Genomic DNA, 72089 nt, shown 5'->3' on the forward strand with positions numbered 1-72089 from the left:
GAATGGAGTAACCTCCAAAGTTGACCTATTAGGATTAACCCCATCGGGTTACCCAAGATGGAAAAACTTTTGGAGATATCCAAAACCTACCCGAGCCAGCAGGTGGGATGTCCTACTTGAGGACTGGAGTAACCTCCAAAGTTGACCTATTAGGATTAACCCCGTCGGGTTACCCAAGATGGAAAAACTTTTGGAGATATTCAAAACCTACTCGAGCCAACGGGTGGGGTGTCCTACTCGAGGACTGGAGTAACCTCCAAAGTTGACCTATTAGGATTAACCCTGTTGGGTTACCCAAGATGGAAAAACTTTTGGAGAAACTCCCTCGTTAGGCCATAGCCTAAAAACTGCTCAATCGTTGTCCCAGATCTTTTTGAGGTTGACAAGGAACTCGCAATAATCTAAAGGGAGGGTGTAGGGCATCATTGAGAGTCGAGTAGTCGATTTAAATGAGAATCAACATTATTTATCACTGTCGCAATTACAGGACTTGTAAGATGATAGACTCTAACTCTTAGGACCTACCCCTTGCCCGTAGTGATAAACACTTGTGCAGTGGATTATACGACTAAATATGAAATATTTAGGAGTACTTCTAGTCAACTAGGTAGTCGACTAGACTCTTGGTGGAGTATTGTTCAGCCAAGGTGCTCCGAGAGCTTTGCGGAGTGAGTTACACTCGAAGACTGTGTGAGAGCTTTTTGGGTGCAAGAAACACTTGGGTTGAAGCATTTTGTTTATCCTATCTCCTCCAACAAGCACTTCTGCACGGTGCTGATCACATGACTTGCCCTGAAAATCAGCGTTCACATGCTTATGCTTCTTGAAAGATCCTGGACCATTTTCTGGGATGCGATAGTTGGAAGAAGGGCTATAAGCCTCAATTTCTTCACGCTCCATTTTCCTTGAGATGATGGTGTTGCGTGCGTCTCGCCCAATGTTGATTACATTGTGGAGATTGTTGTTGGAGTAGTCGTAGTCGTCACCCTTGGCGACGATCGGCAACACGCTGGCGCCTAAACGCCTGTTTTTTATTCCGAATACGGCGGTGTTTGTAGAGATCCTCCGCCATAGGCTTGCTTTCCAACTGAACGGTAACCGTTACGGCTGGTGGAGCTAAGGGAGGGTCTTGCTTGATGGTAGCCTTGACTTCGGTGATCGCCATGGGAGTAGTTTCCATATTGTTGGTGACGTACTCATCGTAGTCATCAGAGTTATAGTCGTCAAGGTTGAGGCGCTCCATTGAATCATCGTCTGATTCGTGGAACTCAGAAATGCGCACCATGAGTATTTCACGGCAAAGATCTTCAACGTACTGACCTTCTTTGGGTTCTGGCAGGTCCAACGGGGCACCTTCTTGGAATGGGAGCTCGTCGATCCGAGGACCAGATGTCCCGACGGATCGATTATTGAGCCCCAACTTTTCTAGATGCACCGTTCGGCCCTCCGGGGTTGCATATATGATCAGGTTTGGGAGGGAGTCCTGATCGGTATTGAGTTTTTGTCCAACTAGGTTTCGGCCTCTTTGCTGAACTGGATTAAATTGTCCAGCTCGTCATCTAAATTGTAGGAGTATTCGAATTTGAGATTGGTTTGCCTACCAAATCTCGAGTAAGTACGACTTGGCTTTTTGCTCTTGGCTTCTTGCCATAGAGCGTCAGCCATGTAAGGCGGATGGCATAAGGCATCCATGAAAAGGTCGACATCATCTGACCAATCATCGAGGTCATCGAAGGGTTCGAGGTTGTCGAGGCTTTCCATGAACTCGTCGAAGTCTTGATCAAATAGAGAATCAGAGAGATCAATCGGTTCAGGAGTCCAGGTACGAGCAGGTTTTGACGAGGAAGCTTGGGGGATCCCGGAGAGAAGCGGTCCCATCTATTCAAGCCGGGGGTTTGCTCTCTCGGGTTTTCCGTGGGATTTTCCCGTCACGTCCTGTTTCGTTTTGTGCTGAAGGGTGTTTTCGGCCATGTTGATACAATTGTTGAGTGTAGAATCAACTCAATCGATCCCGGAGAATATATCACCCGACCCATCTTGTCGTTGGTTTTTGGTTTCCGAGTTCTACTGTATCTTGATGGGCCAAGAGCGGATTCAGCAAGCTTGATGCAGCCCTCAATTGATCGTGAAACTCGGTCTACACCATCTAGTTGTTTCAGAGGGCTGTTGAGCTGTAGCATCTCGCGTCTCACTCCCAGTATCTGTTGCGGGCCGACATCTTTTCTTCAAGACCGGGAAGGTTCACGATGCGGAACCAGGGTTCAACTTACCAACCGCTAACCGGTAACCGCCGGCCTCCGGTTCCGGTATACCGGACCGGTTTGGCCGGTTACCGGTCGGAACCGGACAAATTCAAATTTAAATTCAAACTTCCCCGTTCAACCGGTTTGTACCGGTATACCGGCCGGTTAGACCGGTTTACCGGCCGGTTTGACCAGTATACCGGCCGGTTTGACTGGTAACCGGCCGGTTTGACTGGTAACCAGTCAAATTCAATTTTTTTTCTTTTTTGGTTTAAATTCAAATGCCCGCAAAGTATACTAAATAAATGTTTGTATAACATATTTTAGTTTAAATGAACCCTCCAACCCTCTTTTGTACTACTTTTACATTGTATTTGTATACTTTTGTATGCACGTTTTTTTTGTTTAACTTTAAATCCCCGCAAACTATACTAAATGAACGAATTTTTGAGAAAATTTGACACCATTAAATTTGTCGCATCTTGAAGTATTTTTAGAAATTTTTTGAGAATTTTTCATTTTTTTTGAATTCAAATTTAAATTTTGAATTTGGACCGGTTTATACCGGATCAAACCGGAACCGGTCCGGACCAGTTTGACCGGTAACCGGTCAAACCGGACCGGTTACCGACGGTTAGGGGAACCATGTGCGGAACCTCTCGCTTCGACCATGCCCATGTCACGAAGGTCAGCCGCATCTTCGAGCGAGAGGTGGGGGAGAACGTAGGACACGATGCTCTCGCTGGGATATTTAACTATTTATCATCCTTACGAATGGCACTCCTTGAAAACCACACTTACAAATGTCACTGCATTTTTGCCATTGAAAAATGAATTAGCCTACATTTTTGCTATTTTTTGCTGGCATGGCGAGCCACGTCCTCATGTCAACACAGACTGGCTACGCAAAAGGACATCACTGCCCCTTCCTATGTCCACTCGTGTTAGTATGCTTTCACTCTTCCCTTCTATGTTCACTCTGGATAGTCGGTTACATGGCAGACAGTCTGCGCCCCTTTGGCGGACGTTCGTTTGTCCAAAACGTTCGGACATCCAAAGCTGATTGGTTTGGGTTAGGTGGCGGATTGTCCGCACCACCTTAGCAGACCGTCCGCCGTACAAAATGTTCGGATGTTCGAACGTTTTGTAGAGCGGACGGTCCGCCTAGGGGTGCGGACAGTCCGCCAAGGAGTGCAGAGCTGGGGGGAGGAGAAGAGAGAGTGTGATTGGGTCGGGCTGAAGTCGTGGTTGGTGACGGTTGGAAAATTTGGAACCCATGTTTATTTTGTAAGTATGCAATTTATCCGTGACGTTAGCACGGGCACCTTACTAGTGGTGGACAAAGAGCTGGATTGGCGACGATGCTGAGTTGCTGACGGGTAGTCTGAACTTGAATACCTGGTTGGTTGCAAAATTGGCAGAACTTTGTGACTGTAATTTCTGTACTCTGAACGGTTTGAAATTCTATATTGTGGCCCTGTTTGGTTTTGTAGCACAGGTTATTGTTCACAACTTTGACCATTAATTAGAGATATTAAATAAAGGCAGTTTACGAAACTAACTCCACAACCTCTGCGCTACTTCGCGAGACGAATCTAATGAGGCTTTGACCGCTTGATTAGAGGATGATTACTATAGCATCACTGTAGCCAATCATAGTGGAACTTGACTCATTAGATTCGTATCGAAAAGTTACACCCATCTGTGAAAAGATTTTGCAAATAAACTTTATTTAGTACTCCATGCATAGAATATTCCTCCGCGTTAAAATTTAGCGCCGAGAAACCAAACAAGGCCTGTTGCTGCTTCCATGCTCTGACAAACGACCAGAGAAATGAGCATCTCATTTCCTTATGCAGGGTGGGAAAACAAATTAAACAAGATAAGATGCCAAATCAAAATGGGCACTCGTAGAATTTAATTTCGCCGAGGCCTTCAGCAATGACAGGGGACAGACAGTCGGAACTTGAAAATGACGGATTCAACACAGAATTTCATATGTTACAACCAAGAGAACTAACACAGTTTGGACACAACACACAACACGGGAGAGAAGAGTAAATCACTGACTCCTAAAGGAAGAATAGCCATCTTCAACATCCCAATTCACATGGATCCTAAATCTTGCAAGTCTCATTAAGGTAATCAAAACAATCATCAGAAGTGAAATCAACTTGAGCACAAATAGAAGCCCTGCGCTCTAGCTGGAGCTGCCTCTGCTGATTTTCAGTCCACCAATCATATCCCACTTTATCATGCTGAACATCAAGCACCATGGACTCTAGCACCCTTGCATTCGATAAAAAGAACTTGGAAAACTCAACATGTGCCCATGTGCCATGATAATAGCTGATCCGCAATTTCTTAAGATGGAGATCAAGGCATTCAACATGATCCTTGGAATTATGAAGCCGCATGTTCTCATCATCCCATAAATATGTCTTGAAGAGATAAATAAAAGATACAAATAATTAGACCTATCTTCAGAACAACAAAGATGCAGTCATAGGAAAGTACAGATAAATTTGAGACTGAACAACAAACGAAAGGAATTGCAACCTTAATGTACAACTTCTCCATGCAGGGAAAGCATTTCATGAAGTTAATAATAACATCCAGGTGAAGGTATTCAAGCCTGAGAGCTAAAACCTTCACAGTCCGCATCACAGTTGCCACTCTAACATCATGCAATCCCTGAATTATGTATGTATGGATCAATTAATGGCTTATAATAGAATAAGGAACATATAAATGTAAAAGGGAACATATCTGGTGGAAACCACAATATTCGTGAAAACCCGTGCAAACCACAGCAAAAAAGTCGTCTAAATTCACTTTAAAAATCACACATATAGATGATATGATGATACACAATCTTGTAAAATATCTTGTCCAAACTCAACTTCGTTTGTGAGATATAAAAATAACAATTTTCAAGCCAGAAAGTTGTCCAGATGATTTGTTAGAAATTTGTTGTTTTTATAGCGGGGCGGGGGGTGGGGGGTCTCCTGTGCCACTCCTCCGGCCGCGGCTCCTGCTCCGACCGGCCCTCTCCGGTGGCGGATCGGGAGCTCGTCTCCCTCCTTCTCCCTCGCGGGTGGTGGCTCCGAGTTCATGGTGGTGGCGGCGTGGAGGAGCGCTCGGGATGGCCGCGCGGCGTGGAGGAGCGCAGGCGAGAGCAGCGGCACGGGGCCATGGTGAGCGTGCATGGCAGTGGCGGGCGTGCGGGGCTGCGGCGACCGTGTAGGGCAGCGCGAGCCGGTGGGCAGTGGAACCGCCTCCCCCCCCCTCTCGCCTCCCACTCCACACCCTCCTCTGCTTCTCTAGCTCCCCATCCTCCACCTCTTCGTCGTCCCCGCCGGAGCCACCTCCCTGCCGGCAGAGTGGACCATGAGCCAGCGGTGGCAGAGCTTGGGCGGCGGCGGCGGGGCTGTGGCCGATGCACGGTGATGGCGGGAGATGGAGGAGGCAGTGGCTGGCCCACGCCATGTCGGCACCTGTTGGCGCTCCTTAAGTACCCATTTTATCCCTTGTTTATCCTTGATAATGGCATGAATTTAATATCAAAATCACTAACCGTCCTAACACCGGCCTAATTATTGGTCATTTTCATATTTGCACATATATTTTGGAGGAACTTCGTTTTTGCAGGTTTTTGGCCTATTTTGGAACATGAAATAACGAGGCCCGTGATCGAGCGCTAACACGGAGAAAGATGAAGGCCAAAGCCCAAAGGAAGGACCAAAGCCCATGTTGATTCGAAGCTCATTCATGCACATCCATCCTCCAAGAGAGCCCAAAGGACCAAGCTCACGAAGATGAGATCAAGATACTTTGGGATTAAGCAAAGCAAATGAAGATTTAAGGAAGGATTCCCTATCCTATCCTTTCCTCGAAGATATCTCCAAGATAACGACGTCCAAAGGGGTGCAATCGTGAAGGACATAAACTCTAGAAGATGCGAGGAGTCTACACGCGAAAGAGGAGACCGAGCCGGTCCCGAAAGAGGGTAGGCCGGCCTAGGCCCATGAGGCCGGCCGGCCTAGCCTGTTTCCAAGGCGGTTCGGCCTCCCCTTCGATCGGTGGCTTCCTCGGCTTATAAATAGCTCGCACCTTATTCAACTCGCGGCATCAATCCACCCAGAACTCGACGAAAACATAGGGCCAAGGCCGGAGGGAGACGACGGCCGCCGCAAGTCTTCGAAGGTACCTAGGAGATGGCTTAGGCCACCCCTAGCCGCCGTGGCCTCCCTGCGAGGTTGTGTCATGGTGGAGTTCGGGAGTCATCCCCAACATTCGTCGGGGTATGTACACACACAATGGTGATATCAATCTACTCTTTATTCTAGTTGTCTCGACTTTGGTCTACTTCAATGCATGCTTTCTTTCTCATATGTGATGCATCCATATGTTCATAGTAAGATTAGATCTATTCGTGGTGATTAGTCTATATCTTGCAGATACATTGAGGTAGCGTGTTTTAGCTAGTTGGTTGATTACCCTGGTGTGGTGACAGCATGGCGGAGGGAAAAATTCTAGCAACGACATGATGTGGAATAGGATCGATGAAGAGTACCATGGGAGTCGTTGCGCGGCCACCAAGAGGAGGAGCTTCGAGTAAGAGCACTTGGTGGGCATTTGGGGTAAAGCTTTGGGAAACCTTAGGCGTCGACACGCACCTCGCACCGGCGACCTTGGGAAAGTAGGCCACTTGCGAGCCGGCTTTCTGAGAGATGATTTCGTGTACCTTTAGTTGAGATGCAATCTATGTTTTGATCACCTTTTTTACTAGAACTGTACCTAGAGACGATTGGCCCTAGCTCCTTGGTTGTGTTATCTCATCTACAGTTGTGGGTGTGATGAACACTTATGCTTCATTCATATCTATCAAGTATTCAGTTTATATGCAATCTTCGCTTCTTGTTTAGGATAGGTTCGATAGGTTAGATGGTAAACCCTAGTCAGTTCGCTTCCGATCCACGGATTGATAAAACTTGGGGGGATACTCTAAGGGAAAAGCTACCATGATCCGTGCGCTTGCGGTACGTAAATTGGGGCTCTAAGGAGTGTCAACAAGCTTTTCTGGCGCCGTTGCCGGGGATCGGCAACACGAACCCTAGGGAGATCTATCTATCTTTTTGGACTAACCCTAATTTTATTATTGCATATATCCTGTGTTTCTTGTTTGTGTCCATGAATGCAGGTAAAACCCTAGACACAAAGCGATTGAGAAGTTCTGAACGTCCGTACTTTGACAAGTCCAATCTCACTCAAGCAAGTTGATGGCTACGTGAAGACCCGCTCTTTAGTGGTAGGTGCTAACTTTTGTTAGTGGCCCAGCATCCGCTATCGAGTCCCCACTCCCCAAAGCAAAAGATGATAAATAAGGTAGGCCGCCGTGTCAATTGATTTTAAAGACTGATGTTTTTGGGAAGAATTATTTGTTCAAGCAATAGGTATGAAGCATGCCCGCGAAGAAAATCGTGCGATCGGATCATCATCATCTCCAAAGTGCTGCTGTTGTGCTAACATTTTCGTCCATGATCAGAGAAGTGCCATGAGAGAAAATTGTATATTGTAAAGATCCATCAAGTCTTCTTTCCAACGCATCAAGAATCATGAATTTTGGAGATCGGTTTGAAGAGTTATGGTAAAATCTTTCAACGCTGCGCGTTCTGAAATGTCTCGGGACATTGCGTAGTGCCGGAGTAAAACGACCATAAGTTCTTCATCCGGAGTCCGTTTGGGATCAATGACCACTCGTTGAAAAGGTAATTTCATAAGGCTTTCCATGGAGTAGAATTTTGGTACATGTTCTGTGCAGGATGATCAAGGAATTCAATGAATAAGAGGCAGCAACAAACAATGGAGAAAGTGATGACAATGTCGCAAGATGTTTGGAGGACCTTGTGCACAAAAGTTGATGATTTGAAGTCGACCAACATTGGAGGCAACAAGATTAGAGGAACCATGATGCCACCCATCTTCTCCATGGGATGCTCAAAAAGCTTCTAGTCGAGTACAATCAAAGAAAGAGACCACTCTGATCATCGACACAAATCACGGGAGCCTCCTTCGATCCTGACATCTTAGGCAAAGCAAGAACCATGAGACAGACCATTGGAGCCATGCTACTCGCTGGTGAATCAATGGTGATGACCTTGAAGCCAAGGATGCAAAACAAGACGCTCCGAAGACCACAAGATCAAATCATCGACATCTTCAGATCGATTCGTAAAAAGTCATTGTTATCATCAATATTCTGCTCGACCTCAGAAGAAAATTGCAGTATATTTTTGGATATTCAAAAGCCCCATGAAGTTCCAGTTCCAAAGAATCAAGAATGAAGTCAATCGAAGTTTCCCACAAGAAGTTATGGCCAAAACATCGAAGGTCGTGCACTCTGAAATTTTCTGGACAGCACGCAGCACTAAAGTAAAACGGTCATAACTCTCTCGTTTGGACTCCGTTTAAAGCGAATGACCACTTATTGGAAAGGTAATTTCATAACCTTTTCAATAGAGCTATATTTTGGTATATGTTCTATTCTGGACGCAGGGAAAAATCCATGTAGGAGAGACGAAGAGCAACGTGACGAGAACAAGGTGAAGGAGATAAGGATGACAACAATGAAGAGGAGCTTGGGCTGTAGTTTCATCAAGCATACAAGATCGAATTTAGAAGCTCAGGACAAAATAAGGGCCTCAAGGACGTTGGCAAAGGAAGGCACGAGTGACAACATTCAATGCATAAAGATGTTAAGAGCGAACGATGGATTACGAAAGGCGACATCAATACAAGCTGCATGGACACTTCGGATTCATGCATGAAGGACCATGGCTTCGCATCAATTTAAAGGTAAGAAAGTTGAGCTCTATGACTTTAAATGAAGCGCTTTGCGGGAGGCAACCCGATCTTTTATTTTATATATATTAATATGACCGTCTACATTGCACTCTTTAATCGGAATATCAAGTAACATTGTACCATTGCTCTAACAAAAACCACAACTTCATGTTGTTCATTCTAAATGTTATTAAGGAAGCACTTTGTTATTTGATCTTGGGAAACTTGTAGACCTTTTTGTGTGCCTATTAGTGTTTAGAGTCTTTTTATTTGTGTCCTTTTAGAGGGAAATATGAAGTGTTGCGCCGCTCTTTGATTCTAAACTTGTGGCTAGTTAACTTACGCTAACTTTTTGTTTTGTTTTAGACCACCTCATCATGTCATATCATTTTGTTCACCCACCTCGTGTTGCATTGCATACCATGTTGTTCGTCTCACCCTTGCATTGCATTGCATGTTGTATTTTTTTAAAAAAAAACTATTTTTTAAAAAACATTGACTAGCCTCACTTTTGAGATCCTAAAACCCTTCAGAAAACCACTCATAGAGCAATCCTAAAACCATAGGTTATGTTTTTCTTTCAAAAAAAATCTAACTTTTGTTTCTCTCTAGTTTTTTTATAAACCACCCTAGATAGAATTTCTATACCCAACACTCTCTCTTCAAAATTTTTGTTTTAAGCCAAAAATATAGGAAACCCATAAACCTACTTCTAAAACCTTGTTAGCTCGGTTGCTTGGTCCTTTTCGATAAATAACATTTTCATTGTCAAAAGCCTCACTTCTTATGAAGTGTCGCGAAGGCTTTTTGTCACTCTTAACAATTGTTTTTGAATAAGCTAGTTGCGGAACAACATCGAAAGGTCCTTTCAACCTTGCTAACACTTGTTTTTGCTAACTTTGCATTTGCACTTTGCATCCATTCCATTGTTCATGCCCTCATTTTGCTAGCTTGGTCTCAATCTTATTGATGTATGCTTTCCTATCCATGTAATGCTTATCATGATAGCATTTACCTTTTGCAATCTTGTGTAAACATGGTGTTTAAACTTGTTTGCGGACCTCCATCTTTAAGCTCTTTTGACCAAGATAGCAATCCATTTTCCTCTCATTCGCATACACACACCTCCCACTCGCATTCACATACTCCCATTAGGTTTAATTTTCACTAGACTAATTATGCCACAAGTTAAGTATCTTAGGGGATGTTTTTGGTTTGTTGGCGATTGTTTCTACTCCCAACTATCACCTTGGGGGTAGATTGTGCACTTGAATTGTTTTGCAGGCATGACAAAGCGTTCCCATGAATTCGTGATCAAAGAAGAAATCAAATTCGTCAACATCTCCAAAGTTCGAGAGCAAGCCCTGCTGTTTTCATCAAATTTTGCACACGGACAGAGACGTACAAGGAATAAAAAGTTGATATTCAGAAGCTCCATGAAATTCCCGTTCCAACGCATCCAAGATCAATGAATTTGAAGAACCGTACAAGGAGATATGGCAAGAACATTGGACGTTGCGCGTTCTGAAATTCGTCGGGACAGATTGCAGCGCTGGGATGAAATAGACATAACTCTCTTGTTCGAAATTAATTTTGGGCGAATGAGGACTCGTTGGAAAGGAAAATTCGTGCACTTTGCAATGGAGTAATGTTTCAGTACATGTTCTGTTCTGGAAATTGAAAGAAAAATTCGTGAAGATGAGGCAGCAATGGGACAACGAGGAATTGAAGGCGACGACGATGTGAAGCAATGACTGGGATCATGACTTAGTACAAGAAGAAGTTGAAGGAAATTGAGGCAACAAAGGTGAAGACACATTGAAGATGATATTCATACACATGAGGAAAGGATTTCAAGAATTGCAAGATGGTCCATCTTCTCCTTCCACGCCTAGCATCATGCTAAGCATGGGGGAGGATTTCATGGACAAGGAAGAAAGATCTCATGGAGTAAGATAATCACGGTTGCCACAAGATGCTCATGATTTTCTTCCATGCTTAGCACAATACTTAAGTATTGGGGAGGCCGCGCTACACTTCATTACGAGCATCGAGAAGGACGGTAATTCTTCCTCAACTCTCTCTTTTTCTAAGCTTGTACATATATGCCTTCAACCATAGATGCAACCTTTGTATATCTCTCCCTATAATAACATGGCTACTAGGAGTACAACCTAGATTTGTTTTTGTTTTCAATGAATGATAACCACCATCACCTTGAGCTCACCACGATGATATTCTTATATGCTCTTGCTTATGGAAAAGTGATGAAAGTTGCTGCTTTGTTTTACCTACGCTATGTTGTATATGACTTGATCATTTGCTCTCAAATAAATAGAATTAAAATGATTAAATACCGGCTCTTTATTTGTGGAGGTTAAATGACTAAATTCTAGACCCACATATTCTATGTTGCTCTTTGTTTAAGTCTACTGATGACCTTACACCTTGTGTTGTTTAATTTGAAAACTTAATTCCTATGCTATCAACATTTGTGAATCTCTTGTAAACTTCTACCTACCAAATCCTATACATACATATTCTTTCATGATGAAACCTTTAGATTGCAAACTTATATTTTGATGAGTTGGATTAAGATTGATTTCTTTGGTATGAGACTAAGAAGTTGGTCATTTCGTTTTTTTTGTGTAACCTTCTTTTTGCTAGCCTATTTATCCATGCATTGTGAGTTTCTACTTCGGGAATTTTGCAAACCTCGCTGGATATCCACCCTAAACCAAAGATATATTTTTGGTGATTACCTCCTTGACCACAACCCAATTTGAGTATGGATTATCATTTTGACGGAATCAAAAGAATCAAGGGCACCATATAAAGAAAAGTTTTGGGAGACCAGGCTCCCCGGAGATTCAAGACGTTCTACGAAGAAGAAGTTGAATTTGAGATACTTACCCTAGCTAATTGGTTCTCCCACTATTCATACTCGAGGACGAGCATTTGTTCAAGCATGGGGGGATGGCTGGGTAAGTATTATATGTTATCAAAAGTTCCAATTTCCATTCACACAGCCTACGACACGAATGTATCATTGCTTCGCTTCGCCCGAAAGGGAAAAAGGAAACAATTTCCATTTAAGAGTTTCGTGTGTCATGCCCGAAATTTTCTTGCATGAGCACACTTGCTCGAACTCATGTAGATGATGGTAGGGATTTTGACAATCCCTTCCTGAGAAGAAATTTTCCTGAACAAAGGCTATGTAGCCTGAGTCGAGTTCATAGCTAGTAGAAAGAATTGGGTCAGCAGAGGGTGCTGGTGTAAGGAACATGGCACCATTTATGCCATTTCAAGTGATTTTGGTGATCAAATGACAACACAACACTTGGACTAATATGATTGTTAAGATGACTATTCTCAGGCTTTTAGGTTCAAGTGATGACAAAGAGAAAGAGAAGATAGGCATAGCAAGGCCCGATGGACTGCCCCTAAGGGGGTTCCGCTACCCGGTTAGCGGACGGGGGTCGAGGGGAGCCGCCCCTCGCGGGTCTCAGGGCAGCGCCCTAAAAGCTCTTCGATTCAGGAGCACCGGAAGAACCGACGCCAGGGCATCGGAGCATCCGATGGTAGTCGGAAGAACCGACGCCTTGATACTTTGGTGCAGAAGGGAATCGAAGCCAAGTCAGCCTATAGGCACCGGTTGAACCGACAGTCCAAAATAGGGCATCGGTGCAATGGCCGTCCTTTGTACCAGAGACGATGTCAAGTGCCCAGAAGAAGTTTCTTCAGCACCGGTTCAACCGACGGTGCATCGGTGCATACCACCGGTGTAATGACGTCAGCGTCCAGGAGAAGATTCCTTCAGCACCGGTTGAACCGGTGAAGCATCGGTGCAAAGCATCGGTTCAACCGGTGGTCACTGCATCAGCCGTCAGGAGTCCAACGGCTACTTCGTGTTATGAGTGACCGGATGAACCGACGCTACCCCGCCAAGAGGCATCGGTTCTTCCGGTGGTACGCAGATTTTCAGCTAACCGTTGGAGCAACGGCTACAAGACTTGGTGGCCTATATATACGCCTCACCCCGGCCATTTGAAGCGTGCTGGAGTTGCTGAACATCCCAAACACACCCAAGAACATCTCCAACCACCATAGAGCTTCATTGTACATCATATAGGCTTAAGTACACTTGTGAGAGTGCTTAGTGCTTGTAATAGGGATTAGTTCTTGCGAGAGCTCCCTTGAGAGAAGTCTTGCTGCGGCAAGCAACTTGTGATCCGTCGTGTGACCCTCCGTCTTGGTGTGGAGTGGCAACGACACTTTGTGCGGGGGAAGAGGAGGCCCCCTCCTTGGTGGAGAAGCTCCATAGTGGATTTCGGACGGGTGACCGAGAGAGACGGTGGCGGTGCACTAGACTCGGTGTCTTGTGTGCACTTGCCTTTGCTTGCCGGCATCGCCTTGGTGGCGTAGTGCAAGACGGTGATCGGAAGAGCCTCGGTGTCCCGTGGACGTAGGCGTTTGTGCCGAACCACGTTACATGACCGTGTCTACTCGGGAGTTTGCATCCCTCTTGCACTTACCTCTTTACTTACCATATTACGTTTCCGCATTTACTCTTTCTTGTGTGCCTTTACTTTCCTAGTTAGTTTGATTAGGATTGGCTATAGGTTGCAAGTTTTTAGGGGTAAGTAGAGAGTTGCATAGATAAACCTTAGTCATAACTAGCATGTGTAGGACGTGTTAGGTTTATCTTATGCAATTAGATTGAGCCCTAGGATAGAAAAGCGATTAGCGACCCTATTCACCCCCTCCCCCTCTAGGGTTGGACACCCCGGTGATCCTTACAATTGGTATCAGAGCTTGGTCTCACACCTCTTACGAGGATTAGCCAATTCTATTGGTAAATTTGTGAGAAAGCTCGTAGGAGACCCGTCGACTTAACCGTCGAGTGAGTATCATGTCCGGGGAAGGGATGAGTACCGATAGGGCTCCGTTTTTCGATGGCACGGGATTTCCACGGTGGAAAGTGCTTATGCAAGCACATCTTCAAGCCCGGGGGCTTGATGTTTGGCATGTCACCGAAGAGGGCAAGAAAAATGAGGATAAGGCCGAGAGACAATATGATGCCATTGCAAAATCAATTCTTTTGTCTTCTCTATGTGATAGTGTGTTTAATCGTGTCTTTGCAAATGAAAATGCTCATAAGCTATGGAAGCAAATTGTCGAGAATCATGAGGGCACAAAGGATGTTGCCAATCAAAAATATCATATTCTCGGCGATGAGCTTAGTAGCTTTAAGCAACTTCCAAATGAAAATGCTCATGACATGTACTCACGATTAAATACTCTTGTCAATGAAATTAATGCCTTAGGTCTCAATCAAGTCAAAGATGAGGATATTAACCGCAAGATCCTCCGAAGCCTTCGCAAGCCCGACTACGACATCATCAACTCACTCTTGCAAAAAGAAGACTTGGTCAAGCTTACACCCAACCAAGTCATCAATCAAATCATTGCCCATGAGTATAGTATGGGAATGACAAAGAAGAAAGAGCAAGAGTCCACCTCTTCTTCAAGCAAAAAGAGTCTCGCCGCCAAGCACTCATGCAAGCATCAACCAAGGCGACAAGACTCATCAAGCTCAAGTGAAGAAGAAGAAGAGGATGAGGAAGATAGTGATGATGAATCAAGTTCAAGCGATGAAGAATATCCAAGGGCCGTGCTATACCATCACCGCAAGATTGCCGAGCATGTACATAAGCTCTATGAGCTTGGGTACAAAACACTCATTAGAGGGAGTGCGGTTGGGATGGAGAAGATGGCGAAGAAAAAGAACGAGTCAAGAGCTCAAGCTCTCTCCGCCATCCACAAGCCAAAGAAAAGTGGTGAAAGCTCAAGTCACAAGAAAAATTCCAAGAGCTCCACCACCCATCGCCCTCGGAGATTATCACCACCTCCCATGTGTCTTATGGCACTAGATAATAACGATGTAAGTGATGACTCCTCCTCAAATGATGAATCCGATGTTGAAACCAATGAAATGTGTGAGATGATGACTCTTCTCCGTAATCAACAAGAATATCTCATTAAACAAAATGAAGAAATCAAAGCTCTCAAGGCTAACGAAAAACTTCATGCTTCATTTGTCTCAAGATATGAGAACTTGCTAAACAAATTCAATTTGTTAGACAATGAGCATAAAGAACTTAAAATGAAATATGAGAGTCTTGAGTCTAAAAGTGAATCATCATCGGATAAATCGTTTCCTTGCAATATCCCTTGTGCTATTCCCATTGACAAGGTAGATGCATCTACCTCTTGTGATCTAACCCCTTGCAATGAGAATGTGATTGTAGAAACATGTGATGATCTCATTGCTAAGGAAAATGATGAGCTCAAACAAGAGGTAGAAAGGCTAATGGTGGACTTGAGGCGGCTCAAAGGAAAATACACTCAAGAGCAAGTCCAACCTTCTCAAGATAACACCTCCGCGGGCGTGAAGAAGCTTGAGAAGGGAGAAACCGTGACTTGCTTCAAGTGTCACAAAGAAGGCCACAAGTCCTACCAATGCAAGGAGAAAGAGGGCAAAGCAAAGGGCAAAGAAAATAGCAAGCCCAAGAACTTGAACAAGAACAAGAAGGCTAAGGAGATCAAGAAAAACACATCTCCATACTTGAAGGCTTCATACATGTACACCAAGCCCACCCACAAGAACAAGCAAAAGAGCAACCACTACATACTTAAAAAGAAGAAGAATGGTAAGGTGATGGCTCATGTCAAAGGGTGGAGAACATATGGATGGAACCGACCTATTTGGGTGCCCAAGGATATTATTCATACCATGGATGGCTCTCAAAAGGTTTGGGTTCCTAAGACTTAGGCACCAAACAAGTGCTTCGGGAATTTGGAGGCTTGGCAAAGTTTGGGGTGTATGAGTAGGGATGCATCATGCAAAGTTAAGCTAGAGCCAAGTTATGGATTAAAAGATTAGTGACCCAAGTTCCCCTCCCCTACATATAAGGTAATGGTAGCTAGAATTCAATTCAAGCATCATGTAGCGCCATTGCTTTTTGCTAGGTTGTTTGCATCGCATCACCTAGTGTTATATATGGTGGGTTGCTTGTGCCATGACTCTAACCCATGAGCAACCTACATGGTTTGATAAGTGTGTAGAAAGCTACACAAGGTTACCTTTCATGGTACATGGACTTCATGAGGTATGTCTTTCATATGTGTACCATGAGCACAAGCTATGGGGTAAACTTCCTAATTGTGTCAAAATCAATGTGTATACATTTGCTTGGTGATTCAAACACTAAATGCATACTTTTAGGGGGAGTTAACTTTATAGCTTGTGATTTTGAGACTAACATGTTTTCTAGTTTATCTTTTGTAGTCTCACGTGGAGTTAACACTCTAAGAGAATGTTTCTCACGATCAATGTGAACAAATAACTCTCTAAGAGTGGTTAAATAAATTGTGCTTTCATGCATATTGAGTCATGCTCTATTGAACTTAAATGATCATATCTAAGTTCATAGGCTATGTGCTCATACATTTGCTCAACCTTGGTGTACCAAGTGCTTTTCTTCAAAAAGACTTACAAGTGGTATCTTGTGCAAATCACTTTCAATTGGTACATGCAAGGTAAACAAAAGTAAACCCCCGGAGGTATGCAAGGTTCTAAACTAATTAAATTGGTATCATTGTCATATCCTATTTACTTTAGAGCTACCTCCGTGCATGATATGATCTAAGCTTTCTAGTTATTACTTTTAGTTGTGCACTTGATTTTCACATTATCATTTTGTGCACAATACTTATGGAAAGCTTAGCTCATGTCATGCTAGTTTCGTGATTTTATGATCCACCATAGTAAATTCTCAATTGGTATCTTCATTGATATCATACTTTTGGATCATGAGTCATGGAACTAACTCCCTAAGCTACTAATCTTCTCTTAAGCTATATTGTTTTGCAAGACCTTTGTTGGAGCAAGACCTTTTAGGTGATTTGATTCCAAAGGGGGAGAAATGTGGATCAAAGCAAGGTATTTTCTCAAGGAGGAGAAGCATATCCCAAAGGGGGAGAAATACCTAAGTGAATCAAGTCATGAGGAAGAAGTAGCAACATAGGGGGAGGTTCAAAGGGGGAATCATGGTTTTAGGGGGAGGCCAAGTCGTCATTGGATGGTGGTAAACATCCAAGCAAGCGTAAGCGGTTTTCAATTGATTTCAATTGGTATCAAGTGGTTAAATTTGTCAATTTTTGTCAATTTATGCTTGCTTTGATTGTGTTGTCATCAATCACCAAAAAGGGGGAGATTGTAAGGAACATGGCACCATTTATGCCATTTCAAGTGATTTTGGTGATCAAATGACAACACAACACTTGGACTAATATGATTGTTAAGATAACTATTCTCAGGCTTTTAGGTTCAAGTGATGACAAAGAGAAAGAGAAGATAGGCATAGCAAGGCCCGATGGACTGCCCCTAAGGGGGTTCCGCTACCCGGTTAGCGGACGGGGGTCGAGGGGAGCCGCCCCTCGCGGGTCTCAGGGCAGCGCCCTGAAAGCTCTTCGATTCAGGAGCACCGGAAGAACCGACGCCAGGGCATCGGAGCATCCGATGGTAGTCGGAAGAACCGACGCCTTGATACTTTGGTGCATAAGGGAATCGAAGCCAAGTCAGCCTATAGGCACCGGTTGAACCGACAGTCCAAAATAGGGCATCGGTGCAATGGCCGTCCTTTGTACCAGAGACGATGTCAAGTGCCCAGAAGAAGTTTCTTCAGCACCGGTTCAACCGACGGTGCATCGGTGCATACCACCGGTGTAATGACGTCAGCGTCCAGGAGAAGATTCCTTCAGCACCGGTTGAACCAGTGAAGCATCGGTGCAAAGCATCGGTTCAACCGGTGGTCACTGCATCAGCCGTCAGGAGTCCAACGGCTACTTCGTGTTATGAGTGACCGGATGAACCGACGCTACCCCGCCAAGAGGCATCGGTTCTTCCGGTGGTACGCAGATTTTCAGCTAACCGTTGGAGCAACGGCTACAAGACTTGGTGGCCTATATATACGCCTCACCCCGGCCATTTGAAGCGTGCTGGAGTTGCTGAGCATCCCAAACACACCCAAGAACATCTCCAACCACCATAGAGCTTCATTGTACATCATATAGGCTTAAGTACACTTGTGAGAGTGCTTAGTGCTTGTAATAGGGATTAGTTCTTGCGAGAGCTCCCTTGAGAGAAGTCTTGCTGCGGCAAGCAACTTGTGATCCGTCGTGTGACCCTCCGTCTTGGTGTGGAGTGGCAACGACACTTTGTGCGGGGGAAGAGGAGGCCCCCTCCTTGGTGGAGAAGCTCCGTAGTGGATTTCGGCCGGGTGACCGAGAGAGACGGTGGCGGTGCACTAGACTCGGTGTCTTGTGTGCACTTGCCTTTGCTTGCCGGCATCGCCTTGGTGGCGTAGTGCAAGACGGTGATTGGAAGAGCCTCGGTGTCCCGTGGACGTAGGCGTTTGTGCCGAACCACGTTATATGACCGTGTCTACTCGGGAGTTTGCATCCCTCTTGCACTTACCTCTTTACTTACCTTATTACGTTTCCGCATTTACTCTTTCTTGTGTGCCTTTACTTTCCTAGTTAGTTTGATTAGGATTGGCTATAGGTTGCAAGTTTTTAGGGGTAAGTAGAGAGTTGCATAGATAAACCTTAGTCATAACTAGCATGTGTAGGACGTGTTAGGTTTATCTTATGCAATTAGATTGAGCCCTAGGATAGAAAAGCGATTAGCGACCCTATTCACCCCCTCCCCCTCTAGGGTCGGACACCCCGGTGATCCTTACAGCTGGCTCATAGAACTCGCTCTTGGGTGAAGAGAGCTGTAAAAGGGATAGCTGCTCCATGGGTAGCGGGGGTTGAGGTAGAATCAAAGAAAAAGAAAATAGAAGATACGAGGACGACTGAGTCCGTAAATAATGTAGCTACCGATCCCCGGCAACGGCGCCAGAAAGCTTGTTGGTATTTTGCAATGTCACGAATAAAATCCGCAAGCACGTGGATACCGTTGTAGCTTTCACCCAGGAGTATTCTAGGGTATCGTATCCACTAGGGAATATGAGTACGCTATCTACATGTTCAGGTTCATCCAAGGACACACACGCCGGTGTGGAGAAGACAGAAGAGAGGACTTTCTATATCTAGAATCTATGTCTAGAAGAAGAGATCACGTCACCGTTATACTTCGAGCTAAAGGTATCGACCGGCTTATACAAGCCGATAGCTCCAATATGTGCTCTATCTGATATCCGAACGTGGAGGATTACGAAAAGGCTCGAACAGGGCTGTCACCACCTGCCGGCTACCTCTACAAACCATGGGACTATCAGACAACTGAGTGGTATAGTCCAGCCTAGACACCACGTCTACGCCTTTCCCTACTAACCTTAGCCCTGGCCAAGACTACCCTTTTCTATCCGGGGTCTTAAGCTAAGATCAAATGCTACTCGCTAGCATACACATCATCTAATATAAGGCAGATATGATAACTTGCGATCTAAACTCTAATTCCAAATAAACAAAGAAAGTCTCGAACACTTACAACTGAATAAGCATCCGTCGAGGTACAAGCGGAGAAGAGTGCCGACAGACCCGGCACTTCCCCCGACTCCTCCTCACTCTCCTCCTCTTCTTCAACACCTCCTAGTCTACCTAAGCATCTAGGATGAAGGCCTCAAGTAGCAAGGGAGAAAGGTGAGTTTAGAGGGTGTGATGTGTGTGTGTGTTCATTCCTCTACCCCTCCCCTTGTATTTATAGGAGGGAGCCACCCCGAGATCGCAGCTCTTCTCTGCAGAACCGACATTGGGAGCCAGTGAGGGAGCACCACGTGGCAAAGTTGAGGCGGTGGGGCCTATGGGCCTAGTCGGCCGACCAGTAGGTCGGCCGGCCTCCCAGTGGGCCCACCGACCTCCCCTTTCGGTCCACGGTTTCCTTTCTGGGCCCACTTGTCATTAGCACGGGTATTGGCTCTTGTACTGTTGGTTTCTTGCTCTGGTGGGCCATCTATTCCATATTCTGACACATGTCGCATTCTGATGTTATGTCCTGGATCAAACCACACCATTATACTGCAAAATCGGCTGGAAATCACATGCACACATTCTAGAACATCACCTATGGAATCCGTTAGTAATTAAACCTATCCTAGCATCATTTATTCCACATTTTAGTCCCTTTTTGTGCAGGAGTTGACGGTCAAAATTGGTCGTTAATGACCGTCAACACCCAACCGGTCAGACCGGTCGGCCTCGGCAGAAGCCAATTTTGGCTGCCGACATATGCCCCCTTGCTTTTTTGGTGAGATTTGCAAGCCAAAAAGCAAGTACCAGAAGCCAGCTAAATACATGATCTACAGAGAAGTTACAAAGCTAAAATAATGCTAAGGGACATATTTTTATACCGGCCACCTTCGTCTTCAAGTGTCCTGCTACACGCTGGGATAATATTTCTTCAAGTATCTTCCATTGAGAGCTCTTGGAAGACGTTCTCCTTGCAGCGTCTCCACCATATAAGAATTGCCGAAGATAACCTTGATAATCTTATACGGTCCTTCTCAACTTCGCGACCACTTCCCAAACTTGTTGGTTTTTGTTCCAAGAGGCAAAATTGTCTTCCAAACCAGCTCACCAACCTGAAAAGATTTTGCTCTTACCTTTTTGTTATAGGCCCTAGCAACCCAAAGCTTGTCCTTCTCAATTTCCTTCAAAGCTTGCAGCTGCTTGTCGCTCACCTCATCAATATTGTCCATCATTAAATCATGATAATCAACAGCGAAAAGGTCATTTTGTTTAGCCAATCTATAAGCATCCAGATTCACCTCAACAGGTAAAACGGCCTATTGACCATACACAAGCTCAAAAGGAGTAACTTTAGTAGCACTATGTCTAGATATACGATGAGCCCACAAAGCCTCAGATAATACCTCATGCCACCTCCTGGGATTTTCCTCTATCTTCTTCTTGATAAGTTTTATCAAGATCTTATTACTAGACTCGGTCTGACCATTGGCCTGAGCATAATATCGAGATGAATTGAGTATCTTAATTCTGTAAAATTCGGCAAAATCACGCACTTCCTTTGAGATAAACGATGAACCCTGATCCATTGCCAAAGTTTGTGGAATACTGAATCTATGAATAATATGCTCTGTAATAAACTCAATCACATCTCTATGTGTCATATTCTTCAAAGGTACCGCTTCGGTCCATTTAGTAAAATAATCTGTAGCAACTAACACGAAGCGATGTCCCTTTGAAGAAGGAGGATTAATCTGACCAATAAAATCCAACTCTCATCCTCTGAACGGCCATGGCTTAATAATAGGATGTAATAACGCAGCAGGCACTAATTGTACGTCACCAAACCGCTGACATTCTTCACAACCTTTATAATATCTGAAACAATCTGCCATAATACTAGGCCAATAAAAACCGGCTCTTCTAAGCAACCACTTCATTTTAGGAGCCGATTGATGTGTACCACAGTTTCCCTCATGAACTTCTCCCATAGCAACATGGGCCTGATCAGAATCTAAACACTTAAGAAGCAAATCTTCGGTGGTTCGATGATAAAGCTCATCGCCAATCAAAATATATTTGAATGTCAATCGTCGAATATTTCTTTCTGCACCATGACCAGGATCTTTTAAATATGTTATGATAGGCATCCTCCAATCACTAGTTTCAGCCTTACTTTTCAAATCAAATTGGGCCGAACAGCTATTTTCAACCGCTTGAGTGGTCAGACCGGTCTCGACACCGGTCAGACCGGTCTCGACGGTCAGACCGGTCGCGGCGACCAGTCGGACCGGTTGGTCCAGACCCAGTAACTCGGTTGTTACTCGCATCGGCTTTCTCATGTTAAAATATTTTTTGTAACATTATAGCCGGATGCTTTCTGAGCCAGAGTATTAGCCTTTTTATTATCCTCTCTAGGAATATGCCAAATTACAAACTCATCAAAACAAGAGATAATATCAAGTCATCTATCAAGATATGCATTTAAATTCCCATTATAACATCGGCATACCTTAGATACTTGCTGCACCACCAGAAGTGAATCTCCATAGGCTTCCACATTTTGACGACCATATATTTCAAAAATTCCAAGCCAAACAAAAGTGCTTCATATTCAACTTGGTTATTCGTGTACTTATCCTCTAATCGGTATGAAAATTGAAAAATAGTGTCACCCGGAGAAATAAAAACGGCACCAATTCCTTGACCATCATCACAAGTTGATCCATCAAAGAACAACTTCCATGGTGAACAAATAATATAGCTGACTTTTAAATCATGCTCATCATTAATCCGATGTTCAACAATAAAATCCGCTACAATTTGGCCCTTAACAACTCACAAAGATTCATAGGTCAAATCATATTCCACTAATGCATAAGCCCACTTTCCGATTCTACTACTTAAAATCGGCTTTCGTATCATATGCTTGATAACATCGGCTTGACAAGTAACTATGCAAGTACTATATAACAAATAATATCTTAACTTGGTACAAGCATAATATAAGGATAACCACAACTTCTCAATAAAAGCGTACCTTGTTTCTGCATCAATAAGCCGTCAGCCCACATATGTAATAATATACTCTCTTCCTTCGGTCTCTTGAGTCAAAACAGCACCAATAACTTTATCTTCTGCCACCACATATAGCCTAAAAGGAATACCTCTCTTAAGCACCTTGAGAACCGATGCTGAAGATAAATATTTCTTGATCTTCTCAAAAACTTCTTACTGCTCTGCCCCCCAAGTAAATTCAGTTTCATCCTTTAACCGAAGAATAGGAGTAAAAGTATCTATCTTTCCGGACAAATTAGATATAAATCTTCTCAAGTAATTTACTTTGGCCAGAAACTTTTGCAAATCCTTTTTGCATGTAGGAGCCTCCACTTTTCTCATGGCTTCAATTCGCTTTGCATCAATCTCTATGCCCTTCTCATGAATAATGAAGCTCAAGAATTTCCCAGCCGATATACCAAAAGCACACTTCAATGGATTCGTCTTTAAACCATACTGATGCATCCTTTCGAGAAAAATTCTTAAATCAGCCAAATGATGATCAAAACCGGCCGATTTAATCACAATATTATCAATATAGACTTCCAAAACAACACCAAGCAAATCATGGAAGATTAAATTCATAGCCCTCTGATAAATAACACCAGCATTTTTTAAACCAAATGTCATGACAACCCACTCAAATAAACTAACGAAACTAGGACATCTAAAGGCCATCTTAGACGTATCTTCTTCGGCCATAAAAATTTGATTGTAACCCGCATTACCATCAAGAAAGCTAATAACACGATGTCCAGAAGCTTCATTGATCAACATATCGGCTATAGGCACAGGATATTCATCGTCAGGAGTAGCTTTATTAAGATTTCTAAAATCAATGCAAACTCTAATCTTGCCCGATCCTTCTTTTCAACGGGCACAATATTAGAGATCCACTCCACATAACGACGAGACCGAATAAATCCAATATTTAATAAACAGTTAATTTCTTCTTTTATTCGGTCATACATAACAGGATTAAATCACCTAGCAGATTATTTATAAGGTCTAAAACTGGCCTTGATTGGCAACCCATGCTCAACCAAATCACGACTCAAACCAGGCATTTCAGAATATTCTCATGCAAAACAATCGACATATTTTTTTTCAATAACTTTATTAAATCGGCTTTATAATCAATCGATAAATTTGCATTTACAAAAGTCGGCCTAGGAATAGTACCATCTCCAATATCTACCTTTTCTAAAGCATCAGCCGATGTAAAACCCTGACCTAATTTATCTATATCACCGAAGTCTTCAATGGCCTCACACATATCGTTCGTCCTCGTCCGGTAGTGCCCGATGCGCTGCTGTAGCCAGTCTGCGCTGGACTGGTCTGACCGATCTGACACACCGGTCTGACCGGGCAGGCGCTGCGGTCTGACCGGGGTCATACCGGTCGGCTCTGCGTTGCTGACCTTATGCATCACAACATTAAATATAGCCGATTCTCCATCAGCTTTAGAACAGTAGACACAAAACCATTCTTGGTGCAACTGATCAAGTCATAATCGGTCAAATCCAGGCCCAATAAGCACTTTATATCATCACGCGCTCCACGAAACTCGGAATCGGCGGTTGCAATGAAAGAAAAAGTATCACCATGTACCACCTCAATTTCATCGCCGATCCACTGAATAAGAAATTGATGCAAGGAAGATAGTACACACTGATTGGCATGAATTCAATCACGCCCAAGTATTAAACTGTAATTACCTTGCATCTCGGAGACGAAGAATGCTGTTGGGATCGTGTAATATCCCAAGTGTTCATATATATATATATATATATATATATATATATATATATATATATATCTTTTTGGAAGATTAGAAGTTGACCAAAAGTTGACTTTTTGAATCGTTGGTAGTATGAACAATCGGAGACCGTGGTTGTGTAGAGCTCGTCGAGACGAGTCTGTTTGACTATTCACATGTCGTGTTTGGATATCAAGAGAGTCTGTGGCATGTCGATAAACCTGCACCATCGGATAGGAACTAGGTTTTCCTTCTAACTTCTCTTTCTACCGAGCCTCTCTTATTTTCACGGACTCCTGTTCCAGCGCCGCCACCTCCTGTTCGCCACTTCTTCTCCCATCGTCGACTTGCCCCTCCTTCGCCGCCGTCCAGCAGATCATCTCCCTAGGGGTGCTGCGGACGTCCTGCCCCCAACCTTCCACAAGCGGTGCTCTATCCATCTTTCTGCCCTATCTTTTTCCCTCTTGGCTTAATTCCCCTGCGTGACCTGCAGCTGTGGTGCTGTCCTCTCTCTTGTTTCCCTTGGTCCTTGGTTTGATCTCTCCTGCATTGCTTTGATTTTGACTGCTGCTCGTGGTGCAATACTGCTACCAGGGGGAAACCAAGGGCAGCGTGAGGGAGAAGGGGGAATCAGGGAAAGAGAGCCAAGGCAGGAAAGAAGAGAGAAGGGAGGTGATTGTCCAGTACGTTCTATTTACAGGGAAAACTCTGACAAAATTTTGAATAATTTATAGACTTGGGTTCATTTATGTTTTTGGTAGCCTCTGGATTTACGGAAAAATCTGGGGTGTTGCTCCCAATGGTCAGCTTCATCGAAGCAACCCCTTTAGCACCAATGGGATCACCTCCGCCAATGCCGTTGACTGTCATGTTCGTCTTAATCAATTCTTCATCCATCCCGCCAAGTTTTTTGTATAATGAATAGGGCATCAAATTTACTATTGCCCCGCTATCCACAAGCATGCGAGAAACTGGCTTCCCGTTGATTTGCCCCCTCATGTAGAGAGCCATCAAATGATTATCTAAATCTTTGGGCTTCTGAAATATGCCATCACGGGCCCAAAGTTCAGATGAGCTGCTTCCTCCTCTGAGATCGACAAGTAATCTTCAGAAAAGTGCACAACATTAATCTCCATATTGTTGCGCTCAGGAGAAGCCTCATAGTCTACCAACTCCTCATCTTCTGGTGCTGGAGGAGCCTCTGGAACCTCTGTTGTGCTGGTAGCCGAAGCGGGAGCCTCTGCTTCGGCTTTCTGCTCTATCTCTGTCTCGACCGGTCTGACCGGTTGTTCTGAGCGGTCAGACCGGTCTGCTGTACCGGTCAAACCGGTCGGCTGGGGCGGTCCGACCGGTCCTACTGGCTGGTCCGCTGTCTTGACCTACCACATCTTGCCTTGAGGGACCCTTGGTCTGTATTTTTCGAAGTGTTCATCCCTCAACTTCTCTGCCTTCTTCTCTTTCTGTTCTTGACGGCGAAGACGTTGCAACCTCCTTTTTTGAGTATGCGACAACCCCGGTGGGCACTATCTAGGTTGGAGATATTTCTCTTTGTCCTGGTCCTCGGAGTTGCTACTGCCGGCTTCATGATCATTAGCCATTGCAGATTTCTGAAAAGTATTGACCGATTTTACGAAGATCATCGGTCCCTTTGGTGCATCTTGGACTATGATTTTCATATCACCAATTTGCACAGTACTTTCAACTCGGGCCTTCCCAGAATCTATCTGCATCGGCTCAGGTTCGTCCTTTTTCTCTTTAGGGCGATACTCTTGGCGCGAAGGACGAAACTGGACCGGTCTCTGCTGACACCGGTTTGACTGGTCGGTGCGGACCGGTCTGACCGGTGCAGGGTATGCCCCCCGACCAGATTGGTGATGTCCCAATCGGTCATGCACCGGCTGTCGCAAGCTATCAAATACAGGTCCTCTGGAAATTCCCTCCCCCTGGAACTGTGGTGGACCAGGCATCAGATAACATTACATCCAAAATCCTCCATGTTCCCATGAAGGTAACTGAGAATCATATGCTGGCGGCGCCCACAACATAGTAGCACACATCGGTTGGGGCTGCTGTGGAGGGAACAAAGTCACCACATCACTTCTGCGCTTGCTAGACTCTCCCCTAGGAGATGGTGCACCTTGTCGCGGTGGTGATCTTTGTCTCTTTTTTAGTGGCCGGTCATTTCGAACGACCTTTGAGTACTTGTTCAACAACTGACCAAAGGTAGGCTTTTGATTTGCAAGCTTTCCCTACACCTTTGGCCGATTAGTCTTCCATGTGCCCACTTCCGAATGCTTCGACTTGAAAGTCCGGGGCTAACCACCAGGGCGGTCTGATTGGTCCTCGGAACCGGTCTGACCGATCGCTGCAACCGGTCTTACCGGTCTTGCCAGAGCAGCAGACTAGTCTGTAGGAGATCCCTCGTGTCCTTCGGGTATACGAGCTTTGACAATTATTTTGAAGGTTCTCCCACCATTAGGAGTCTTCTCCTGAACCACTTCCCTTGCCAGAATCTTGTCATTAACAGTTATCGGTCTTTTCTCACCAATGATCACGTTCTTGCCCTTTGCTCCTTCGGCTTGTTCCGGCCGAATGAGAACCTTGGACTTGTTCATATCAATGGTGTGAACAGGGAACGGAGCTTTGTCTATCTTCATCTCTGGAAAAGTCAATCATCCCTCATTAATGGCCGATTGTACCTATCGACGAAACACATTACAATCATTAGTTGCATGAGATGAAAAATTATGAAATTTACAATATGCGCGCCGCTTAAGCTCCTCAAGGGGCGGTATAACATGAGTAATCTTTAAATGTCCAAGTCTTAATAATTTATCAAAAATACGATCGCACTTGGACACATCAAAAGTAAATTTCATCTCTTCTTGTCGATTCTTTTGAGTCAGCTTGAGAGATGCACAAGAACAAGGTTTGGCCGCTGTTGGCCAAACAAACTCAGTGGCATAAACCTCTTTTTCCTCATCGTCCGACAAATCGGAGTCATACTCAACAATATGCGTATTTGAACGATGAGGCTTATAGCTTTCTTTTTCTCTTTTGAATCTTACCTTTTGGCTTAAAGCTCTTACCTGGAGTTGATTTATAGAATAATGATCAAAACTGTCAAGCTTTTCTCTATAGTTAGAACTTAAACCAGCAAGAGCTAAATCGGCCAAATCTTTTTCAAAAAGCGACAAATTAAAGCATCGGTTTTTAATATCTTTAAATCTTTTAAAATAGTCATGGATAGATTCATCTCTACCTTGTCTAAACGATGTTAAATCTGTCAACTTAGTTTCATTGTCCGCATTATAAAAGTGATCATGAAATTTTTGTTCTAATTCGTTCAAAGAATGAATTGAATTCGGGGGCAATGTCAAAGAATGAATTGAATTCGGGGGCAATGAAGAAAAACCAAGAAAAAGTAGTTCCAGTTAAAGACAATAAAAACAAGCGAACGCACAAAGAGTTACTAGAACTAGCTTCCCTAAGTTGAGCGATATATTGGCTAATATGCTACCAAGTGGACCGGTTATCACCGCCACTAAATTTTATAAACTCAGGAACACGCCAACCAGTAGGGTAGGGAATCATATCAAAACTGTTAGAATACAGCCTTTGATATAGCCGAGTCCTACCCATATCTAAACCAAGTTTAGATTTAAACATGTTAGCCAGATCTTCTTTCATCCTAACTAGATCGGCTTCGTAATTACCCATGGATGTTTGACCAGCAGTAGCAAAACGATGTGTAGTAGGATCAGTAGTAGACATCGTCTGTGTAGCGTAATGAGGGTTAGATTTGATTAAATCATCCCAAACATCCTGGGGTAAAGCAGGACGAAAAGGTGGTTCGCCATATGATTTTGTAGTGTATGGCGGTTCAAAACCGGCCAATTCATCTACTCGGCCAGAGACAGCTGAAGAGGGAAGTGGCGCAATTTGTGGTTGAGACGCAGTAGCCATCACCATGGCACTGATCTGAACGACCGGTCCGACCGGTCCAACCACCAAGGCGACGGTCCGACCGGCTAGAGAAGCTGATCGACCATAGGCGGCCGAACGGAGCCTGGCAGTGGTGATTGCCCTACGAAATAATTCGGCGGCATACCATACTGTGGTGAATTTGTTTGTGCGGCCGAAGAATTAGCATTAGGGGTTTTAGAAAAAATAATTATGAGTAGCTTTCCTCTTATTGCCTCCCAGTTGCAGATTTAGATCGATCAACAAATCTTGCATCGAATTTACTACATAATGCATCTGCAAACAGTCTTTATATTTATAGGCCGGGGAGGACGTACTTCTTCCAAATCGAGTTACAAAAGGACTCTACAAAGCAAAACTTAACTATATTCAGATTACACAGGCCCAGACCAGTCTGACCGGTTGGTCCAACCGGTCAGACCGGTCGGCCTCGGCAGATGCCAATTTTGGCTGACTACACGCCGCAATGTATGACACGCTCGTCGAGGCTGTGGGCGCCGCCGGGGCCGTCGGGGGCCTTGCCTCGCTGTCCAACCACACGTGCGAGGAGATGGCGGTGCGGGACTACGTCGAGCTGCTGGGGTACACCGTCGACAAGCTCGGGTGGGCGCTCGACGCCATGGCCAAGACCGACAACGGCATGGAGGAGCCGAACGCATCCGGGGCCCGCGGCGCCGCTGCGGCGGCGGTGCGGCGCACGGAGGATGACCTCCACGCGTGGCACAGCGCGGCGCTGGGCAACCAGGACACCTGCCTCGAGTACTTCCACGGCACTGACGGCCGCCTGCTGCGCCACGTCGAGGCGGCCGTGGCGCAGCTCTCGCAGCTGGTCAGCAACCTCCTCGCCATTCACAAGCGCCTGCGCAGCATCACGCGCCAAACAACGGCATGGGCGGCGGTGGTGGCCCCAGCTCGGAGCTGCCGCAGTGGGTGATGGACATCGAGGACGGCGGCGGCGGGGACGAGGAGCTGCTGCTCAAGCGCGCCACGCCGGCGTCAGGCCGATGCTCGTGGACGTCGTGATGGCACAGGGCAGCAGCGGGCGGTACCGGACCGTCAGCGAGGCGGTGGCGTGGGCGCCGATCCACAGCAAGAGGAAGTACGTGATCTACGTGAAGAGGGTCATCTACCACAAGAACATGGAGGTGAGGAAGAAGAAGACCAACATCATGCTCGTCGGCCAGGGCATGGGTGATACGGTGATCTCCGGCAGCCGGAGCTTCTCCGGCTTTTGGACCACCTTCCGGAGCGCCACATTCGGTAAGTACATGACCGTCGATAAAGCTCACGGCGGCAGAGTTATTGCCCTGCATTACTGCTTCGTTTAATTTCGAAAGGCAGGATGCACGTGTGTTCTACTGTTCTTCCTCCATTGGCCATTGCAGCAAGCTGACATCTCATCCCATGTGGCCATGTCGCCGTCTTAACCTTTGCTCGGCATGCAGCGGTGGCTGGCGCGGGGTTCGTCGCCCGGGACCTGACGATCCGGAACACGGCGGGGCCGGCGGCGCACCAGGCGGTGGCGCTGCGCGTGGACTCGGACCGCTCCGCCTTCTTTCGCGTGGCGGTGGAGGGCCACCAGGACACGCTGTACGCGCACTCGCTCCGGCAGTTCTATCGCGACTGCCGCGTCTCCGGCACCGTCGACTTCATCTTCGGCGGATTGGTTGTTTGTGTCGGACGTACATGCTCTGAATCTAACGACCATGTCTCCGGCACACGTTGTTTGTTTGTTTCGGCGGATTTCAGTACAGTCTCTGTCACATTTCACGTTGGATTGGTTGTTTCGGCGGGTAACTTAGGGTGGTCTGTGTTCGGCAACTATATAGAAGTGTCTCTTGTGTTGTTGGTGCAGTAAATTAAATTACGTGACCTGATCTGGTGTATAGCCTTTTTATTTTCTAATCAAAGGTAGTGTGGGTCCCATTGTTTGCATATCAAAATATTGGTATATTAAAATATGGGCAAATGCATAAATTTTGACGTTTGGTTGAGAAAAATTAGCCCACCAAACCAAGTGCTATTCTCAACTTGCCAAGATTCTAGTCGAAAAAATTACTCTAAAATTTGATATAGTTGAAAAATTACTCTATATTTTAATATGTCCACGTTTTAGCATATTAATATTTTAATATAACGGAGCTTATTATCTAGCCATCCTAGTAAATGGGCTCCATGTTGCAGAATGTAGAATCCTCTCTTAGGCCTGACAATGGGCCATGAAAATCCAAGGGCCTTGCGGGCCTCCCAGCTCGTGGGCTAAAAATTTAGAATTGATTACCAGCTTTTTAGACACAAAGTAAGATTGGATCAGGTTGTGCTTTAAAGGATTGGCACAGGCCGAATTTTAGATATTGCCCAGGTCAGCCCGTGGGCCGCGAGTAAAGATTTGACCCGTGGATAACAGGAAAGGGCTACCAGCTTTGCCTGTCTCGAGTCCAGAAAATTGGGATTTTACTCTAATGGGAAGTGGATTTTACTGGAACAAAGTTATGAATTTCACTAGAATAACCTTATGAATGTTGTTCTTCATGTTACAATACTACTAACCTTCGCTTCAAAATAATTGACAACTTTGACTTTACTATTCAAAGTTTGACCGTGTGTTTTTATATGAATATTTGCATGTATAGGTAGAAGTGTATTATATTGGTATAATATTTGTCACAAATCTAATGATGGTTGTTTCTCTTTACGTAGTTTTCTAGTTGAAAAGTTATTATTGGTCAAAGTGTAAATAGTAAAAGTCAAAATTATCAATTATTTTGAAATCAAGGTTGTATTTTTTCTTTTCCAATTTTTTTACAAATTCTGTAGCTCTATTTTTTGAACTGACTGGACGTTTTTGCCCCTGACTGATGTCTCTTATCCTCTCCCCTGTATACTACCCTGACTGTTTTCATCCTCCATCTTCCCTTCACGGGGAGGGTCAGAGCCGCCACCGGTGCTCCCAGGGGTCGCCGCCCAGGATTCGCCGCCGTCTCTAGGAGGCCGCCGCCCAAGGAATCTCTGCGGCTGCCCCCAGCAGCTGCCGCCTCCAGGAGCCGCGGGCCGCCACCCCAAGGAGCCGCGCTGCGGCCCCCAGCAGCAGCCGACCCCAGGAGCCGACGTTGCCCCCAGCAGCTGCACTCCCCCCAGGCCCCTACACGCGAGATCCAGAGGCTCCTGGGGAGAGCGCGTCCCGGACAGAGCGCAGAGGCAACAGCAGCATCCCCTTCGTCTAGATCTGAGGTGAGATTTAGAAGCCCTAAAGTGATGATTGATTGTGCAAAGTGTTAATTTAGGGTTTTGACAGGAGTAAGAGTGATTCTCTGATGTGCTTGTGCTATGAATCAATTTGTTCTATAGTCATGCTGAATTTTTTCTTGGCCATGGGGTCGAGGAGCAGGCGGCGTGCCTTGGGGGCGTGGCCTGCACCCTTGGCAGCCAGCTCAAGGAGAAGAGTCTAGGAGAAAGAGGAGGTCTAACGGGAGTTAACGGGGCTGTGCATAAGATAGATGGAGGTAGGGGCAAAACCGTCCATCCAGGTCAAAAAAGGGTTGTAGAATTTGTAAATCTATCAAATGAGCTGAAATGACATTCTAGCGTGAAGAACAACATTCATAAGGGCATTCCAGCGAAGCCCACAACTTTGATGGCATTCCAGCGAAATCCGCTTCCCATAAGGGCAAAATCCCAATTTTCTCGTCTCGAGTCGGAGGAGTCGCATTCGGCTGCGGGGCGAGGTTGCCACTAGGGTTCGATAAGGGTGCCGTTGCCGCCGCAGCTAGGTCGCCACTGCTCGTCTCCAAGACCCGGTGAGAGGAGGCTTTGACCCGGCGCTGCGACGGGGCGGCCGGCGCTCATCTTTGATTCCTATCTTCGTCCTCCAAGTTCAACTCCATCTTCGTCCTGATGCTCTGATAAGCTACCCGTGCTTAGTTGGTTCCCAATGGCAAGCCCGTGCAAAATTCACGTGCTCTAGATCTGTTTCTGCTATGCTCTTCCCTTTGTTTGTTGCTTGAAGATGGAGAGAAGTTGAATTCCGAGTATCTCTTCTTGGGGTGGATGCTCCACTCCGTTTGCTGTGTTGTGTGGATCATTCGATAGCAAAATTTCCCCCAAAAAATTTTTGAGGATGCATCTGGATCCCCGAAAACTGCATCGAGTCTGTCCCAGGGCAATCTTAGTCCGACAGTCCCCTTTGACCCAACCCCTATCCCTGGGCGTGGTGGACCACTTGACAGCATTCTTTCCCCAAGGAAATTTGGTGGTGTGGTGCATCTGGATCACCCTCCGCTAAGTCACCCTCCCTAGTCATGCGGTCTTAGTCTGATTGTTGTCTTTGACCGAATTCGGAAATGAGTTGTATTGAACTATGAGGATATTGTTGAATAATTCTTGTGCTTAACTAGCGGTGTAGCTGTTGGTTAGTTGCTGCATGGCCGTTTTTCAGGCTGTGCACGTTCTTGAGCTTTGACTCGCGCTGTGTTCGCGAGGAAGCGCGTCGTGCGGCACGAACTAGGGCGTCTGGGATGGCATTCGCTCCGTGATGGACGTGCCGCGCATGTCGGAGGCCACGGCCTCGAGTCAGTTGTAGTCCTCTCTTTATATGCAATACAAAGAGTCAAGAAAAACGCTGCCACATTGCAGCACAACGAGACCGGTGTTCATCCACTTCCAGTTCGCGTGAGTTGTGTGCGTGGGTTCTTGAGTTCGCCGGCGTCGCGGGTTGCGACGTCTCTCCGGCGATCTCTCACAAGTGGCATCAGAGCCGGTTGCGGGCCGGGGATCGATCGCGGCGAGGTTTCGTCGTTGGAATCATCACCGCGCGATCGAGTGGGCGATGACGGGCACTCCGCCGTCGTCGCCGAAGGAAGGCGAGAAGAAGACTGGAAAGTTCGATAGTCCAGGAGCGAGCGGAGCCAAGGGCGGCGATGTCGTGATCCAGCGGGTCGTTCGAGAGGTGCGCGGCGGGACTAGCTACCCCGTCCTCACCAAGACGAACTACACCGACTGGGCGCGGCTGATGAAGGTGAAGCTGAGGGCACGCCATCTCTGGCGGGCGATCGAGGTCGGCGACGCTGATCCGGACGACGACATCGAGGCGCTCGACGCGCTCTGCAGCGCCGTGCCGCCGGAGTTGGCGACGGCAATCACTGACAAGGACACGGCGAAGGAGGCGTGGGACACCATCAAGACGTTGCGCGTCGGCGACGATCGTGTGAGGAAGAACACCGCGCAGCAACTGCTGCATGAGTTCGAACTCGCCACGTTCAAGGACGGCGAGTCGGTGGAGGACTATGCGCTTCGTCTGACCGGCATGCAGGCTTCCCTCGCAACTCTCGGCGAGGTGTTGTTGGAGAGAAAGATCGTGGAGAAGATGCTGCGGAGTGTACCGCCGCGGTTCAAGCAGATCGTGGTCGCGATCCGCACGCTCCTCGACACATCCACGCTCTCCGTGGCGGACCTGACCGGGCGACTCAAGGCGGCGGAGGAGTCGTTCGAGGGACCGCCGTCTTCGCTGCTCCACGACGGCAAGCTGTACCTCACGGAGGAGGAGTGGAACGCGCGTCGGAGGCAGCGGGAGCCCGAGAACCACTCCAGCGGCGGTGCGGGCGGGAGCTCTGCACGCCGGGGAGGCAGGCGTGGACGCGGAAGAGGCCGTGGCGGCGACTCCGGATCGTCTTCGTCAACTGGGCCGGCCAAGATCGGCAAGGACCAGTGCCGGCGGTGTGGGAAAACCGGCCACTGGGCCCGAGATTGCCCGTCTCGGCCCAAGAAAGAGCAGGCCCACATCGCGCAGGAAGAAGAAGAAGCCTCTCTGCTTCTGGTAAGGTCAACGATACTCCCCTGCCGATCTGAGCAGGAGCCGCCAGTGAGAGGGGCGGCCGGATCGCCGGTTGCATCTGCTCCAGGAGATGAGCGGAGCGAGCCCCCGGCGCGGAGGATCCCGGTCCCTGCTGATGGGGGGTCCGGATCCGGAGGAGCTGGAGGCGGATTGCAGGCCGCCGTCCACCTCCTGGAGCACAAGGTCCTGGCGCACCTCGACGCCGAGGAGAAGGAGCACGAGGCGGGTTCGTGGGTCCTCGACACGGGGGCCACGAACCACATGTCGGGCTCCCGCACGGCGTTCGCGGACCTTGACGCCGCGGTCTGCGGCACGGTGCGGTTCGGCGACGACTCGGTGGCGCGGATCGAAGGGTGCGGCACCATCGTCTTCCGGTGCAAGAATGGCGAGCACCGCTCGTTCGCCGGCGTCTACTACATTCCCCGCCTCACGTCGAACATCATCAGCATCGGGCAGCTGGACGAGGCGGGGTACAAGATCAACATCGACGACGGCGTCCTGAGGATCCGCGAGCAGAGCCGGAGGCTACTGGCGCGGGTGCCACGCAGGCCGGACCGGTTGTACGTGCTCGACCTCGACGTTGCACGGCCGGTATGCCTCGCAGCCCGCGGCAAGGAGGAGGCTTGGCGCTGGCACGCACGGATGGGCCACGTCAACATGAACGCGCTACGAAAGCTGGCGCGGGAGGAGATGGTGCGCGGCCTGCCACCGATCGAGCAGGTGGACCAGCTGTGCGATGCTTGTCTCGCCGGCAAGCAGCGGCGGAACTCGTTCCCGGCGGTGGCGCAGTACCAGGCCGAGCGCACTCTGGAGATCGTGCACGGTGACCTATGCGGGCCCATCTCACCGGCGACACCGAGCGGCGGCAGGTACTTCCTGCTGCTGGTGGACGACAAGAGCCGGTTCATGTGGCTGTCGGTGATGTCGACGAAGGATCAGGCGGCCGCGGCGATCAAGGCGTTCCAGGAACGTACAGAGGCGGAGTCTGGCCTGAAGCTGGGGGTGCTCCGGACTGATCGGGGTGGCGAATTCACCTCGGTTGAGTTCGCGGAGTACTGTGCGGCTGAAGGGGTGCGACGACAGCTCACTGCCCCCTACAGCCCACAGCAAAATGGTGTCGTCGAGCGGCGAAACGGCACGGTGGTGGCGACGGCCCGGAGCATGCTCAAGGCGAAGGGGTTGCCGGGCTGGTTTTGGGGTGAGGCGGTGAACACTGCGGTCTACATCCTCAACCGGTGCCCGACCAAGAGTGTGACGGGCATGACGCCGTTCGAAGCTTGGTACGGGAAGAAGCCGGCGGTCCATCACCTGAAGACGTTCGGCTGCATCGCCTATGTGCGGAACACGACTCCGCACCTCAAGAAGCTGGAGGATCGTGGGCGCAAGATGATCTTCGTCGGCTACGAGCGGGGAACCAAGGCGTACAGGGCCTATGATCCTGTCACGCGTCGCGTCCACATCACCAGGGACGTGATCTTCGACGAGGAGGCGCAGTGGGACTGGTCCCATGGCGAGGAAGGCGGCACGGCAGCGGGGAACGTCGACGACACCTTCACCGTCGAGTTCACCACCAGGTACGCACCTGGTGATCCGGAGGAGATGCTGGGCGAGGAAGCTGCGACGCCGGGCACGCCCCCTGTTGCGACATCGGCCTGGCAGGGTGGACCGAGCGCGTCGCCGCCAGGAACGCCCCCTGCTGCGACATCAACACCTTCGGCCACGACATCGCCTGTCCACTTCGTGACGCCTCCACTTCTCCAAGGCGATGAACTGGACGCCGACCACGACGACGATGCGCCGCTGCGGTTCCGTGCGGTGGATGACGTCGTGGGGCCGGGATCACCGCCAGGCTATGCCGTTCGTGATCTTGGCGATGGCAGATTGCTGGCGGTGAGCGCGGAGGAGCCTGCGTCCTTGGCGCAAGCACAGAAGGAGGCGTGCTGGCGCCGAGCGATGGAGGAGGAGCTGCGGTCGATCGAGGAGAACCGCACGTGGACACTCACAGAGCTGCCGCAAGGCCGGCGTGCCATTGGGCTCAAGTGGGTATTCAAGGTGAAGAGGGACGAGTACGGCGCGGTGGTGAGGCACAAGGCGCGGCTCGTCGTGAAGGGGTACGCACAGCGCCACGGCATCGACTATGATGAAGTCTTTGCACCGGTGGCGCGCATGGAGGCAGTGCGGCTGCTCCTGGCCCTTGCTGCTCATGAGGGCTGGGAAGTTCACCATATGGACGTCAAGACAGCGTTCTTGAACGGTGACCTGCAAGAGGAAGTGTTCGTGGAACAGGCGCCGGGGTTTGCCCAAGCAGGGCAAGAACACAAGGTATACCGACTGCACAAAGCTTTATATGGTTTGCATCAAGCTCCTCGTGCCTGGAATCAAAAGCTAGATGATAAGCTGGGTGTTCTTGGGTTCAAGAAATGTCTATCTGAACATGCAATTTACTGTCGGGGTGCTGGGTCTGAGAGGCTGGTAGTGGGGGTCTATGTGGATGATTTGATTATCACAGGGGCCAGCTGCAACAGCATCAAGAAGTTCAAGGCACAAATGACAGAAATTTTCAAGATGAGTGATCTGGGAGCACTCACTTATTATCTGGGCATTGAGGTGAAGCAAGGAGTGGAGGGAATCACTCTGTGTCAAGGAAGCTATGCAAGTAAAATTCTTGAGAAGGCTGGGATGTTGGAGTGCAATGCTTGTGATGTTCCTATGCAAGCAAAGATGAAGTTGAGCAGGGACAGTGATAGCCCTCGAGTTGATGCTACAGAGTATAGGAGCTTGGTGGGAAGTTTGAGGTATTTGGTGAACACTCGACCTGATTTGGCTTTCTCAGTCGGGTATGTGAGTAGGTTCATGGAGGAGCCTCACGAAGATCATCTAGCAGCAGTAAAACACATTCTGAGATATGTTGCTGGGACTAGAGATTGGGGGCTCAAGTATGCAAGGAAGAAGGGAGATCAACCTGTGCTCCTGGGCTATAGTGATAGTGATCTAGCAGGAGATGTTGATAGTAGAAAGAGCACCTCTGGAGTGATTTTCTTCCTTGGTGAAAGTCCCATTAGTTGGCAGTCAGCAAAACAAAAGGTTGTAGCACTGTCAAGTTGTGAAGCTGAGTATATTGCTGCTGCAACAGCTGCCTGTCAGGGAGTATGGTTAGCACGGCTGTTGTCTGAAATCTTGGATTCAGTGATGAACAAGCCGGTGCTCAGGGTGGACAATAAGTCCACAATCTCTCTTGTGAAGAATCCTGTGCATCATGACCGGAGTAAACATATAGACACAAGATTTCATCTAATCCGGGAGTATGCACAGAATGGGCAGATCGAAGTGAGCTTCATCAGGACTGATGAGCAGCTGGGTGATGTCTTGACAAAGCCTCTCTGCAAGAACAAGTTTCTGGAGCTTTGCACCAAGATCGGCCTACATATCTGTAAGTAGAGTTGGAGCACAAGACTTAGGAGGAGATTTGTTGAATAATTCTTGTGCTTAACTAGCGGTGTAGCTGTTGGTTAGTTGCTGCATGGCCGTTTTTCAGGCTGTGCACGTTCTTGAGCTTTGACTCGCGCTGTGTTCGCGAGGAAGCGCGTCGTGCGGCACGAACTAGGGCGTCTGGGATGGCATTCGCTCCGTGATGGACGTGCCGCGCATGTCGGAGGCCACGGCCTCGAGTCAGTTGTAGTCCTCTCTTTATATGCAATACAAAGAGTCAAGAAAAACACTGCCACATTGCAGCACAACGAGACCGGTGTTCATCCACTTCCAGTTCGCGTGAGTTGTGTGCGTGGGTTCTTGAGTTCGCCGGCGTCGCGGGTTGCGACGTCTCTCCGGCGATCTCTCACAGATATGCCCAGTACGCAGAACCTTGGTCTGCACCACATAATTTTTGTTTGAAAGGCTGTGCGCATAATTAAGAGAAAGAGAGTCATTTTGCCATTTAGCAAAGGAAGCTGTTTTAGATATCAAGCGGTTGATATGCTCTCCAAGCTTGCATTTAGTTTTTCATATGAATAATATTGGCTTGGGAGGTGCTCTGAGGTTACAAGTGAATATATATACTTTAGTTTAAGACGCCGTTCATTATATATATATATATTGAAAAAAGCTGGTGTTTTCTTGTGCTTGTAGTAGCTAGCACTTGCATTTACAGAGTAAAATGAAAATATGCTGTCCAAAGTTCTTTTTGAGAACTATGTTTCATGATTGAATCATCTTTCCTTAATCATTTAGATTTCCTGATGGTCTTTTTCTATTTTAATATAGTTAAGTATGGTAGCTGAAATTTCAAACTGACACTGAAACAAAGTATGAACTTGCCTTGGCCCACATCTGAATTCTGAAGTAGTAAGAGAGGAGTATGGAAAGGAGGAGTGACTTGTTTGATTAGCTAGTTGCTGCTTCCTATCAAGCTATTAAATTGATTGAGTGCATAAGTCAATTCAGGCTGCAAAGTTGTAGAAATTGATTCATGATTTTTTTGATCTATGTCCATCAAAGTGTCCCCTATGCCATATCATACCTTACCTGAAACATATGTTGTGGATGGAGTTTTCAAGTGGGTTCTTTGCGTCTTGTTTCATCTTTTATCTGTCCTGTCCATCAAGTCTTTCAAATATAAATGAAAAATTCCAATAGTTTGCATGTCAGCAACTTTTGAGTGCATGAATCTGATTGCTGTTACGCTGTTTGCACCCAGTCGCATTCATCACTTGTTATTTTGTTAAGCTCCTCTTTTGAATCATATTGCTATTTACATAAGACCAAGAGACTACTCTGTGAATGTTTGCAAGCCAATTGGAAATTTGGTTCAATGAAGATGCAAAGTTCCATTTTGTGCCCCACATGGAACACTTGCAACCTGAAGTTCTGATCCCATCATTGCCTCCGTTATATATCTGTTCCATTTTTTCAGATTACCATATTCTGCTACCTATTTTACACTATGAATCAGGTATTATTTGCTCGAAAGAAACAATCACCTTAACAATATTTTATTTTGACAACCTGATGCATTGTAGCTACAGCCTTACAGTTGATATTTTTATGATTGACAGTGGGCCGACAAAAACCATGCTTGTCTTTTTCTTTTTGGTACTATCCACAACTTGCTTACACTGGTTCTGTCCTTTTCGCTTGGCATTATCAGAAGCGTAGCATGGCGAAGCTCAAGCCAAAGGCGTTGCTGGCACAAAGCAAAGTGAAGAAGGGCCCTAGCCAAATCAGTGTGATCACGATCTTCACCTACTTGGTCCTTGGTGTCGTAGTCGTATCCTCTGTTTATGCTGCTTACAAATACTGGGTAGGCAAATGACCAGAAGTGACAGCAGCAGGCGTCGAGGGGAATTAAACCCCAAACTATGTAACTGATTTTGTTGTTGTATCATCCAGTTGGATAATTTTGGTTGCTGCAGCCTAGTTAATGGAACATGGATAGATTGTATCTTGCTACAGGTTTATTGTAAACCGTGGGGACATTATACTGATATATGTATGCTAAATTCCTTTCCTCCATATGGATGTCTCTGCTCGAAGCCTGGTACTACCTCAAGTTAGTTATGGTACTTGATGCTGTTATGGGATCTCTTCTAAGTGGTTGAAGACACTTGAAAGATGCCGTGTAAACTTATGTTCATGATGGCAGTGGATATGATTGGGAATTATACTGTGCGCAAAACCAGAATGAGTTTATATTGTGGTGCTAAAGATAACACTACGTCCGTTCGTTTATAGTAGGCATAATAATAATAGGATTTGAAAAGTTATATTTGGATCACCAATTTTTCTTACAATATTTTTTTTGAAATGTAAAAGAAATATTTCTCTTACAATATACTATATCAAAGTCAAATGTTGTACTAAAGGATATCTGAAATTTGAACATATTCATAAAACTTTTAAACATTGAATTATGCATGTAGTTCGATGTTAGGATAACAGAGCTAGCAAGAACACCAGAAGAAGAAACGTTTGATTAACTGTTCGTCAAAATTTGATCTTTTGAAATTCCAATGCATGTACTGAAAAGGCAAAACTGTGACTTTCATCCCTTATATTTTAATTGGTGCATATCAACCTATTAACTAACTAAACCGGTGCACTAATCACCCATATCCCGATTAAACAATAGGTTAGTGACATCTAGCACCATTCTAGGCCACACAAGAATTCGCCATACAATCATCCCATCCGAGTAATCATATTGTTCATTGAAGCTTATTTTCTCTCTTCTTCCTCACCCTTCACAAAACCACATGGAGCCGATGGAGCCACAATTGTGGCTCACCCTAGGACTCCTCTGACGTTACAGTGGTGGAGCTAGAGCCATCTGAAGCCAGGCCAAATCGAGCCAAACATTAAGGTTGCGAGAGATAAGTGGTAGTCGTAGTGCATGTGACATTCTTGCGCAAGAATAATGGAATGCAACCTTTTTTTCATGCAACAAAAGGATTTGATATCTGAAAGGAAAAAATATTGGAGAAATAATATATGAAAAAAGATAGAGGTGTGCGTGCCTGATTGTCCAATTTGTATGCATTGAAGTTTTTTATTCTCATGTGAATAGAACAGGAAAGAAAGCTTTATGCGTGCCAATTTACATTACATGCGAGCGTGTTACATGAACAATTGAAAATCACCTCCACCTAAATATTTCTCACCTACTCCTCATTCCTTCTTTCTATCTTTTCTATCTCTCCGTGGAAGAAATATGAACATCAACATCTAGATGATAAAAAAAAAACATTGTTTCTAAAAATGTTTCCCCGCGCTTTTTTTTTTCCACCTCGGATGTGGCTTACCCGCCCGACGTACCCAGGCCAATCCCCGCCCGGACTAATCGGGTACCCCTCGCCGTAATCCCCGCCGAGCCGCCGCCCGAGATCTCCTCCGCCCTGCTGCCATGGCGGCGCCCTTCGTCGCCTCCCTCCTCGCCGCCTCCCTGGTGCCGTAGGGAAGAAGCGGCGGTGGCGGTTGCTTCATTTACTCTTGGCGCCGATCCATTGGCCTACTCCAAATGTCATCATCATCTCTGGGTCGAGGGTGGGTGTGCAGGTCTGCTCAGCGTGCGGGTGCATCTGCTTGCGCGACCTGCAGAGGAGCTTCACCACCGTCCGGTACCTTGGACACGGCGGCCAGTACTCCACCGCCGCTTTCCTGCATGCGTTGTGTAGGCCGGCGGCGCTGTGACGGGACTGCTGGCCACAAACGACGGACAGGTTGAAGCGTACGTTTTCAAAGCCAATCCGCAGTCGCTGCCCCTACCCACCAGTTGTTTGATGAAATGTCTTGCCTAGACATCTAATCAATTGCATCTTCTGTCTTGGTTTATTTACATTTATGTGGGTCAAGTGACCAACTTGATGATCCTTCGTATATTGCAGAACTAATTGTCTGACCGTAGTACCTGAAAACATTAGACTAGATTGTAGATCGAAGAGTCCAATCTGTCATGTTAGCTTGAAAGCCTGGGAAGAGAAATAAACATGATAGTCTGTTGGTTTGTAGCTAGCTACCCCTACTACTCTATCAATGATATATAAAATGTGTTGGCTGTGTTGGCACTCCCTCACACACGCACAACACCCTCTTACTTTCAGGTGGAGGAAGAAGATGAGAGGAAGAAGAAGGACTCAGGAAGAGCACACGAAATGGAGCTGCTTAAAACTCTGAGCTGCAGCTGCTCTCCTCTTTATAGACACACCAGTCAAGATGAGAATTTACAAGGTAAGGCGCTATAGTGTTCTGCAGTCCCTACCACTACTAGTTACTGCAGCCATGCTGACAACTGCACCTACTACTATTTGCTACAGTCATTTGCCGCCCAAGTCAAGGACCAGGCATGGCACTACAGGAGCAGGAGCTCCCTCTATTGTACAAACATTGATGACAAGCAAGAGCAAGGGTAATTATCCAACAATCCTTCCCCTAATTGCACTGCTCTTGTTTGATTTCCTCAACTCCAATCTTGGTCCTCAACTCAGTGAGTCGAACGCGCCCAAGTGGCTTGGTGAGGATGTCCCCGAGCTGTCGAGCTGTCTCGACATACTCGAGCTTGATCTGTTCACCGTCGACGCAATCACGGATGAAGTGATACTTGGTGTCGATGTGCTTGCTTCGGTCGTGGTGGACGGGGTTCTTTGCTAAAGTGATGGCGGACTGGTTGTCCACCATCAGGTTGGGTGCCCGAGCTTCTTCTCCGGTGAGCTCTGCTAGCAGCCGCCCCAGCCAAACTCCCTGGCAACATGTCGTCGCCGCTGCAATGTACTCTGCCTCGCAAGTACTCAGCGCAACGGCCTTTTGTTTCATCGATTGCCAGGAGATCGGGCACGCTCCAAGGAAGAAGAGCACACCAGTCGTGCTTCTTCGTCCATCAACGTCGCCCGCCATGTCGCTGTCGCTGAACCCAATCAGCTCCAGCTCTCCTCTGCTCCTCCTTGGGTAGACGAGCCCGTAGTCGCGCGTCCCTACCACATAGCGGAGCAGATGCTTGACCGCGGCGAGGTGATCCTCCCGCGGCTCCGCCATGAACCGGCTCACGTACCCCACGGCGAACCCAATGTCCAGCCGTGTGTGCATGAGGTAACGCAGTGCGCCGACGATGCTCCGGTAGCTCGTGGCGTCCACCAAGGGGGCAGCGCTGTCCTTTGACAGCTTCACCTTCTCCTCCATGGGCGTCTGGCACGCCTTGCACTCGCCCAATCCGCTTCGCTCCAGCAGCTTCCTTGCGTAGGCGCTCTGGCGGAGCGTGATGGCATTCCCGGTCTGCTCCACCTCAATGCCGAGGTAGTAGGTGAGCAGACCGAGGTCTGACATGCGGAACATCAACTTCATCTTCTCCTTGAACGCGTCGATGTCCCGCTGCTCAGCTCCGGTGACGATGAGGTCGTCGACGTACACGCCGACGATCACCAGGCCTCCCTTCGACCGCCGTGTGTAGAGGGCATGCTCGGTGGCGCACTTGGTGAAGCCGAGCGACGCGAGGCTGGCGTCGAGCCTGATGTTCCACGCGCGCGGTGCCTGACGCAGCCCGTACAGGGCCTTGCGGAGGCGGAGCACCCTGTGCTCCTCGCCGGCAATGATAAATCCCGGCGGCTGCTGCACGTACACCTCCTTGGCAAGCTGTCCATTTAGGAATGACGATTTCACGTCCAGGTGATGAACCTTCCAGCACCTCACCGCCGCCAGCGCCAACAGCAAGCGCACGGATTCCATGCGCGCCACCGGCGCAAAGACTTCCTCGAAGTCGATGCCCTCGCGCTGCACGAATCCCTTGGCGACGAGCCACGCCTTGTGCCGCACCACCTCGCCGCGCTCGTTCCGCTTCACCTTGAACACCCACTTGAGCCCAATTGGCCGGCAACCGGCCGGCGGATCCACTAGCTCCCACGCGCGGTTCTCCTCCTCCGCCGCCATCTCCTCCAGCATCGCCGCCCGCCAGCGTGCCTCCTGTTCTGCTGCGGCGAAGTTTGGTGGCTCCTCTGCGCTGCCCAGATGCAGCTCGAGGTCGTCCAGCACATGGGCCGCCTGCCCGGGCGGACTCCCTATGCCAACGATGTCATCCACCAGACGGAATCGGAGTGGCTCGCCGGAGTAATCGGCGTCGATGTTCGGGGAGGCGCTCGGCGGAGGTGTGACGAAGAGAATCGACGAAACGGTGCTCGTTGCGGCGGAGATCGGAGTCCACTGCCCCGCGGTCGAGGGTGTCCCCTGCGCCTCGCTCGAGGGTGCCCCTTGCGCCTTGCTCGAGGGTGCCCCCTGCGCCTTCCTCGAGGGTGTCCCTTCCGCTTCGCTCGAGGGTGTCCCTTCCGCCTCGCTTGAGGGTGTCACATGTGCCGCTCTCGAGGGTGCCCCCTGCGACTCGCTCGCGGGTGCCCCCTGTGTCGCACTCGAGGGTGTCCCCTGCGACTCGCTCGAGGGTGCTCCCTGTGTCGCACTCGAGGGTGTCCCCTGCGACTCGCGCGAGGGTGTTTCTTCCCCTTCGTCGTGAGCCAGCTCCCCCGCACCGGAGTACAGCATGTACTCGACGGTGAAAGAGCTGCTCAGTCCGCCTGGCGTCGCTTCCCCATCGCCGGACTCCCAGCCCCAGCACGCCGCCTCGTTGAAGACGACGTCGCGGGACAAGACCACCTTGCTGCTGGCCGGGTCGTAGAGCCGATAAGCCTTGCTCCCGCGCTCGTACCCTAGGAACACCATGGGAGTGCTCCTGTCTTCCAGCTTGGCGAGGTTGGGCATCGCCTTCTTCACGTGCCCGACGCAGCCGAATGTCCTGAGGAAGGACACGTCCGGTTTCCTCCTATGCCAAGCCTCGAATGGCGTCGTGCCCTTCAGGCTCTTGGTGGGCGCGCGGTTCAGGATGAACACCGCCGTGCTCACCGCCTCGCCCTAGAACGCCGCCGGCATCTTCTTGGCCTTCAGCATGCTCCTAGCCATGCCGACCACCGTCTGATTCCTCCTCTCCACGACGCCGTTCTGCTGCGGCGAGTACGGTGCCGTGAGGTGGCGTTCAACGCCCTGTACCACGCAGTAGAGGCCGAACTCGACCGAGGTGAACTTGCCGCCGCGATCCGTCCGCAGCACGCATAGCTTCTTCCCCGTCTACGTCTCCACCTGCGCCTGGAATTCCTTGATCGTCGTCGGCGCCTCATCCTTGCTCGACAGGAGGTGCAGCCACATGAAGCGGCTGCAATCGTCCACCAGGAGCAGGAAGTAGCGCCGCCCGCCGTGCGTTGCCGGCGTGATTGGCCCGCAGAGGTCGCCGTGGACGAGCTCGAGAGTGTCGCCAGCGCGGTAGCTCGCCTTCTTGGGGAACGGCAGCCTCCTCTGCTTCCCGGCAAGGCAGCTGTCGCACAGCTCGCCGGCATGCTCGATCAGTGGCAGCCCTCGCACCATGCCTTGCCGCGCCATCCTGGCCAAAGCATCGAAGCTCAAATGGCCGAAGCGCGCGTGCCAGCGCCACGCCGCATCGTCGCACCTTGCCGCCAAGCACACCGGGCGCGCAATGCGCAGCGCCAAGGTGTAGAGGCGATTCCTGCCGCGCTCGACCTTGGCGAGCAGCTTCCGCTCGCGGTCCCTGATCCGGAGCACGCCGCCGTCGATCAGCACCTGGCAGCCTCGCTCGTCGAGCTGCCCAATGCTGACGATGTTGCTCCGGAGCTTGGGGATGTAGTACACATCCGTCAGCGCCTTGTGCTCACCATTCTTGCACTGGAACACGACCGTGCCGCGCCCCTGGATGTCGAAGCCGGAGTTGTCCCCGAACTTCACGGTGCCGACGACTCCGGTGTCGAGCTCGGAGAAGGCCGCGCAGTTTCCGGTCATGTGGTTGCTCGCACCGGTGTCGAGGTACCACTGCTCCTCAGCCTCCTCTTCTACTCGCCCGAGGTTGACCCGTGCGGGCGGCTCGTCGAGCTCGATGCGCCCGCCGCGGTCTTCTGCCTCGGTGTTGATGACGCAGACGTCTTCTGCCTCGGTGTTGATGACGCAGACCTGCGCCATGAGCAGCGCAGGCTCTTCCTCGTCATCCTGGGCGAGGTGCGCCCGCTCCTGGCGCCGCGGCTCCTTGCAGTCGCGGGCCTAGTGCCCGATCTTGCCGCAATTTCGACAACGATCCTTGTCGGCGGCACGATCTCCGCCGTCCTTGCTGGCGCCCTCGGCCTTCCGCCGTGGCTTGCCGCGCGCGCCGCCTCTACCGCCGCTGCGCGAAACAGAAGAGCTCTCCCCCTGCTTCCTCTCGCGCAGGCGCGCTGCCCACTGCTCCTTCGTAAGTAGTAGCTGGCCGCCAGCAGTCGTGCGAGCGGGGGCCTCCGCGCGGTCCTCGACCGCCTTGAGCCGCCCGGTGACTTCCTCGATCGAGAGCGTGCTCATGTCGAGCAGCGTCTCGATTGAGAGCGCAATCTGCGCGAATCGCGGCGGGGCACGATGCGGAGATACTTCGCCACCGCTTCCTCTTCGCCGATGTCGATGCCGACCTGCACTAACTGGCTCACCAGCGCGAAGTCCTCGATGGCCTCGCCATCGCGGAACGCAATAGCCTCGTACTCCAGCCGGGGCTGCTGCGCCTTCGCCTTGCGCACGCGGTCGCCGCGGAGCCGCATCGTCTCCAGGCTCTCCCACGCCTCCTTGGCGGAGTCCTTGGCGCCGAGCGGGACGACGTACTCGGTCGGCACTGACTTGAGAATGGCCTCCATGGCCGACTGGTCGTCTTCTTCGTCAGCGGTGCCCACGGTCACCGCCGCCCATAGGCGCCTCGCCTTGAGCATCACCTTCATCAGCACCACCCACTCGGCGTAGTTCGTGCGAGTGAGCATGGGGTACTGCGCGCCGCCGACGTCCCGCACCGTCTTCTTCACGACGTACGTCGTCTGGCGCCCACGACCATGCTCCTGAGAACGCCCGCGCCCATGCTCACGATCCAGGGAAGCCATGGCCACCAAGCTCGAACACTCAAGCTCTGAATACCACTTATTGGCACTCCCTCACACACGCACAACACCCTCTTACTTTCAGGTGGAGGAAGAAGATGAGAGGAAGAAGAAGGACTCAGTAAGAGCACACGAAATGGAGCTGCTTAAAACTCTGAGCTGCAGCTGCTCTCCTCCTTATAGACACACCGGTCAAGATGAGAATTTACAAGGTAAGGCGCTATAGTGTTCTGCAGTCCCTACCACTACTAGCTACTGCAGCCATGCTGCCAACTGCACCTACTACTATTTGCTACAGCCATCTGCCGCCCAAGTCAAGGATCAGGCATGGCACTACAGGAGCAGGAGCTCCCTCTACTGTACAAGCATTGATGACAAGTAAGAGCAAGGGTAATTATCCAACAGGCTGTATATATCATTCTGCTAATTGAGTGAATTGTTGAATTAAATGGGTATATCAGTAATTGAGATGCATTGCTATTATATTTTATTGATAACTTGCTATGCATGTCTTCTGGCATCTACTCGCTTGATGAGACTCTTCTTTTCAGCAATTTGCAGCTAATCTTGCCACAATATAGAATGGACTAGCTAATGAGAGAAACATGGCATAGGATGAAACTATAGTGTGAAAGCTGACAAATGAAATGTGTGTTACCGTTTGTTTTATGAAATCTGTGATACAGTGTGCAACTAATCAGTTTTTCTGTAAGGTGTGCTCTTCAAAAAAAAAATTGTATTACACTATTATGTCACGTTGTTGAATTGTATAGGTTAAGGTCGGACATGATGGGGTGGCTCTTATTTCATAAAACAAACGGAAGGTAGCAGCACCATTGGACCTTTTCATGACGTGGGAATTTGTATTGTAATAACAGAAAGTTGACATGGATTTAGTCACTGCATCCTAAAGACAGTAAGTCCTCTATTCTTCCTGTTGTTTTTCATCTTGCCAACATACTACTACTTTGGAACTCGGGAGCCCTTTTAAAATCATAGTAACAACACCATTCGTTGATGCAAATCACATATTCATTCAGCTTCCAACATATGGTTGATAATCACAACGCCCCGTCGCGCGCGTCCTCCTCTTCCTTCCCTGCCCACCCACGGCCCACCGTCATGCGTGTCCTCCTCTGCCCGGTCGCCGGCATGTGCGTCGTCCTCCTCCACCCGCCTTCGTGCGTCGTCCTCCTCTTCGGATCCAAGGTCTTCAGCACCTCCGGCGGTAGAAGCAGGGGTGGAGGGGGCAAGGGGGACGGCGGCGCCAAGCCATCTCCCCCTCGCTTCCGCCGTCACCCTCCCCCCGCTACCTTCTCCTTCACCGGGGTGCCCCTCTCCGCGCGCCACCTCTTCAGGTTCGTCTGCCCCTCCCCCGCTCCTTCCCCTCCTTGGTTCTCCTTCACCGGCGGCACCTTTTGTTTTTGCAATGCAGAGCTCACGCCGGAGCAGAAGGCCGAGCTTGTGATGTCGCTGAAGGTACTCTGACTTCTCTCCGCCTCCTTTCCACTCTCGTTACTTTTTTTTTTTGTTGCTCTGCGTGGTGCCGGTTTCACCGGAGAGGGCATCTATCTGATTCTGTCTACTCCGTGCTTGTGCAGAACAAGCTGGAGGGGTTGGTCGCGCAGCACATGGATGTGCTCGAGAGTCTCACCCCCAAGGTCCTGAAGCGCGTCAACTTGCTCAGAGATATTCAGGTAATTCAAAGATAATATCATATTTTGTTAACCAGAATGCTATAATTGGGGGGTGGCGGTGGTGGTGTTAATTTGCATCATTATCTGTTGCCCTACTCTGTTTTGTGCATTTGCCAGTAGCCACATCTTATTAATCGTAGATGTTGCGATCCGCATGGATGTCATACAGTTTCTGCAACTCTGCATGTCCGATCATTGTGATCTGTTGTTTAAGCCACTACAGATTTAACAAAAAAAAGTCCTCAAGGAAACTCTTTATTTTGTTAATTCAACTATTTGTTTCTTTTCTATCAGGGATTGCTTCCTAAGAGCCTATTACAATCCATGTATGTCTCTTTCCTGGCTGGCTGCTTCCGAAGAAGCACATGGGTAAGTCTGCATCTTCCCTGCTAGCTAACTAACCTAAATTCGAAACAGAAGGACATCGTTATGTATCATACCATTTTCATACTGTCCTGAACACTTTGGTGATAAACTGATAATTACCTTGTATCCAAATATAGAAAAGAACAAGCTCTGCAGTTTAACTGATTGTATGACAATGGGGCTTTTGTCTTGCACTCTGATGGAAAATTCTCAGTTGACTTTACGAAGGTAATTATCTCACAATGTTTTCACAAGGTTCTCGGTATCTTATTTCTCCAAGGTCATTGATTCACTGGATAACAATAAAAAATCTATCAATGAGAAGCATGGATTCGGTTCCCTGATTAAGTTTGACAAATGCTTTGTCCCAAACAAATTTGCTATCTTGGTAAGATAGCAAAGATGGATGATCCTAGTTAAGTACTGTACTTTCTTCACTGAATGTATGTTGTGCCTTGCCAATCTCCTTTTTTTTCTCTTTTGATCACTTAGAATGTGATGGACTCATAGCTAAAAGTAGCTGCATTAAAAATCCTAGAATTAACATTAGTTGTAATCATATTTTACATGTACATCTGATTTCATCTAGCTTGCATACTGCCTAACTTGGAACAATTATTTGTCTTGCTATAGTTGAGCTGTTTATATGAGTAACAAACAAAAGAGTTGTGTGCTGCTTGTTGCATGGATAAATAAAAGTCAAGACTAGGCAGTCGGTAGTACATGTAAGATTAGCTCACAACTGCAACTCTTATTAACCTGAAAATTGGCTATATGTTCATATATTCAGTACTAGATATTCTATGTTTTAATCACAGCTGCTGAATACATGTCTGTTCCCAATTGAGATTGAGACATGTAGTCCTATTCATTTTACATCGACATGTAGTCCTATTCATTTTTATTTTCTGCACCTTCTTGCTGACTTTCTACTGCTATAATTAGTATAAGTAATTATACATTTTTCTGTTGTTAACTTTGCTGTTGGTTCAGTTCAGTTTATTTTTATGTTGTTCAGTTTGATGGATCGAAATCTGAACAAGATAGTCTACTTTGCAGATTTTCTCAGCACCAGTTCGAGTAGGAGAAGAGGATGGTGCGGCACAGCAGCGCGCAGCGGATAGAGGCTGCGCTGCGAACCAGCAATGGGGCATGGCAGCGGCGGCAACACCACAGTCTATCATCCAGCGTTCATCTCCTTCAGATGCCTTCTCTCCAGTAATCTCGTCTCCATCCTCTTCCTTTCCCTTCTCTCGCGGGTTAGGGTTTGATAGTTCTTTTATTTGTATGCCTGGATGGCCGGATCCGGTTCTTGATTCATGATTCTCATGCCTAGATGGCTGAATCCGGTTCTTGATTCATGATTTGAATGGCTGGATATTTCGATTTGGTCTGGTCATTGTGGAGGCAGGGTTTTGGTAGTTTGAATAGAATTTCCTTTTGATTTCCTTATACTGGTTTTGAAGCTTAAAAATTTTTATGTGGAAATGTTGTAAGCAGCAGTGAGTGGCCCCTTTTCAGTTTCTGCATATGCTGACTGAACTGCACTTAAACATGGTATAAAGAATTTCACTGTTCTGATCGAGCTTGACTTGTTAGACAACAATATAACAGCGCTCCCAGCAGAGCTGGTATTACCCTCCACCCTTCATTTTTGGTATTTTCTTTCTTGAATCTATCTCCAGATACTGTCCTGTAGTATATGCTCTGGACAACTTCAAGCATTTGAACTCTACCATAGCACACACTGATTGATAAACAACATGAACATGTACTGGCATCAAGTGAAAAATACTTCTCACGGTTGCATGGTTCTCAATCTCACTGAATCTTTTTTCGTGGATGCTTTTCTCTGCAGGGATTGCTTGAGCCTAACCTGCAAGTGTTGAAACTTGATGGGAATCCGCTTATAAGGTAAGAATGTAACCTCGATCTGTGATTTGATTGTACCTACGCTGAATAAAGGTATCTGCCAAGGAGATGTCAGCCCACTCTTGTGAAGGAACGTCAAGGGGTTGGAGCAGGTCGGCGGGATGGAGGGCCTCCATTTTGTTGCGCTGGCATGTCGCATAGGAACGCACGAAGTCGTACACCACGGTCCTGTCATTGTCGATGATGAAGTCCAACCAGAGGCGTTGCATCGTTTTCTGGATCCCAATTTGTGCATTGTTTAGAAAAAAAATGTCTAGGTACCTAATTGGAGTAAAAAGGGTTACATATTTGGTGCACATAATTTGTTAAATTCTATTCCACATTACTAATATATTCCCTGTTTTGTTTGGACCTAATCAAACGAAAGGTCTCTCAATTCTCAGTGGTGTAGTGAAAAGCCTAAAAATGGAAGGTGACCCCCTCTCCACTTATGCTAACCTGTGGGTTCTACTTTTACTTTCATTGTTCATGTGTGTTTACAATGTTGTATGCTAATATTATGTGCAACCAAGTTTGCATAATCAATATAAGGTTTTTCAGAATACATTAGAATCCTTTTAAGATTTCGGTCAGGAATTTCCAGTTACAAATGGATTTTTTTCACCGCCACTAAATGTATAAATGGCACTTTTGAGGCTGAGGTGCCAGTGCTACCAACAGTGGGTGCCACTGCTAGAACTAGGAAGACTGTTTGCTTCAAGAGCAATGAAGGAATTTTGAGCCATGTCAGCACCCTCTTAATTCATTTTGAGATTAGTGAGGGTTGTTGAGAAAACAAACTTGGTCATAACAAGTTGTGTATCAAAGGACATGCGAGGAATCGGCCATGTCGATTATTTTTACTGGAGTTTTAAAAGAGATTTGATTAATAGTCAATCAGCTTCAAAATAGCACAATAGGTGCTAAGGGCAGGCCTTGCAAGAAAACTGCTTGGTATAAAATTCAGGTTGTTTAGCACTTATAAGTGGTCTTGTGATTTGGCCCAGCAGAATATCTATGGTGGAAATTTGCAATTTACTATGGCGGATGAGGAATTTAGTGGTTTCTGGTAGATGTGCTTTTTGGCACACGTAGTTTAGCATTAAGATCCTTGTTTACCGCATTTCTTGAAAAACATGTACGTGTTGCACGGGCAAATGCATATCAAGAACATTTTATTCTTACACATATTCCCTTCTATTGTGTTTAATGGTTGCATGAGATATATGGTCATGTACATATTATTTGTATATCTCGAAATTTTTCATTTTGTAAATTTGTATCGAACAATGTACCTGAATATTGTATCCACAAAAGCTAATGGTAAATGTAGCTATGAATACATATTTATTCTAATATAATGTTTTTACTATACCTTTTTAAAACACGTGCGTGCCGCACGTGCTTCTTACTATATATAGATAGGAAAGAAAACATTTGTGGGAGATAAAATAGGAAGGAAGAAGTAGGTATATGCGATGCTTCATGGACGAATTTGGCTTTGTGAGAAGCTCCACCTTGACACATGAATTTCCATCTGACAAGATATGTGCCAACCATAAAAAATAATTCTTCATGCACCAGATACTTCCAACAAACAACAATTAATAATAATTTTTTGAAAGAACAATTAATAATAATCTCCCTAAAGATCTTCGGTCCAAAAGAGTGCCGATAAAATCATGCACCAGGGCCTAGTTTAGTTACGCCCGTAAAGTTTTTGAAATGGAATATTTGCACATTTGAAGTATTAAACATAGATTAATCATAAAACTAATTACAGAACTTGTCTGTAAACTACGAGATGAATTTATTAAGACTAATTAATCCATCATTAGCATATGTGCACTGTAGCAATTTAGTATTTAATTATAGCCTAATTAAACTCATTAGATTCATCTCGTAATTTATTAGCAAACTATGCAATTCATTTTTTATTTCGTTTAGATTTAGTACTCCATGCATGTAAGATTCCTTTTCGATGTGATGGTTTTGGAATTTTGAATTTCGCAACTAAATAAGACCCATATTTTATTTATTTGCATGTAAAGAAAATTTACTCTCCATGTATATCTGCATGTATGGAATCTCCCTAAACATTTTTATACTAAATAAATTCCATTTACTTGTACAGAAAATCTTGATAGGTTTCACCTTGATTGTGAAGATTCCCATCAGATTTGAAAAACCCTTGATCCGCCCTTCGTCTCTTCCGAGGTCGCCCGCAAGCTGCAACGCCAGGAGCAGATCTTCAGGCTCGTCGGATGAAGCTCCTAGAGGGCGGCTACCGACCGACAGGGTTTAACTTTTCGGCGGTAAACCGGCGAAAAACCGGTGAATTTACCGTTTTCGGTAGGTACCGGAAAGTGGTATACCGGTGTTTTTCGGTATTTTTCGTTTCGAATTTTAAAATTTCAAAAAAATTTATAAATAACCGTCAAAAAAATCGGCAAAAATTATGATAAAAAAACTAGGGATTTTTATTAGCTTATAGCACTTGAAATCATTCAAATCTAAGTTGATTTGGTAGGTCAAAATGATGAATTTTCTATGAGGAGTGAAAATTTGGTAGGTCAAAATGATGAATTTGCTATGAGGAGTCAAAATCTAAGTTGATTTGGTAGGTCAAAATTTGCTTAAGTCTCACCATCTATGAGGAGTGAAGAACGCAGGTACTTAAGCAACCGAAAAGTTTTTATATCTATATTTCGTTTTTTCTAGTTATTCCATTCATTTCATACAAAATCTTCGTATGCAGAGACTATACATTTGCTACATGGATTATGGATGGACAATACTTTCGATTACTGTGGAAGCAATGTGTTGTATTAATTGGACTACGGACTTAATTGTAATAATTTTAATAGACTTTGTACTTTGGACTAAGTACGTGTGCACTTTGGACATGAATTATGTGTTTCGTTTTCGTATTTCTCATTGTGTGCTGGAGTTTCTTATATGTTGTGTATTATAATCTATAAATATAGACATAATTAGGGCAAACTCCCCAAAATTTTCAATTTCTTTTCACAAATACATAATTTCCCCATCATTTTCCAACTGTTTCCATCATTTTTTGGTGAAAAGCACCGAAAAAACCGGCGAGATGCACCGAAAAAACCGGCCGGTATACCGAAATTTCGGAATTTTGAATTTGAAAACTCTTTCCGATCGAAATTACCGGAAAACCGCGAAATTTCGGCCGGTATACCGTTTCCAGTGGTCACCGAAATTTTTTTGAAAAACGAAAACGTAAACCCTGCCGACCGACCGAGCTGCGACGTGCCCAACGATTGCAAATTCGTTCCGTTGACATAGAATCGCACCAATACACTCGAATGCATTAGAACGCGCGACGATCGTCAAAACGATCAACACAACGAAAACCCTGGGCGGACCGGTCTGACTGGTTTCGCCGACCGGTCTGACCGGTGCAGGCAGGGAACTCGCGAAGACCTAGAACAGCGAGCTCGGGAGGGACCCCGTCGGAGCTCATGATCGTAGGGTTGCTCTGAGGTCGGCAGGCCACTCAGAACGTCTTCAAACGCCGTCGGGACGAATGAAGAAAGCAATCTAGGGTTGGAAAAGTCTAGGGTTTGAGAGATAAAAGTAATGCGATTTTTTGTATTGATTCGATTGGGAATAACCTCAATCGGCCTTGGCCTTTATATTTATATGCCGGGGAAGACGTACCCCTTCACGAGTAGGATTACATGAGGACTCTTTACAAAAACCCTAATTCTACTCGGACTGAACAGACCAGACCGGTCTGACCGGTCGGCCCGACCGGTCAGACCGGTCGACCTCAGTAGGTGCCAAATTTGGCTGTCAACATATGCCCCCCTGCTTTTTTGGTGAGTTTCACAAGACAAAAAGCAAGAACTATCCTGATGTACATGTTTTACACAGAGCATACAAGTCTAAAAATAAAACTAAGGGCGATATCCAATACCGGCCGTCTTTGCCATACGATAGGATAGAATTTCTTCAAGTATCTCCCATTGATAGCCCTGGGTAGACGTTCACCTTGCATCGTCTCCACCATATACGAATTTCCGGAGATAACTTTGATAATCTTGTATGGACCCTCCCAACTTGGCGACCATTTGCCAAACTTGTTGCTTTTCATCCCAAGAGGCAAAATTGTCTTCCAAACTAGATCCCCAACCTGAAAAGATTTAAGTTTTACCTTTTTGTTGTAAGCTCTGGCCACCCGAAGCTTGTCTTTCTCAATTTCCTTCAAAGCCTTCAAACGCTTGTCGGTCACCTCATCAATATTATCTATCATCAAATCATGGTAATCAACAGCGGAGAGGTCATTTTGCTTTGCCAACCTATATGCACCCAGATTTACCTCAACAGGTAAAACGGCCTCTTGACCATACACAAGCTCAAAAGGAGTAACCTTAGTAGAACCATGTCTAGATATACGATGCGCCCACAATGCTTCGGATAACACTTCATGCCACCTCTTAGGATTTTCTTCTATCTTCTTCTTGATGAGTTTGATCAAAATCTTATTACTAGACTCGGCCTCTTTTGATATAAATGAAGAACATTGATCCATCGTCAAAGTTTGTGGAATGCCGAATCTATGAATAATATGCTCAGTAATAAACTCAATTACCTCCCTATGTGTCATATTCTTCAAAGGAACTGCTTCGGTCCACTTAGTAAAATAATTTGTAGCAACTAACACGAAGCGATGCCCCTTTGAAGATGGAGGATTAATCTGTCCAATGAAATCCAACCCCAATCTCGGAACGGCCACGGTTTAATAATAGGATGCATCAACGCAGCAGGTACCAATTGCAAATCACCAAACCGCTGACATTCTTCACATCTTTTATAGTACTCGAAACAATCGGATAACATAGTGGGCCAATAAAAACCGGCCCTTCTAAGTAACCACTTCATCTTGGGAGCCGATTGATGAGTACCACAAATTCCTTCATGAACCTCACCCATAGAAACACGGGCCTGATCCGAGTCTAAACACTTGAGAAGCAAATCTTCGGCAGTTCAGAGATAAAGCTCATCGTCAATTAAAACGTTCTTGAAGGCCAAATGCCGAATATTTCTTTCTGTACCACGACTAGGATCTCTCAAATATGATATAAGAGGGACCCTCCAATCCTGAGCTTCAGCTGAAACAATTGAATCAACTTTTTTGGCCGAATCAGAATCATCAGCTGCATCACCGGTCAGACCGGTCTCTGGACCGGTCAGACCGGTCTGGGCAGTCAGACAGGTATCGCCGACCGGTCGGACCGGTGTGTCCAGAACCAGAAACTCGGCTTTCGTTTGCATCGGCTTGCGAATGTTGAAATATTTTTTGTAACATTATAACCAGATGCTTGCTGAGCCAGAGTATTTGCCTTTCTATTCTCCTCCCTCGGAATATGCTTGATAATAAATTCATCGAAAGAGGAAATAATATCGAGGCATTTATCAAGATATGCATTTAGAGAACCATTATAACACTGGCATACCTTAGATACTTGCTGCACCACCAGAAGAGAATCTCCAAAGGCTTCAACATGCTTCACGCCCATGGATTGCAAGAATTCCAAGCCAAATAGAAGAGCCTCATATTCAACTTGGTTATTTGTGCACTCTTCTTCCAATTGGTTTGAAAATTCAAAAGCAGCACCATTCGGAGAAATAAGAATAGCACCAATCCCTTGACCATTATCACAAACCGATCCATCAAAGTACAATTTCCATGGTGTGCAAGTAATATAGCCGACTTCTAAATCATGCTTGTCATTAATCCGATGCTCAACAATAAAATCCGCTACAATTTGGCCTCTCATAGATTTTAAAGGTTCACAAGCCAAATCATACTCAACCAAAGCATAAGCCCACTTACCGATTCTACCACTCAAAATCGGTTTCTGTAACATATGTTTGATCACATCGGTTTGACATACTACTATGCAAGTACTAGATAATAGATAATGTCTCAATTCGGTACAAGCATAATAAAGAGACAAACATAACTTCTCAATAAATGTATACCTCGTCTCCGAATCAATAAGTCGTCGGCTTAAATATGTAATAATATATTCCTTCCCTTCGGTCTCTTGAGTCAAAACAGCCCCAATAACCTTGTCTTTAGCAGCCACATAAAGTCTGAAAGGTACTCCTCTCCTAGGTGCTTTGAGTACGGGTGGTGAAGACAAATAAATCTTGATCTTCTCAAATGCTTCTTGCTGTTTTGCCCCCCAAGTAAATTCGGTTTCATCTTTTAACCGAAGAATAGGAGTAAAAGCATCGATCTTCCCGGACAAGTTAGATATAAATCTTCTCAAGAAATTTACCTTGCCCAAGAACTTCTGTAAATCCTTCTTGCATGTAGGGGCTTCAACCTTCTTCATGGCTTCAACTCTCTTAGGATCAATCTCTATTCCCTTCTCATGAATAATGAAGCCAAGAAACTTCCCAGCCGATACACCAAAAGCACATTTGAGTGGATTCATCTTTAAACCATACCGGCGCATCCTCTCAAGAGCAAGTCTCAAATCGGCTAAATGATGATCTAAACCGGCCGATTTAATGACAATATCATCAATGTACACTTCCAAGATGACACCAATCAAATCATGGAAGATTAAATTCATAGCTCTTTGATAAGTAGCACCCGCATTTTTCAAACCAAAAGTCATAACCACCCACTCAAACAAACCGACAAATCTCGGACATCTAAAAGCCGTTTTAGATATATCTTCTTCGGCCATAAATATCTGATTGTAACCGGCATTACCATCAAGAAAACTAATAACACGATGTCCGGAAGACTCATTGATCAACATATCGGCTATAGGCATAGGATATTCATCCTTGGGAGTAGCTTTATTAAGATCTCTAAAATCAATGCACACTCTAATTTTCCCCGAATCCTTTTTCTCAACAGGCACAATATTAGAGATCCAATCAGCATAACGACAAGACCGAATAAATCCAGCATCAAGTAAACAATTAATTTCAGTTTTAATTCGATCATAAATAATGGGATTGAAACGCCTAACCGGTTGTTTATATGGTCTAAAACCGGCTTTGATAGGTAAACGATGCTCAACAAGATCACGACTCAAACCAGGCATCTCATGATACTCCCAAGCAAAGCAATCGATGTATTCTTTTAATAAATTACCCAAATCAGCTTTATATTCAGCCGATAAATTTTTGTTTACAAAGGTCGGCCTAGGAATAGTTCCATCACCAATGTCTACCTTTTCTGAAGGATCGGCCGATGTAAACCCTTGTCCCAGCTTATCTAGATCACTAGAATCTTCAATGGCTTCACACATATCATTCGTACGCGCCCGATATTGATCTAGCCTCTGCTGTAGCCATTTTGCGTTAGACCGGTCTGACCGGTCGGGGTGTCCGGTTTGACCGGTCGGCCCTGTGTGCCGAACGGGACAGGACCGGTCTGACCGGTCGGCACTGGCGGTCTGACCGGTTGCCTCTGGAATTTCTGTTGTACTCATCTGATTTACATTAAATGATTTAGCCGATTATTCATCGGCTTTAGCACAGCAGAAACAAAGCCATCTTTAGTGCAACTGATCAAATCATAATCGGACAGATCCATGCCTGATAAACACTTGATGTTATTGTGTGCACTAATAGAATCCGAATCGGCCAAAGCAACAAAGGATGAAGTGTCCCCATGGACAATCTCAACCTCATCGCCGATCCACTGAACAAGAAACTGATGCAAGGTAGAAGGAACACACTAATTTGCATGAATCCAATCCCTCCCAAGAATCAAATTGTAGTTACCTTGCACTTCCGCGACGAAGAAAGTTGTAGCAAGCGTCTTACTTCCAATGGTGAGCTCCATGGAAGCAACTCCTTTGGCGCTAAGGGGCTCACTCCCTCCAACACCACTGACCGTCATGTTTGTCGTGATCAAGTCCTCGTCATGGACACCGAGCTTCTTGTACAGCGAGTAGGGCATAAGATTTACAATGGCCCCACCATCTATTAGCATGCGAGTCACCGGCTTCCCGTTGATGTGTCCCCTCATATAAAGAGCCCTCAGATGATTGTCTTTCTCGCTTGGCTTCTGGAACACAGCTTCACGGGGCCCGAACTGAAGATGAGCCAAATCCTCCTCCGGAACCACGAAGTAATCCGAAGATAAGTGCACCACATTGATCTCCATATTGGTGTGCTCTGGAAACGCTTCGTAGTCTACCAACTCTTCGTCTTCTAATGTCGGAGGAACTGCTGGGGCTTCATCAACAGAAGAAACCGAAACGGGCGGCGCCGATTCGGCTGTTGCCTCTGTACTGGGCTCGACCAGTCTGACCGATTGGTCATAGAGGTCTGACCGGTCTGTCTGACCGATCTGACCGGTCGGTTGCAGCGGTCCGACCGGTCTGTCTGGCTGGTCAGCTGTCTTAGCCTTCCACACCTTGCCTTGAGGGAACATAGGCCTGTATCTGTTGAATTCCTCATCCCTCATCTTCTCCTTCTCCTGTTCCTTCTTTTCTTTGTTGCGGAGGCGCTGCAATTTCCTTTTTTGCGTATGAGTTAATCCCGAAGGGCACCATCTAGGCTGATGGTACTTATCCGCTGCACCCCTGCTACTAACGGCCTCATGATCATTGGCCATGACCGGCTTTTGTGAAGGAACATCAACCGATGTATCTATATCCATCGGTTTCTTGCCCGTATTTTTTATGGGCACTTTGATTTCACCGATTTGAACAACATCGGCTTTGGGCTTTTCTGAATCAACCACGGTCTTCTGCTCCTCCCTCTTTTCTTTGGCGCGATACTCAAACCTTGGAACAGGAGCTTGGCCCGGCCTCGGATGAGACCGGTCTGACCGGTCAAAGGTGACCGGTCTGACCGGTGCAGCCTGCTGCACTGGACCAGATTGGCGTGGTCCCAATCGGTCATGTACTGGTACTCTGGAGCTTTCCCCCTGATAATGTGGAGGATAAGGCATCGGAAAACACTGCATCCATATCCCTTCATGCTCCCACACCGGATTTGTTGCATTTGACGCCGGTGGCATCCATGGCATGGTAGCATACATCTTCTGAGGAGGATACAATGTGATAACATCACCTCTGCGCCTGCTGAACTCCCCCCACGGGGACGCTGGACGATCTTGGCGCCGTGGTGATTGCGGTCTCTTTTTTAGTGGCCGGTCGTTTTGAACGGCCTTTGTGTACTTGTTCAACAACTGGTTGAAGGTGGGCTTCTGATTAGTAGCTCTTCCCTGCACCTTCACCTCATTGGTCTTCCAAGTACCCACTTCCTGACGTTTTGGCTTGAAAGTCCGGGGACGGTCACCAGGGCGGTCTGACTGGTTGGAGGAACCGGTCTGACCGGTCGGACCGGTCTGACCGGTCGTGCCTGATCAGCAGACCGATCTTCTGGTGGAGAGCTTCCTTGCCCCCCCCCAAGTCTGGGATTTCTGATAATGATCTTCAGAGTATCCTTGCCATCATCAGTCTTCTCCTTGATCACTTCCCGGGCAAGAATTTTGTCACTTGTATTCATCGGTCTTGGATCACCGATGACAACTTGGTTCCCCTTAGCTCCTTCGGCTTGTTCCGGCCGAATGAGCACCTTCGGATTGTTCAATTCTAGTGTATGAACAGGGAAAGAAGCTTTATCAATTTGCATCTCAGAAAGTACCAATCGTTCTTTATTAATGGCCGATTGTACCTGTCGACGAAAAACATTACAATCAGTAGTAGCATGAGATGTAGAGTTATGCCACTTACAATATGCATGTCGCTTGAGCTCGTCGGGAGATGGAATAGCATGTGACAATCGGATGTTACCATTTTTAAGTAATTCATCAAAAATCCGATCGCATTTAGAAACATCAAAAGTAAATTTCAGCTCCTCTTGCCGATACTTTTGAATCGGTTTGAGAGACGGATTTGAACCGGGTTTGGCCTTCGATGGCCAAACAAATTCAGCAGCATATACTTCTTTATTCTCATCGTCCGAACTATCCGAATCACGATCGATAATGTGCGTGTTGGACCGATGAGGCTTGAAAGTATCTTTGGCATTTTTAAGCTTAAACTCTAAACCCATGACTTTGACTTGCAAGAAATTCACAGTATGATATTCAAAGCCCTCGAGTTTATCTTTCAAATAAGAACGTAAACTATTAAACGCCAAATCCGCCAAATCTTTTTCGGAAATCATCAAACTAAAACACCAATTTTTAATTTCTTTAAATCTTTTGAAATAATCTGAAGAAGATTCATCACGTCCTTGCTTAATCGATGTTAAGTCTAACAATTTCGCTTCGGTTTCCCCACTAAAAAAGTGATCATGAAACTTATACTCCAACTGAGCCCAATTGCGAATAGAATTAGGAGCAAGCGAGGAAAACCAAGAGAAAGCCGTTCCAGTCAAAGATAAAGAAAATAAACGCACACGCAAAGCATCATTGAAACCGGCTTCTCCTAATTGCAAGACATATTGACTAATGTGTTCCCAAGTTGTACGAGAATCATCACCAATTAATTTAGTAAACTCAGGAATACGCCATCCAGCAGGAAAAGGAGTAAAATCAAACTCAGCGGGATAAGGTTTTTGATATAAACGTGTAGTACCCATATCCACCCCAAGCTTACTCTTAATCGCATTGGCCAAATCTTCTTTGAACTTAATAAGATCGGCCTAATAGTGCTGGCTGGTATAAAACTCAGAAAAACGATGTGCATTAGGGTTTCCATGCACCATCGTCTGTGAAGAAGTTGGGATCGGTCCTTGGTTAGGTCCAGATCCTCGTGGCCCTCCCGCTACAGTAGTAGTGTGAGGCGGTGTATACAGTGACAACTCATTAGTTCGGCTAGGGGCAGCCGAACCAGGAATTGTCTCGAGAGGCGTCGGTGACGGCACTGAGTAACCGGTCTGACCGGTCTGTGGGACCGGTCCGACCGGTGCTGTGTGCACGGTCGACAGTGGCGGGGTTTGCCCTGAGAATGAGTTCGGCGGCATACCATAGAGTGGTTCAGATGTGAACTCAGGGGTAGCCGAACTCGGATCTGACATGGGTTGTTTACCTCTAAGCGCATCAACATCACTACTCAATTTAATTAGAATATCACCCGTAGCGGCTTATGCAGCAACAATCTTTTGATCCATCATGGATGACATTCTATGAAACATATCAGAGGGAGAGAGGCTTACATTGGAGATCTCTTCGACCTTATCCTTGCTAAGCTTGAGAGACGGCAGTACGAACTCTTCCACTCTCTTGACGAGGCCACCACGATCCTTCTTGAAGCCCTTCAAGAATTGTGCCTTGACGTGCTCCTCCACAAGAAGGTAGGCCTTGCGCTCTTCTTCGGTGAGCTCCTCCATTGTAGCCGTGATGATGTTTTCCTTGTCGACCTCTGAAGAGCCCATCTTCTTCAAGGAGTAGATTAGATCGGTTTTAAAAACTAGATTAATCTGTCCCCAGCGGAGTCGCCAAAAAGTGTGTTGACATAGAATTGCGCCAACGTACTCGAATGCGCTAGAACACGCGACGATCGTCAAAATGATCAACACAGCGAAAACCCTGGGCGGACCGGTCTGACCGGTTTCGCCGACCGGTCTGACCGGTCCAGGCAGGGAACTCGCGAAGACCTAGAACAGCGAGCTCGGGAGGGACCCCGTCGGAGCTCGTGATCGTAGGGTTGCTCTGAGGTCGGCAGGCCACTCAGAACGTCTTCAAACGCCGCTGGGACGAAGGAAGAAAGCAATCTAGGGTTGGAAAAGGCTAGGGTTTGAGAGATAAAAGTAATGCGATTTTTTTGTATTGATTCGATTGGGAATAACCTCAATCGGCCTTAGCCTTTATATTTATAGGCCGGGGAAGACGTACCACTTCACGAGTAGGATTACATGAGGACTCTTTACAAAAACCCTAATTCTACTCGGACTGTACAGACCAGACCGGTCTGACCGGTCGGCCCGACGGGTCAGACCGGTCGACCTCAGCAAGTGCCAAATTTGGCTGTCAACAGTAACCCGTGTTGTTTCGCAAGATTCAGGCATAGCAGTATTGCGATATACTATAATATTTTTTGAACATGCAGAAAAGCTGCGATTAAGCAAGAGATAATAATCATATCACCGGCAGTGTTTAATAAGTAAGGGTGGTAAATGGTCTTAATTTCTTGCCTAAATAATCTGAGGGTCGGGCCGGACTCAAATCTTATTCAATTTTGAACTGAAAGTATTAAGGACCAACTAGGATTGCGAAGAGAGCACTGGGGTCATGATCCAATTACCGCTCTAATAGCAAAGGTGGCCCGTGCGGCACGCACGTGCTTTACATTAATACGATACTAATGAAAACTCCAATATAACGACTGATGGATCGTACGGCCTCGTGTTGTGCCTCTGCTGGAACTCTGACCTGGCCGCCAACATACATCGTCGAGAGGTGAATAGTAAAGCGAAATTAATCTACACAAATTGTTCTCCTGTCGCTAACTAATTAGAAACCTTCCGTCAACACCTGAAATAGCAAGTAAGATCAGGACAGTGGCACCTGTAAATGTCACCAAAATTTCAAAAGCAATCGAACAATAACTTAGGATTTTTTCAGAAGTGACACATCTTCCAAAAACTAAAGCTAATTAGGATCACTACCTCATTGTGCTTGCCAGAATTCGCCAGCCTTTTGACAAGACCAGCTTGACGACATATCTGAGCATAAAGTTGTTAAACTCAGAGTCAAATTAACTCACTGCCAGCAACCATGAGGTCAAAATAATCTCATGGAAGCAGAGAAGCTACGACATGCATAATAGATTAAGAAATCTAATACCAGCATTTTTGTGCTGAGGCCTTGTCCCATATCCATCAAGATCAAAGCATTTAGTTGATATCCTTGGCATGGAACAACCTGAATGGAAAAATAACGCAAAAATAGTTGAGCTTGGGATTAGGATTTGAGAACATCCTAATGAGGATTGACATGGAGATGTGTTTAATGGTTGCTGCTGAGCAAGATCTGCCTGAATCACTGAACCTGCCCGTGCCCGTGAATTCAGAAAGGCCCACGACGACCAAGACTACCATGACACCGGCTCGTCGTCTCCAGGAAGAAGCAAATCCGGGCAGAGTGACGTACATTCTACCGGAAACTGGTGCCCTGCACGCATGTTGAGCTTGGGAAGCAGGGATTCGCGGCTGCATGAAGCAGAAACAGGCGAGCAAGATCATAACGGTCTTCTGAAAACTCTCAGGAAGTCGCTGCGGCCTACCGTCCGCAGCACAAGGCTTTTTAGTCCTCAAGACCTCAACTTCTTCAGCTTATATATATGTGAAAAAGCTCAAGTCCTCAAGTCCGCAAGGCGATAAGCTCATATGTGATTCAGATGTGAAAAACTGCTTCAATAGTAGTATGTACATGTCAATGAAACGAATGTCATATATCCATTGTACAACATGCCCAATAAACAACGAATAATGTCACGAGAAGAAACAGTACATGTCAATGCTAATCACCCACAAAACGGCCTCGCATGGCAGCCATGAGAGACGGATGGAAGCAGGCAGGCAAGCAGTCTACCAAGGGACGGATCAGTGCCTGCGCCTCCACTCGTCGAGCACGAGGAAGACGACGGCGAAGATCCCGACGAAAATGCCATAGACGTAGCTCCACTCCTGCCTCTCGTTCGCCAACGAGAGGCCGTAGAAGATGTTGGCGACGCAGAGAGCAACGGCGGCCCTGCCCACGTTGTGGTGGTACCAGAACGGGTCGAGGTGCTTGAAGAAGCGCGTGAGCGCCACGCCCGCGGGGACCAGCACGCCCCACCCGACGACCGCGAGCACGCCGTGCCGACGCTTCGAGCTCAAGAAGGCGCCGCCGCTGTTGGCGCCCGAGCTGGATGCTGAAGCCGCAGACGTGCGCCCCTCTCCTCCCTCCCCCTCGTCGGCACCGTCACCGCTGTCCTCTCCTGCCTGCTTACCCTTCCCTTCGCCATCGTCTTTGCCGTCACCGTCACCTGCGTATGCGATCCAACCACACGGATTGATCAGTGCCACTCAAGAAACAGATCGGCACGCGAAATCAATCCTTTTTTTAGGAAATAAGAAATCAATCCTTTTTTGATTGAAAGGAAGGCGTGATTGACGAGCGGGATTGGGGTGGGTACCCTGGGCGGGTAGATACCTACTGGGTGAGAAAAAAAACGTCAAAGTGCGGGAAACATTTTAGAAACATGTTTTTTTTCCCTGATCACCTATTAGATTTCAATGTCCATATTCCTTTCAGGTGGGGACAGAGAGAGGGAATGTGAGGAGTGAGTGGAAAATTTTTAGGTGGAGGTGACTTTCAATTGTCTAGGATCATTATAGTATAGATAATCTGTTTGGATTGTTACTTGACCAAACTCGCACGTTTGTATTTATTTGAAGGAAATTTGGATGATTCAGTGTGTTAGGTTGATATGATGCTTTTGCCAGTCGATTCATGCTTCGGTACATATATTCTCAGCTTTTCCAGTCAATTTTATTGCATGCCGTTGTGACTTAGCAGTCACTCTGTCTCTGCGATTAGTAGGTTTTCACGTCAAATTTCAAGCAAATTTGAACGTGCAAAAGCACATACATCTGATTGTTTTATTTTTTTCTTATTCACCCCGAAAAATGGGGTCATTTATTCTTATATAATACTCCCTTCGTTCCAAATTATAAGTCATTTCAAGAATTTTAGAGAGTCAAACTATCACAAAGTTTTACCAAAATTATAGAGAGAAATACAAAAATTTATGACATCAAATAAGTATAGTATAAAAATATAGCTAACAAAGAATCTAATAATACTTTTGGTATCATAAATGTTATTATTTTGTTATATAAATTTAGTTAAATTTGAAAAATTTTGACTCTTCAAAATTCTTGAAATGACTTATAATTAGAATGGAGGGAGTATATCCAGGAAACTACGAGCACTTTGTTATATTGTGATCCAAATTCTGATGGGAGAGTGTTGGAATTTGGGCTTGGCCCATTAAGGCCCATGTGGTGCAAACTTTTAATCCCACATTGCTAGTAGAAGTTGAGGAGACCACGTGACTCTCCTATATATCTAACCCATAGGCTTCACCGGAGAATATCAATCCTATTATTCCTCTTGTAAGCCGCCGCTAGGCGTTGTACACAAACACCCGATATAGTGAAGTTCTTGCTGGCTGGCGCCCGTGGTTTTTACCCTTCGCATTGGAGGGGTTTTCCACGTTAAATCTTCGTGACTTTCTGCGGTTTGATCTTTCTATTTTTCATCGTTTTTGTTCGCCGTCGCTTCTAACAAGTGGTATCAGAGCCGTGATTTCAAGTTTGGGTTTCGTGATGGCGTCGATGAAGTATGATCTACCGATGTTGGACTACAAGACAAGGTTCTCGCTGTGGCAAGTCAAGATGAGAGCTATTCTGGCGCAAACCAATGATCTTGATGAGGCGCTGGAAAAATTCGGGAAGAAAAAGAAGGATGAGTGGACCGATGAGGAGAAGCACAAGGACCGTAAGGCTCTTTCTCTTATTCAGCTTCATCTATCTAATGATATTCTATAAGAAATGCTGCAGGAAAAGACTGCTGCAGAATTGTGGCTAAAACTGGAATCGATCTGCATGTCGAAGGATCTTACCAGTAAATTGCATATGAAGTTGAAGCTGTACATGCTTAAGATGCAGGAGGGTGATTCGGTGATGGGTCACCTATCTGTCTGTCTTCAAGGAGATTGTTGCTGACCTAGGGTCGATGGAGGTTAAGTATGAAGATGAGGACTTAGGTCTTCTTTTATTATGCTCTTTGCCAAGTTCTTATGCAAGTTTCCGTGACACCATACTATTAAGCCGTGATGAACTAACCCTTGCGGAAGTTTGTGAGGCACTCCAGTCTAAGGAGAAGATGAAAGACATGGTGCAGACAGATGGCTCGTCCTCTAGGGGCGACGCTTTGCATGTCAGAGGCAGATCAGAGCAAAGATCCTCAAGTGATAACAACGATCGTGGCAAGAGCAATGACGGTAGAGGCCGCTCCCAGTCCAAAGGTCCCAAGAAGAAATTCTGTAAGTATTGCAAGAAGAAATCTCATATGATTGAGGATTGCTGGAAATTGCAGAATAAGGAGAAGAAGAAAAATAAATCTGATGGTAAGGCTAGTGTTGCTTCTGTTGGTGAAAACTCTGAGTCAGATTGTTTGGTTGTCTTTGCTGGTTGTGTTGCTGGTCATGATGAGTGGATTCTTGATTCTGCATGTTCTTTTCATATCTGCACTAATAGAGATTGGTTCAGTTCCTATGAGTCTTTGCAGAACGGTGATTTTGTGCGCATGGGAGATGATAACCCGTGTGAGATTATTGGCATTGGCTCTGTTCAGATCAAGACCCATGATGGCATGATTCGCATACTGAAGAATGTAAGGCACATACCAGGGATGAAAAGAAATCTGATCTCGTTGAGCACACTTGATAAAGAAGGACTCAAATACACCGGTTCAGGTGGAGTTGTGAAGGTATCTAAAGGTTCTCTTGTATGTTTGCTGGGTGATCTCAATCCTTCAAATTTATATGTTCTCAGAGGTTGTACTTTGCATGGTTCTGTTTCTGCTGCTAATGTTGCTAATGCTGAACCTAGTAAGACTGACCTTTGGCATATGCGTCTTGGACACATGAGTGAACTCGGTATGGCAGAATTGATGAAGAGAAACCTGCTGGATGGCTGCATTCTGAGTGGCAAGAAGTTCTGTGAGCATTGTGTATTTGGTAAGCATAAGAGGGTCAAATTCAATACCTCTGTTCATACCACAAAAGGTACACTTGATTATGTTCATGCTGATTTGTGGGGTCCTTCACGTAAGCATTCATATGGTGGTGCTCGTTATATGCTTACCATTATTGATGATTACTCTAGAAGAGTCTGACCTTATTTTCTGAAAAGCAAAGATGATACTTTTGCTGCTTTTATAGAATGGAAAGTTATGATAGAAAGGCAAACTGAGAAGAAGGTCAAGGTGCTTCGAACTGATAATGGTGGAGAGTTCTGTTCGGATGCTTTTGATGATTATTGCAGAAAAGAAGGCATTGTTAGGCATCACACCATACCATACACTCCTCAGCAGAATGGTGTGGCCGAGCGTATGAACAGGACTATCATCTCGAAGGCTCGTTGCATGCTGTCCAATGCCCATATGAACAAGCGTTTTTGGGCTGAGGCTGCTAATATAGCATGTTATTTGATCAACAGATCGCCTTCTATTCCACTCAACAAGAAGACTCCTATTGAGGTATGGTCTGGTACACCTGCAGATTATTCACACTTGAGAGTTTTTGGCTGCACTGCTTATGCTCATGTTGATAATGGAAAATTAGAGCCTAGAGCTATTAAATGTCTGCTTCTTGGTTATGGTTCGGGAGTCAAAGGATATAAATTGTGGAATCCTGAAACTAGAAAGACTTTTATGAGCAGAAGTGTTGTTTTCAATGAATCTGTGATGTTTACTGACAGTTTGTCCACAGATGATGCTTTAGTTGAGAAATTGCAGTCACAAGTTAGTGTGCAGGTGGAGCTTATGGATGACCAGGAAAATGAAGTTGTTGGTAATGATGTTTCAGATAGTGTTCCTGATACTGTTCAGCACTCACCTCCAGTTTCACAGTCTGATTTGCAACATGAGGAGGATGTAGATTTACCTATTGCTCTTCGCAGACCAAAGAGGAGTTGTGGACCTCCAAACCGTTTAATTGAGGAGTGTAATCTGACTTATTATGCTTTGAGTTGTGCTGAACAGGTGGAGGATGCTAGTGAGCCAGCAACATATTCTGAAGCCATTGATTCAGTTGATAAGGAGAAGTGGATCTCAGCTATGCATGAGGAGATGCAGTCTCTTGAGAAGAATGGCACATGGGAGATTGTAAGCTTGCCTGAGAAAAAGAAGACTGTTCGCTGCAAATGGGTCTTCAAGAGAAAGGAGGGCTTGTCTTCTAGTGAGCCTCCAAGATTTAAGGCAAGGTTAGTTGCAAAAGGTTTCAGTCAGATTCCTGGTGTTGACTATAATGATGTGTTCTCTCCAGTTGTGAAGCATAGCTCAATTCGGACTTTGTTTAGTATTGTTGCTATGCATGATCTTGAGCTTGAGCAGTTAGATGTGAAGACTGCATTTTTACATGGAGAGCTTGAGGAGGAAATTTACATGGATCAGCCAGAAGGATTCATAGTGCCAAGCAAAGAGAATTATGTTTGCAAATTAAAGAAATCCTTGTATGGTTTGAAACAGTCTCCTCGTCAGTGGTATAAGAGATTTGATTCATTTATGTTGTTACATGGTTTTAAAAGATCTGAATATGATAGCTGTGTTTACATTAAGATTGTTGAGGAATCACCTATATACTTGCTGTTATATGTTGATGACATGCTTATTGCTGCCAAGAGCAGAAAAGAAATCACTACAGTAAAGAAATTGTTGAGTAGTGAATTTGATATGAAGGATCTTAGTGTTGCTAAGAAAATTCTAGGTATGGAGATTACTAGAGACAGAAAATCTGGTTTATTATTTCTTAGTCAGCATAATTACATTAACAAGGTTCTTCAGCGTTTCAATATGCATGATTCAAAGCCAGTTAGTACTCCTATTGCACCTCACTTTAAATTGTCAGCTGCTCAGTGCCCTAGTTCTGAGGAGGATGTTGAATACATGTCAAAAGTCCCATATTCTAGTGCTGTTGGTTCTTTGATGTATGCCATGGTTTGCTCTCGCCCAGATTTATCATATGCTATGAGTTTGGTTAGCAGATACATGTCTAATCCTGGTAAAGAACACTGGAAGGCAGTTCAGTGGATTTTCAGGTACCTCAGAGGAACAGCAGATTCTTGTTTGAAGTTTGGGAGAACTGATCAGGGACTCATTGGTTATGTGGATTCAGATTATGCTGCTGATTTAGATAGGCGCAGGTCACTCACAGGTTATGTGTTCACTGTTAGCAGTTGTGCTGTGAGTTGGAAGGCTACTTTGCAGCCTGTTGTTGCTATGTCTACCACAGAAGCAGAATATATGACTATTGCTGAAGCGTGCAAGGAGGCAGTTTGGCTGAAAGGTTTGTTTACTGAGCTGTGTGGAGTTGGTTCTTGCATTGATCTATTCTGTGACAGTCAAAGTGCTATTTGCCTCACTAAAGATCAGATGTTTCATGAAAGGACAAAGCATATTGATGTCAAGTACCATTATGTTCGTGATGTTATTTCACAAGGTAAATTGAAGGTATGCAAGATCAGTACTCATGATAATCCAGCTGATATGATGACTAAACCAGTTCCTGTAGCTAAGTTTGAGCTTTGCTCAAGCTTAGTTGGTTTGACAGTTTAGCCCAAGAGACTATTTGGCGCCAGAAGTTCTGTTCTTTGTTGTGTTCAGGTGATGATTTTTGATATGCTACAAGAAGGAATTTGTCTCAAGGTGGAGTATGTTATATTGTGATCCAAATTCTGATGGGAGAGTGTTGGAATTTGGGCTTGGCCCATTAAGGCCCATGTGGTGCAAACTTTTAATCCCACATTGCTAGTAGAAGTTGAGGAGACCACGTGACTCTCCTATATATCTAACCCATAGGCTTCACCGGAGAATATCAATCCTATTATTCCTCTTGTAAGCCGCCGCTAGGCGTTGTACACAAACACCCGATATAGTGAAGTTCTTGCTGGCTGGCGCCCGTGGTTTTTACCCTTCGCATTGGAAGGGTTTTCCACGTTAAATCTTCGTGACTTTCTGCGGTTTGATCTTTCTATTTTTCATCGTTTTTGTTCGCCGTCGCTTCTAACACACTTGACTCGAGCTTAGATGGGCGTGTTCCAAAAACAACCTAGTAGTTATGCACTTAAGCATGCCTTCTATATTAGTTATTTGTTTACATAAATATTTGTAAAAGACAAATTGTTAAACGAATCGAAAAAATTTAATGATCACAAATATTCGTTTATCCAGACTCAACAGTGCGCGTGGGCCTGTGCAAACATAAAAAACAGCCCAAAGCAAAGCCATACCTCCATTGATAAGATTATGTGCACCTATAATTCTACCCAGAGTAAAGTGCGTCACCGGTCCCTAAACTTGTTCGACTGTGTCATTCTGGTCCCTAAACTCATAAATCGTTCGTTTAGGTCCTCAAATTTGTTTGGCTGTGTTATTCCGGTCCCTAAACTTATAAACCATCTGTTTAGATTCTCAAACTTGTCCAGTCATATCATTTCAGTCTCTAAATTTAATTTTGAGTCTCATCTAAGTCCAAACCGGATGATATAAAACCTTTATATTAAAAAATAATTTATAACTTTTTCATATGAACTCGAATGAAGACAAACTTTATACCAAAATTGTATGTCTCGACGCGATCTACAATTTTGATGTTGAAAAGTTTTTGAATTAAAATTATTTAGAGTCCCAAAATTTAATTTAACTTTTAAATTTCAAAATATATAAACTTACAATAATATTTTGAAACCCTAAACAGTTTTAATTCAAAAATATTTTCAACTACAAAATTATAGATTACGTCGAGGGCTACCATTATGATATAAAGTTTATCTTCATTAAAATTCATATGAAAAAATTATTAATTACTTTTTAATACATAGATTTTAGATTGTCTTGTTTTGATCCATATGAGACTCAAAATCAAGTTTTAGGGATCAGAATGATATGATTGAATAAATTTGAGGACGTAAACGTTCGATTTTCTAGTTTAAAGACCAGGATGACACAGTGGAAGAAGTTTGTGGACCGAGATGACACAGATGGATAAGTTTGAGGATGTGAATGGTTGATTTTTGAGTTTAGGGACTGGAATGACACAACGACACAAGTTTAGAAACCGATGATGGACTTTACTCATTCTACGCATGTTGTATAATCCTCGGAGGCAAACGTCATACGAGACTTTGCTTACTCACATAAGAGTAAACACAAACATTTGAAAATGACAAAGATATAAATTCTTCTTTTAGGAGTAGTTCGATGCAAATGGATGATCCTTAGGTGCATCTCCAATCCTACGAAGCAGTTCAAATATTTGAACTAAAAAAGTTGAAGATATACCTAAGGATCATGGGTCACCCATTTGCACCTCTAAGTACTCGTTAGACTAGAATTTAAGTATGTGATACTCAAATCGTGTTTCCGTGTACAAGATATTTATTTATTTCTATTAAATCAAACCTATCCAGTTCGATGAGGATACAATGCGCGAGTGGGGCTAGACGTGACAGCAGCGCGTGGGCTGCGACTCGGGACCAGCTACCTGACGGCTGGCGTGGCTGTGGTGGCGGCAGGACAGCGAGGCACACGGGAGACGCGCGTCCCTTGGCAGCGAACTCTTTGGCTGATTGTCCTCGTCTTCCTTCCACCACCCGTACATGTACAGTGCTACTCTGTTTACTAGATTTGTTGCATGTTAGATGTAT

General features: G+C 46.3%; 1 protein-coding gene, 2 long non-coding RNA genes and 1 pseudogene across 9 annotated transcripts; 3 read left to right on the top strand and 1 right to left on the bottom strand.

Annotated features, from left to right (window-relative positions):
- The first annotated feature begins 28888 nt into the window (after positions 1-28888).
- Positions 28889-30886, top strand: LOC120674661 (annotated as a pseudogene).
- Positions 30887-31297: 411 nt separating this feature from the next.
- LOC120673886 lies at positions 31298-32519 on the top strand. The gene is made up of 2 exons (XR_005674914.1): positions 31298-31656; positions 31814-32519. It is a non-coding gene; the product is annotated as an uncharacterized LOC120673886 (long non-coding RNA).
- An 8548-nt stretch (positions 32520-41067) lies between these two features.
- LOC120673581 lies at positions 41068-51042 on the top strand. Of its 7 annotated transcripts, none has more exons than XM_039954488.1 (12): positions 41068-41474; positions 41848-41974; positions 42061-42152; positions 46757-47061; positions 47445-47587; positions 47712-48029; positions 48107-48150; positions 48273-48368; positions 48663-48737; positions 49794-49952; positions 50593-50648; positions 50737-51042. In XM_039954488.1, exons 7-12 carry the CDS (start codon positions 48139-48141, stop codon positions 50906-50908), a joined length of 570 nt encoding a protein of 189 aa, XP_039810422.1. In that variant the 5' UTR covers positions 41068-41474; positions 41848-41974; positions 42061-42152; positions 46757-47061; positions 47445-47587; positions 47712-48029; positions 48107-48138; the 3' UTR covers positions 50909-51042. The 7 variants fall into 7 exon arrangements, 5 of the variants coding, with proteins under 5 accessions (XP_039810422.1, XP_039810424.1, XP_039810425.1 ...); XM_039954490.1 differs by having other exon boundaries at positions 46757-46883; XM_039954491.1 differs by lacking the exon at positions 46757-47061.
- On the bottom strand, positions 50295-50812 carry LOC120673583. Its single transcript, XR_005674694.1, has 2 exons — positions 50685-50812; positions 50295-50610 (listed from the first exon to the last, which is right to left on the bottom strand). It is a non-coding gene; the product is annotated as an uncharacterized LOC120673583 (long non-coding RNA).
- Positions 51043-72089: the final 21047 nt, after the last annotated feature.

Source organism: Panicum virgatum, chromosome 5N (genome assembly GCF_016808335.1).
Source record: "Panicum virgatum strain AP13 chromosome 5N, P.virgatum_v5, whole genome shotgun sequence".
Lineage (NCBI taxonomy): Eukaryota > Viridiplantae > Streptophyta > Magnoliopsida > Poales > Poaceae > Panicum > Panicum virgatum.

Coding starts and splice junctions, on each gene's coding strand:
- LOC120673581 (XM_039954488.1), top strand. Junction 48,738..49,793: donor GCTTCCGAAGAAGCACATGG/GTAAGTCTGCAT, acceptor TCTACTTTGCAG/ATTTTCTCAGCACCAGTTCG. Junction 50,649..50,736: donor GATGGGAATCCGCTTATAAG/GTAAGAATGTAA, acceptor ACTCTTGTGAAG/GAACGTCAAGGGGTTGGAGC.